Raw genomic sequence first — 65,842 nt, forward strand, 5'->3', positions numbered from 1 at the left:
CTGAGCTCCACAGCTCCCGGCTCCCTCCATGGCAGCCGGCAGCATCATTGTTGCAAAATGTGCAATGTGTCAGTCAGTGTTATCTTAAGTCAGGCTGTTCTTTGATGTAAAACCTTTGGATACTTTCAAGCCTAATCAGCAGGAAAGGAGAGCTAATCGCTGGAAGAGGCAGCAGCCAGCATCCCTCACTCAAGGACATTCCGAACTAACAAGATTTAGGGATTGCTAACTTGGCAAAATACACAGGTCCGTGCTTCTTAGAGATAAACTATCTTCATTGTAACACTGAAAATCACACCTCCACATCAAAAAGAACCTCCGCACATAAAGACCCTTGCCCTGAGCATGAGTAGAAGTCAGCTGGGGTTATGTGAGTTTTATGGAACATACTGGTCAATCCTAACAGAAGGGCTGTCACTAATCCTGAATTTCTGTGCATAAATAACAGCATGGAAAGTCCGGTGGGGTGTGCTGGATTTGTGGAATACCACCGAGCACGCAGGCTGGGGTAGCTCTGAATCAAACAATGTCTCACTCGATGTGTCATTATCGGTTCCTTGCACACCAGGGACCGAACCCGATTTCTGAAGCTACCTCCCTGCGCCGGCAGGGCCAGCACCCCTAAAATGGCGGCGCCCACTGAGGCTACAGCCCGCCCGCGTCACGTGGCCGCCGTGTCCCGCCATTGCATCAGCCGGGGGCGGGGCGCCGCGCGGATGGGTGGGACTCTGCAGAAGAGTGACAGCCGCCGCAACCAGTGGGAGGTGGTGTCCGGCAGGGGGCGGGGCGGAGCGGCGCTGCGGCGCGGCCGGAGGAGCGCAGCGAGGGGCGGCGGTGGGCGCGCAGGTACGGCCCGAGGGGCCCGGGGAGCTCCGGCTGCTGGGTTTGGCTTCCATGGCCCGGCCGGGACCCGCGGGCACAGGGGAGAGGGGCACGGAGAGGGCAGGGCGGGAGGGTGGCGGTGCGCTGGTCGCGCCCCATGCGGGCCCGCGGGGGGATGCCGGGCGGCGCTGCCGGACACCGCGGTGCCCTCACCGCTCCTCGGGCATTGGAGAGCGGCTGTGTCTGGGCAGAGGCTCTGACAGGGCCTGGGGCCGCTGCTGTGCTTGGTTCTCCCCACCTCGGGTCCTTCCCTCCTGCAGCATCGAGGTTGGACTCGATGATCTCAGAGGAGTTTTCCAGCCCAATTGATTGTGTGCTGTGAGTGCTCCCAGGCCTTGCTCCTGTGGCGAGTTCCCGTCTCTCCGCGCCCAGCAGGCTGCTGGGATCTCGCCTCCCTCCCTGGATCCGCATTGCGCTGAGCTGTCAGGGACAGCCCTGCGTGCCCGTAGGACACGGGCGGTGCTGCCCTCCAGGCTGTCACTTGGCTCTGGTGTGCATGTAGGGATGTGGGTCTCTCAAGGAAGGCTGCCGGGCATCCCTGCAGCTGGCTCTGCTTTGAGCAAGGAGGGTGACAAGGCTGTATTCAGAGATCTTTTTCAAACTGGGCTGTTCTGTGATTTAGTCATTGAATCACAGAAGGGTTTGGATTGGAAGGTACCTTAAAGCCCACCTGATTCTAACACCCCTGCCATAGGCAGGGACACCTTTCACTACACAATGCTGCTCCAAGCCCCATCCAACCTGGCCTTGAACACTTCCAAGGATGGGGAAGCCACATCTTCTGTTGGCAGCCTGTGCCAGGTCTTCACCACCCACGCAGGGAATAATTCCTTCCTAATATCTAACCTAAATCTCTCCTTTTTTGGTGTAAAACTGTTCCCCCTTAAAACTGTCATATCATTGCCTGCCCATGTAAAAAGTTGCTGTCCATCATTTTTATAAGCCCCTTTAAATAGTGGAAAGCCGTAATGATGTCTCCTCACTCTGCATTTAATCCCTTTGAATGCTTGGGTGACTTGGCAGTCCCTCTGTCCCTCGTAAGGCAAACACATCCTATTAAATGTAGTATCCATTTGAGTTTGATACTTTATTACAATGTGTTTTCAAACAACCGGCAACTTGAGGTAGAGCCCAGAAATCAGGGAGTTTGGGAGAGAGGAAATTTCAGCTTAGGCCACCACTATTTGGGGCAGATTGATGGTTGGACAGAAGTGTCAGTGCATACTTAACAATATGAGGAGTCCCTTTCTGGAGTTGGAGAGTATGATCTTGATGTTCCCCTTGAGCTGACAGCGCATCAGAGTTTTGTTTGTTTTCATTTGTTCAGACTGCACCGAGGTTTTGCCACTTTCCTGCCACTTGTTTTGGACAGTGGCAACTTCCAGCTTCCAGATGGAGACCCCGCTCACTGCCAGCCAGATCCGGCAACGGTTCATTGACTTCTTCAGGGAAAACCAGCACACCTATGTGCACTCATCTTCCACAATCCCCCTGGATGACCCCACACTGCTCTTTGCCAATGCTGGTATGAATCAGGTAGGATTCCTACCCTGGCATTGTGGTCCTACGAACATATCCTGTTGGAACCTGTGAAGCTGTTTCTAGAGCTGTTGGGAAAATTGTTCTTTATTCCACCTTCCTTCTGGTCACAGAGAGATGGGTGGTGTGTCCTCTGGAGTCCTCTGTGCTCTCACAAAACTGGCAAGAGCACTGGAACAGGTTCCTATGGTGAGAGCTCTGCCAGTCTCGTTTCCTTGACCCTTGGTACCACAGCAGTCCCGGCACAAATGACTAATGGTGTCTCTGAAGAGTGGTTGAGACTGGAATGCTGCAAGGGCTCTGCTGCAGATCAGCACCCAGTTTTTTATTTTTGACAGCTGGGAATGTGACAGCTTTTAGTCCCTTTTGGAAGGCCTGGGGTTTGGTGGGCTCTAGGAACACCTGTGTGTGTGTGAGTGCTGAGTTCTAGGCAGCCTTCTCATGGACAGGAGCAGCAGGTTTGTTTCTGAAAGTGCTTTGGGTATGTTCAGACTAGTGATATCATGACACTGCCTTGCTGTTACTTGCAACATTTGGAAACAGGTTCTGAGTGCTTTCCTCAGTTTCTCAGCTTTTTTAGCAGTTCACTTGTCCTTTTTCTCTCCTTGCAGTTCAAACCCATCTTCCTCAATACCATCGACCCCTCACACCCGCTCGCTAAGCTGAGCAGAGCCACCAACACTCAGAAGTGCATCCGAGCAGGGGGCAAGCACAACGACTTGGATGATGTGGGCAAAGATGTGTACCACCACACCTTCTTTGAGATGCTGGGGTCCTGGTCCTTTGGGGATTATTTCAAGGTAAAACACTCAGGGTGCAGCTCTGAATCTCTTGCGCAGATTTATGCATCTCTATAAGCTCAGCAGAGCAGTTGCCAAGAGGAAAGAGAATGTGTTGGCAAAGAGGTGCTTGTGGCTCCTTCGGAATAAATGAGCTTGGAAGCTGCCCCAACCCTGCAGAATGATTTGGGATTAATTACTTAAGGTTTACAAAGCTGATTAAATTAACTCTGCTAGTTTGGAGTCTTCAGGTGGAGATTTTGGTGGCTGTCCTGGAGATGTGGGGACTAACATGTGCTATGCAGCTATGACTCACCTTCAAACAGGAGTGGTCATACAATAGTGACTTCCTTTCCCAAGCTTCTTGCTAGTGTAGTGTTTAAAGTCAGAATTAAAAGCATTTTTGGAGGCAGTGAACATGCTAGGCCTTAACTTGGCTGCATCAAGACAGTCATGTGAGATATTTCTTGTGCCCTCTTCACTACATATATTAATTTTTCTTTCTTATATCAAAAGTCAGAAAGTTTTCAGCTGCTGATACATACAGTAGTCAGTACTTTGGATGCTGAAGAGAAGTTGTCTTTGCATTCACTTGCTGACCTCATGTTTCCTTCTGCAGGAACTTGCTTGTAAACTGGCACTGGAACTTCTCACCAAGGAATTTGGCATTCCTGCTGAAAGACTCTATGTCACTTACTTTGGTGGAAATGAGGCTGCAGGACTGCAGCCAGACCTGGAGTGCAAGCAGATCTGGTTGGATTTGGGGTAAGGCCTTTCACTGAGGAAGGTGCATGTTTTGATGAGCAATAGTAATTTATTTGGCTTGGATATTAGGAAAAATTTCTTCTTACAGGCTGGCTGAGGGCAGGATTCTGCCTGGCAATATGAAGGATAATTTCTGGGAAATGGGAGACACCGGCCCCTGTGGCCCTTGCAGCGAGATCCACTATGACCGGATTGGGGACAGAGATGCTTCACACTTGGTCAATCAGGATGACCCCAACGTCCTGGAGATCTGGAACCTGGTGTTCATACAGTTCAATAGGTGAGCCAGATCTGCTTCCAGCTTCCAGGTGAGCCAGGTTGCTCCACCTCAGTTTGGGAGGCTGCTTGGGCTGTGTGTTCTTTCAGCTGCCTGTGGCTTACTCGCCGTTCCCCGTTATCCAGCAGCTGAGCACTTTGTCATGCTCTGTCCCCTTACCCACTGGTACAGAAAGGGTTGGTCACACTGCTTTTGGGACAAACTGAGAATATTTTCTCTGTTTATCTGCCAGGTGTTCAGTAGGGAATAAGTTGCCTACTCTGGGTCTAAGTTCTTGCTTAGGGTCTTGTTAATTGTATTTTATCAAAGTTGTCCTTTGTGTGGCTTATGTATGGGCCTGTGTCACAAATCTGATGGAGCTAAATCTTACAGAGATTGAGAGAAATGGGGTTCCCCCTGCAGAGCCTCCATCCATAACATCTCACCTTTCTTTGGCAGGGAAGCTGATGGGACACTGAAACCCCTTCCTAAGAAAAGTATTGATACTGGGATGGGCCTGGAGAGGCTGGTTTCTGTGCTGCAGAACAAGATGTCCAACTATGACACTGACCTTTTCCTTCCTTACTTTGAAGCCATCCAAAAGGTATGAACTGAAGCCTGACCTAGCTGCATCCATTCCCTGAATTCTTTGGAAGATGTATGGGACTGGTTGGACAGGGTGGTCTGTGCTTTCCCAGCTGCTGTGAGCCCACACATTTGCACTTTGCTAAGGGTAGGAACCCAGACTGGTGCAGTAATTGCTGCCTTGGGCCATGTTTCCAGGGGAAAACAGGACAGTGAGCAGTCCAGCTTCCCCAGTTTTGTGAACTGTCCTGATGGACACTCTATGGTCCTCTCCCAGTGGGAGATACTCTGCAGTCCAACATGGCCAAGTGCCATCTTTTTGCCATGTGCTAGAGAGCACGTGGTACTGCTAAGCCAGAATCAATTTGTCCTTCAGCCTCACACCTGCAACATGCTGATCTGTAAAAAATTCCCTTAGCCAGGAGTTCTTTGCCATAAACCACAACAAGTCACTGTAAGAACCTGTGTGCTGTTCCTGCATTGTCCATTGTCCAGCATGGGTAACGTGGCCCCATGCTGGAAGTTCTGTGTACAGGTCCAAGCCTTTTTTTTTCCTCCATGGAGGAGGCAGAGCTTCCTGACTCTGGATCATGCTGGATAAAATGCAGGGAGAAGAGCCTAGGCTCCTGCTACCTCTAAGGAATGAGGTGCCAAGCTCCAGAGCTGGAATTGGAGAGCTGGTTTTTTTTCAGTGTTAAGTCCACTGGCCAGACAACAGCCCCTGTGTCCTTGTCTGCCTTCCTGCCATGTTCAGGGGGCCTGGGTGGAGGGACTGTGCCCATGGCTGGAGGTTTGCACCATGTGCAAACAGTGCATGGTTACAGCAGTATCTTTCCCTGGGGTATGGATAAAAACATCCTAAAAGAGGAAAGCTGGGAGCATCTCCTGTGTGACAGAAATTGAAAGGTTTCTTGGCTGGGCAGGTTATGCCAGATTGGTGTCCTTGAGCCAATGTGCAAAACAAATTATTTCCCTGTACCCTCCCTCTTCCTCTCTCTTTGGCTCTTAATGATGGGATAAATTGCATTTTCTTGCCTCTGGTTTGGAGAGCTTTCTGCCATTGAGATGTGGGCTGTGGCACCATGCAGAGCCCTCTGTGCCTCCTCTAGGTTCACTGTGTTGCCTCTTTCCAAGAGAAATATTCTCCTGTGGCTGTAGGTGGTGGGGTTGGCTTGGCTTGGCTTGGCTTCTGAGGCCCTCCCCTGTAATTCTGCCATGGTGCCACTGTCAGTAATTGTACCCTCTGCCCACTGCCTTCTCCTCTGCACAGGGCACAGGTGCCAGGCCGTACCTGGGGCAGGTTGGGGCCGAGGATGCTGATGGAATAGACATGGCCTACCGTGTGCTGGCTGACCATGCACGCACCATCACCCTGGCCCTCTCGGACGGGGGCAGGCCTGACAACACTGGCAGAGGGTAAGAAGGAGCTGCTGCATTGTCACCACTCCCATTCTGTTCCCCAAGGTTTCTCTCAAGGCTCTGGGATCTCCTGTGGCTCTGGGATCTCTTTGGATTCGTCATTAAAGCAGTGGGTAGCAGAGTGTTTGCTCAGATATTTGATGCTTGAATGGCTGTAGTAAGGTTCACACCCACATGATGCACAAGTCTGAAGGTTCTTGTGAGCACCATTGCTGCTGTGCCAGCCCCAGATAAGATGACTGTGGGCAGAAAGTCACAAAGCCCAGCTTGGTGCACTGTTGCTGTTGAAAAAGCAAGGAATTTTGGGCTGGGAGGCTGTGCTGCAGGTGCCAGTGGACTCCATAGGCTCACAGTGAGTGTGGATCATGGAGCTGGGGCCTAGCACCTCACCTGTGCCTTGCTGCTGCCATGAGGGAAAACAAGAGGAGAAAGCCCTGTGCTCTTGATCCTGGGAGGGGGTGCTGGTAGGTGGATGCTGTTGGAGCCCCTTAGAACTTGCTCAGGTGTGTAACATTTGCATGGGGGGCTCTGCTGTTCCCTAGGTACGTGCTGAGGCGGATTCTCCGACGGGCTGTGCGCTACTCCCATGAGAAGCTCAATGCCCCCAAGGGGTTCTTTGCTACTCTGGTTGATGTGGTGGTGCAGTCACTGGTAAGTTCTCCTATTCCACTCTATCTGCTTAAGACTTCCTCTGCTGAGGTGTGCAGATCTCCATGCTGAAGGGCTCCTTCTCCTGGGTTTGCAGGGAGATGCCTTTCCTGAGCTGAAGAAGGACCCAGATATGGTGAAGGACATTATCAATGAAGAAGAGGATCAGTTCCTGAAAACACTGAGCAGAGGCCGTCGCATCCTGGACAGGAAGATCCAGAGCCTTGGGGACAGTAAAGTCATTCCTGGTAAGGCTGTGAGTTCTGTCTGGATGCAGCAAAAGGCATTTGTTATCTGGGATTACATAATGACTTAGGGAAGTTAGGAGAAGGGAAAGGGTAGGAAAATTAGAGGTGGTGGAAGATGGTAGGGAGACAAAGTTGCCGTCAGAAGACATCTCTTAGAGCTGAGCTACCCACCTCTTCTCTGGCCTGTGCTCACTTGCTGTGGTTTCTAAGCTGCCCAGACACACATCTCTGTGCTGCCAGGGAGGAGCCTTTGGGATGTTCACATTCTGCAGACCTGTTCACTGTCCTGCCATAGCTAGGAGCTGGTGGGGGGACCAAGGAAGGAAGCAGTGTCTCAGGGAACATGAGAGGTGACTGCTTTGCCCTTTTCCTGCAGGTGACACTGCCTGGCTGCTGTATGACACCTACGGTTTCCCTGCCGATCTCACTGGGCTGATTGCAGAGGAGAAGGGCCTTGTTGTAGACATGGAGGGCTTTGAAGAGGAGCGAAAAAATGCTCAGGTGAGTAACAGCTCCAGGGGAAGCTAGTTTATGAGTGGGCAGGTAGAATTCCATTCCTTGCAGTTTGCAGTCATGATCTCACTGAGTCTGCTCACACCCCATACACCTCATAGTTTTTTCTGTGGGAAAATCCAGGACAATTGCAGTTGCTGTGGATCATGTCTATTCTGTACAGCTGGGGTTGGTTTTGCTCACTAGCAAAGCCTGGAGCCTTGAGCTCAGCCTTCAGACAGAGGTAGTGGAGTGCTGGGAGCACTTCTGCTGTCCTGTTCTGGTTAGGGAAGTTATTCCCTGTCTAAGGCTCAGTATCCAGGCAGGCCTGCACCTTGGGTGCATTTCCCAGTATGTTTGCTGCAGCAGCAGGGAGTGGCATTGACCAGCTGGGTACTTGTCTGGTCCTTACTGGGCTCAGGCCCACTTGGTCTGCATGCTGGAACTGGATGCTCTGAAGCTAGAAAAATTGGCACGCTCCAGGTGCTGGCACACAGCTTCCCAGGGCAGAGCTCTAAATCAGGGAGTGCTGAGGGATGTGAGTGAGATGTGCAGCTAGGCTGGCATGCATTAGTGTTTCTTAAACCTTGGTATTTGGCAGGTCATTTCTCAAACCTTGTTCCTTGGCAGCTCAAATCCCAGGGCAAGGGTGCTGGAGGGGAAGATCTCCTCATGCTGGACATCTATGCCATTGAAGAGCTGAGAGCCCGAGGGCTGGAGGTGACAGATGACTCACCAAAATACAACTATGCTTCAGATCCAAGTGGTACCTATGGTATGAAAAACCTTCTCACAGTCATGTTCTGCTCCTGAACCTTCCCTGGCATGTACCTCTGGGCTCCCCTTTCCTGGGACATGGACCTGGAAGTGGGAGGCTGTGCAAGTGAATAGTCTGCTTGTTACTAATTGAGGAGAGAAAGACAGCAGACTGTTCAGGGGCTACTGTACTGCCATTGCCAAATTAAGGGAATTCCTGTTCCTACAGCTTTATGTCTCCACACTCCTATGTTGGTGTTTCTCAGCTGCTCCTTTGCCAGTGCTGCAGGAGACTGCAGTTTCTGCTTGGCCAGTTGGAGGGTCCTTGGCTTGCTCACTCTGGCTCTTCTGCTAGTTTTTATTTGATGGAGATTCAGGAGGCTGCAGGCTCATAGCCATGTGTGCTGCTGACTTTTGCTGCATAGGTGTGGAAGGCAGTGACAGTCCCTGCCTAGGAGGGCACTAAATGAGATTTCCAACTAGCTGCTGCCTTATTCCTCTCTCCTTATCCCCTGCAGATGTGTGGGGATTTGTGCCATGAGCTCCTGCAATAACTGGGAGGTGTTGCTATAACATTCTGCTCCCATGTGGTGTCTACAAGGTTTTCCTGTTTCACTGACACTGCCTGTCCTCCTGGTGGCAGATTTCGGGAGCCTCGTGGCCACAGTGAAGGCCATCCGCAGGGAGAAGACCTTTGTGGAGGAGGTTTCCACGGGCCAGGAGTGCGGGATAGTGCTGGACAGGACCTGCTTCTACGCCGAGCAGGGGGGGCAGATCTACGACCAGGGCTACATGGTCAAGGATGATGACAGCAGGGAGGATGTGAGTGGGCCTGAGAGCCTTTTGCTAGGCTCAGTCTGACTCGGGGCCTGGGCACAGGGGAGAAGGGGCCAAGCAAGCTCCAGCAATTTCCTGTCCATATCTGATGTCATGCAATGCACAGGGTTCCTTTCTAGGGCTGCAGCATGGCATGGATGTGCTGGGGTTTTGTTCCCCTTGCTCCTTGAGGAGCTCAGTTCTGTGCTATTATCATCAGAATGTGGGTGCCTGTGGTGGTGGTGGTGCTGGGATTGCCAAGCCCAAGGGCAATGCTCTGAAGCTGAGGTGGGGAGCTCTTTCTGTGCCCCATAGCTGTGCCCCACCTTCATTCACTTCTCTGCTTTGCTGTGTGCTGTGCCTGGGGACACTGAGCTTTCTCCAGCACACACACCACTCTAGCTCCTCGCTGGGACCTTTACAGTTGCAGCTCAGACTTCTGCCTGGATGTCTCCCCTGCTCACATGGGGCATTTCCCTCTTTGTACAGAAAACAGAATTCACTGTGAAGAACGTTCAGGTCCGGGGAGGCTACGTGCTGCACATAGGAACTCTGTATGGGAGCTTGAAAGTAGGAGATCAGGTCCACCTGACTATTGATGAGGTGAGTTAAAACATGGTGTAACACATGGGCTTGTCTCTTTTCTCTGGATTTTGTTTCTGAATTTTGGAGGGGGGGGGGGCTGATGTTTGGGTCCTGCCCTCCCTGCATCACACAATCAACCAGTGTCTGGCTGACTCCAAGTCTCTCTTGCTTCACACCTGGCTTCCTCCTACCACAAAGCAGATAATGCCCAGCTAGCTCAGAGCCACTCTTGCTGGGTTTGCTGGTCACAGGCAGAAACACATTTTGGATCATGTGTTTTGGGTCATTTGGGTCATTTTGGGACTTGCAGGGAGAACATGTGTGGTGCTCCACCATGTGGGGACAACAGCAGAGAGCCTGGGCTGTCTGTCCCAGTCCAAACATTGCTCCTGTGGGCTCAGCTTGCTGAGGGAGTGCTGGGTTGAGCACAGTCAGCCTGATGAATTTCCCTTCCCTATAGAGGCAGCATCTTTAGAGGAAGAGGGAAGGCTTCCATCTTGAAGTGCTTTTCCCTGCTGAGGAACAGAAATTAGTTATCTGTGTCCTGATCTGTCCTTGGCCTCTTTCCACACAGACCAAACAAGGGAACTGCCAGGAAAAAAGCCACACACAGATTTGGTGGGTAACTCCTGTAGCTGAAGCTCCAAGGCAGCAAGTGTGATCAGTTGTTTCTGGTGTCCTGAGCTAGTTTAGGATTTAGTTGGAGCAGGGCATTACCCTCCCCTTTGGCTGCTGGAGGAGGTTGTGGCTGTGGGCTGTGGGACCCCATCCAACAGTGGCTTCCTCCCTCAGGCCAGGCGGAGGCCGGTCATGAGCAACCACACGGGCACCCACATCCTGAACTTCGCCCTGCGCTCCGTGCTGGGGGAGGCCGACCAGAGGGGCTCCCTGGTGGCTCCCGACCGCCTGCGCTTCGACTTCACGGCCAAGGGAGCCCTGTCCACACAGGAAATCAAGAAGGTTGAGGGGATTGCCAACCAGATGATCGAGGAGTCAAAGGTGGGTATGGGTGACACGTTGTATGCCTTGAGTCCCTGTTTCGGATGATTTGGGATGCTGGGAGTTTGGCATGCACAGGAGGATTCCGAGCTGCTGGTGCAGTACTGTGCACAGATTGCCATCACCTTAGAGGGTTTTGAGTGGGAAAACTCCATATGGATTGTTTGGTTCATTGGTTTCAAGCCCTCTGTAGGGTTGAGGTGTTCCCATGCCTGCAGTAGTGTCACATCAGCTGCAAGAGCTGGGAAGTTGGGCATAGTAGTTTTGCAGGCCTGGGTGCAAATTGACAACCCAGTGATGTGTGCCCAATGGCAGGAGAGTTGCTCTGTCTGGTGCCAAGTATCAGAGCTGACCCTGAAGGACCCTGGAATCTGTGCTTGGAACCATTTGCATGTGCAGTAACACACAGGGAGTCTGAGCAGGTGGTATGGGGAGTTTTGAAGATGAGACGTCTTTTAATAACTTTGTGATTCTTGTAGCCCAACAAGCCCCATCTCAGGTAAGGCACAACATTTCCAGGATCTTTCAGAGGAAGAAATTCCCTGGGAATGTGGGCCCTCAGTCACAGCTGACATGACTGACTCTTACCTGCATCCCTTTGCTGTCCCTGCAGACTGTGTATGCCAGGGACTGCCCTCTTGCAGAAGCCAAAGCTATCCAAGGACTTCGGGCAGTTTTTGACGAGACCTACCCCGATCCTGTGCGTGTGGTTTCCATTGGCATCCCTGTGGAGGAGCTGCTGGCTGACCCCTCTGGCCCTGGGGGCTCCATCACCTCCATTGAGTTCTGTGGAGGGACGTGAGTACCTGGAGAGGCTGGGGGAGGTCCAGGGTGGCTGAGAGGAGTTTCTGTGGAGCTTGAGCTCCTGTCATGAGCATACACTGGGCAGAGCCAGGGCAGGGATGGAGGGGGTGGTGATGATGTGCCTTTGCATTCCCAGTCCTGAGTCAATCAGTGTTTAAAATTACCTTTTGCAGGCAGGAAACTGCCTGTATTGCCCCTGCCCTCACTCAAGGTCTCTGGCAGTGCAGGTCTTACCACCCTTTCCTTACTCATTTGCTTTCAGCACTGGTTGTTTTTTCTGCCTGTCCCCACACTGCTGCAATTCCCTGGCAGGAAGGGTGTCTTATTTCTTTGCTGATTCTTGCTGAGATGAGAAGTGGACTTCTAACTCTTTCTTGTGGGTCTGTCTGGGTTCTTTACAAAGGCACTTGCAGAACTCCAGCCATGCTGGCCCCTTTGTGATTGTTTCAGAAGAAGCAATTGCTAAAGGCATCCGGAGGATAGTTGCAGTCACCGGGGCTGAAGCTCGGAAGGTAAGGGTAGGCAGGAGAGGTCCTCTGTGAAATTCCACCTATTAACCCTGTGCCAAAGTTCATTTTGTTCAAATTTGCACAGTATCCTCTGAGGGACTCATGGAAAAGGGTGCTGCTGTTGCCAAAGACTGTTCTGGAGACCCTGGCTGTACTACAGTCAGAGCAGGGAAGAGAGAGGGAAGTCTCAGCTGCAGGTGTTGTGGCAGACAAACCTGGTGGGTGTGTGGGATGGCTCCAGGGTTAGCTCAGGTTGCTTTTCAGAGTTGCTGCCAATATAGAGCTCTCAGCAGCTGGCAGGGCCAGCAGGAGAGTGGTGAAGTCTGAGAATCCAGTCCTCTGCTGCAGGAGGCAATGACTTTGGATGTGGGCTGGTGCTCCCTAAAGTGGGAGAAAAGGGTTTCATGGAGGAGATGATTTCTCTTTTGGGGGGATCTTGGCAATCCTGGCAAAGGAAAGAGACCTGGAGCCCATGTGCCAGCATCACACCCTGGTTCTGGTCAGGTGCTGCCTGCTTTGGCCCTGTGGCTTTCCAAGAGTTACTAAGTTCCATCCTGGGGCATTCCAGCATTACTCACCTCTTTGCACTCTGGGGTGACCAAAAGCCCAGTCTGCTCAATCTTCCAGCTTGATTTAACTCAGATTGTATCCTCCTAGGCCCTCAGGAAAGTCGACAGCCTCAGGAAACTGCTGTCAGCCCTGGAGGCCAAGGTGAAGGTCCAGACAGCTCCCAACAAAGATGTGCAGAAGGAGATCACAGATCTCAGTGAGGTGAGGATGGTAGCAGTGCTCTGCCTCCCCAAAGTGAAAGGGACCTTGATTGCCAGAAGTGGGTATTAATGAGGCCTGAGTTCACCTTCCTGATCCTGTCCAACAGCCCTGCATCCCATGGGTGCTGCAGCCAGCACCTGTTTCCTCAGGTCATTGGCACTGGGAGAGGAGTGGAGCTTACTGGGCTCTGCCAGCTGAGGCAGAGTTCATGAGGTGCTGCATCTCTTGCCATGATTACTGTGCCTTTAACCTTCTCTTCCTGCTCCTCTTTTGCAGACTCTGGCCACTGCTGTTATCCCACAATGGCAGAAGGATGAACTGAGAGAGGCTGTTAAAGCACTGAAGAAGGTCATGGATGACCTGGACCGAGCAAGCAAAGCTGACATCCAGAAAAGAGTGAGCTGTGGGCTGGAATGAAGGACAGTGTGGGAGGCCTGTGGGATGCTCCTTTGGGAGCTCTGTTAATGTCCAGGATGGAGGAGAATTGATGTGTGGGAGTGCCCCTCATACTGTTCAGCCTTCCAGCTTCTCCTGCTGCCTCCTGAAGCAGAATTACCTCTGTGCTTGTTCCCTGGGTTGCAGCATGGCAGCCTGTTCCTGCCCTAACAGTGCCCCTGGGTGCTGGCTTCCTCCTGGATCCCAGTGGAGTTTTCTGGAGGAGGAATCATGCACAACATGGTGTCTTGCAGGCCACAGACCTCCTGTCAGAGTACATTCCTCCTGGCTTCATAGTGTGAGGCTGCTCCAGGCTGGGCTGTGGGTGTGTTTGGGCAGCTTGGGGACCTCTGTCCCTGCTCTGCCCAGGTGGTTCTTGTGTCCATACACAGTGTGGATGGTTTAGTGGCTGAACACTGTTGTCCTCAGGTACTGGAGAAGACCAAGCAAGTTATTGAGAGTCATCCTAACCAGCCATGGGTCATCATGGAAATGGAAAATGGAGCCTCTGCAAAGGTACGGGAAAGTCTGATCTGTCCTCAGCAACTTTCCTTCTCTCTGAGGAGAAGCTGGATGGTCTTTCATCACTTGGGGAGGTGGTTCAGTGATACAGAGCTGTCTCTCTTGCCACCTGCCATCCCTGAGAAGGGGGAAGGACCACTGGGATATTCTCTTGTGTCCCACCTCCTGACTGGCACATGGGCTTGCAGGGGTAGTGGGGTTTTGACCACTTGCTGAGTTGCCAGCCATGCTGGTATATTTGGAGCCCAGCAGAAATCCCACTGTGTCCCAGGTAAGACTCATTCTGCAGCAGTCACAACACTGAAATGCACTTAAGGGACTGAGAGCAGCAGCTCTGCTGAGCCATGAAAGTCGTGATGCTTGTGGCCCCTGCAGATCAGCTCCAGGAGTGCTGTCCTGGGCTGGGTGTGGACAGGACCAGGCAGAGCTGCCCCCAGCACTGTCTGCTCAGCTGGGTTAAAGATCTTCCCTGGCCAGGGCTGAATCTCCTCCTTCCCTCCTCCACACATGTTTTTTTCCAAGTGATTTCTGTTGGAATGAATGCTCTGTTGTGTGTGTTGTGTCACAGTGCTGAGCCCAGTAAGTGCCAGGCAGTGGGAGCTGGTTGTGCCTGGGCTTAGACCACTCTGTGCTAATGCTCTGTTAAAATTTCCTCTCTGAGAGTCTTGGAGCTGATCCTGTTCACTCTCTGTGGCCACCAGCATCACCATGATACCCACGCTTCTGCTCCCAGTGGGTGCTGTTGCAGCATTTTCCCTGGCAGAAGGGTGCATCCCATGGGATGGCAGTGCTGGCAGCCCAGGGAGCTGTGTGTTCCCAATCCACCCAGAGCAGCACTGCTTTGCTCACCAGAGAACCCACTCCTGGGGCTCTGTGCTGCATCATGCTGTCTGTGTGAGTGAGGGATGATGGTCTCCTTGAGAATAATAGAATGTGTGGCAGTCTCCCTGGTTCTTCCCTGCCTGCTGTGTCTGATAACTCTTGCAGGCTCTTCATGCTGTGTTTGAGTACTCTTGACTCCCTTTGGAACAGCTGTTCCCTTCTGCTGGGAGGAGCTTTTTCCCCTCCAGCCAGTACACTCAGGCAAAGGTTTATTCTGGGGCTGATTTTGCCAATTGCTGTATACCTCAAGGTGGGGAAATAAAAGCATCTTCTCCTTCCTGCGTTGGGGTACACAGGCAGGGTTTATGTCCCCTGCCAAGGCTTTTACACTGCCAGGAATGTGAAGATGGCTGATGTTTGGGAGAAGGAGTGTTGCAGAGTGCTGCTGGCTGGTTTAATGCAATTCCTGATCCCTGAGGTCTCTGTGGGTGCTGTTGGGGCTGGAGCTGGGCTGGGTGCAAGTGCAGGGAGGCAGTCATATAATGATTTTGTTCTCTTGCAGGCCCTGAATGAATCTCTGAAGCTGTTCAAGACTAATTCCCCCCAGACTGCTGCTATGCTCTTTGCTGTGGATACCGAAGCTGGCAGGATCACCTGCCTGTGTCAAGTACCCCAGGTAATGCCAAGACTGTGTGGCTGCCTTTCCCTGAGCGTCCATGGAGGAACTGCAGCCTCCAGGCAGGAACTATCTAACATTACACAGCCAGAACTGATTGGGGTTTGGCAAGAGCCACAGCCTTTATGGTTGGGCTTATTGTCAGGCTGCAGAAGTGAGGGAAGAGGGGTTATGCTCTGCAGATAGGGAAGGGGAAGAGTCAGGACTTCATGGGGTGGTAGGCACGGGGTGGGGCACTTGCTAGCAGTGCTGACCGCTGGGTTTCTCTTCCTGCCCAGGAGACTGCAAATAAGGGCCTGAAGGCCAGCCAGTGGGTGCAGGAAGTGTCTGGCTTGATGGACGGCAAAGGAGGTGGAAAGGACATCTCTGCACAGGCAACAGGCAAGAACGTGGGCTGCCTGCAGGAAGCCCTGAAACTGGCCACGGACTTTGCCAGGCTCCGCCTGGGGGAACTGAAGAACTGACTGAGCGGGGAACCCCGGTCCCTTTGTCTCCCTCTCTGTCCGCTGCGCAGCTTTGCTGTAATAAAGGCTCCCTGCCCCGCGCTGTGCTCCCCGGCTCTGGAGGCGGGACGGGATGGGGTGGGCTGGGCTCCCGCTGCCAGTCACGGCTTGTGCCCGCCTCCCGCTCGGGCCCGCCCCGCCGTCGCCCTCACGGCGTCCCGCCGACCATGCCGCTGGATCACCGCCGCCTGCGCGGCCCGGAGGAGTCGCAGCCGCCGGCGCTGTGGGCAGCGGCCGCGGCCGACGATGAGGAGGACGAGGAGGGCGCGGGGGCGGCGCCGCGGGACCCCTGTGCCCTGCGGCCGCTGTTCGCGCGGGCCGGGCTGCTGAGCCAGGCGCAGGGCTCGGCCTACGTGGAGCTGGGCAGCGGCACCAAGGTGCTGTGCGCCGCCTGGGGCCCGCGGGAGGCGGCCGAGCCCGGCCCGGGCCGGCTGATCTGCGAGTTCCGCCGGGCGCCGTTCGCGGGCCGAGGGGCGCGGGGCCGGCCGGGCGCGGCGGCGGAGCGGGAGGCGGAGCGGGAGGCGGCGGCGGCGCTGCGGGAGGCGCTGGAGCCGGCTGTGCGGCTGGGCCGCTACCCGCGGGCCCGCCTGGCCGTCAGCGCGCTGCTGCTGCAGGACGGGGGCTCGGCGCTGGCCGCCGCCGTCAGCGCCGCCGCCCTGGCGCTGGCGGACGCGGGCGTGGAGATGTACGACCTGGCCGTGGGCTGCGCGCTGTGCCGGCCGCCCGCGCCCGCCGCCTCGTGGATGCTGCAGCCCGCCGAGCCCGAGGAGCGCCGCGCCGCCGCCCGCCTCACGCTGGCCCTGCTGCCCGCCCTCAACCAGGTGTCGGCCGTGCTGGGCGGCGGCCGGGGCGGCCCGCCCGAGGACTGGGCGCAAGCCCTGCGGCTCGGCCTCGATGGCTGCCACCGGCAGTACCCGGTGCTGCGGCAGAGCCTGCTGCGGGCCGCGCAGCGCCGCGATGCCGCCGCCGCTGCCACCGCCGCTGCCGCCGCCGCCACCAGTGCCTGAGTGCCCGTGAGACCTGAGTACCCCAGGCTGGGGATGAGGCATCTCCCAGAGGCCGCCCAAGCTGCTTTCAATACTGTCGGAGACCCCTGGAGCCTGCCTGATCCACACATCACTGTTGGGGATTAAAATAAGTTTATTTTTAGAATCTGAAAAGTTTATTAAGTTTAACTGTTACTGCTGGTGAACCTCCTGATCCATGCCTGAATCCGCTGGAGACTGGATGAGCCAACCTTTGCCCTGCTGGAGACCCAAGAGCTGTGCCCAAGGACACGGGAATCTGCACCCCCACACACTGCCCGAGCACCCCAGAGTGCACCCGAGAAGCTCTCATGTTGCAGGAGACCATTCTCAAGTGGCACCACAGGACCCAAACAGCCTTGCACGCTGCTGAAGGCCCCCAAGAACAACCTCCATACTGCCTCAGCAGCCAGAGCCTGCCCGAGACCTCCCTCCAAGCAATTGCTGGCACTCTAGGACCCCACATCTCCACCCAGGCTGAAACCCTCACTCCAAGCTCCTCACCATATCCATCTGTGCAAGCAGCACAGGCAGGAACCACACCATGGCATGGACTGCACATCCCTTGGACTTCTTGCCCAGACAGTGCTTCAGGATGGCAAGTTGTGTTTTGTTGGTGTTTTCATAATAATAAATAGTATTTTTTCTGGTGAGTCTTCTGCCTGCATGGGCCTCCTGGGGCCTCTGCCAGCCATGGGCAGGGTGGAAGGATGTGCTTCTACAATTGGGGTCACTCCCTCTGCTCCCACTGTCCTTGAGGAGTTCAGGGGGAGCTGGGTGCTTCCTTGGAATCTGATTATTCCTGGGGATGGAGTGGAGCAAGTGGTGTTGTCTGCCAAGCTGCACCATGGTGGGCTTGCACCCAGCACAGGGGGTGCAAGCTGTGACTTGGGACCATCCTGGCGCTGGAAGAAGCAGCTCTTGGCTAACACCATCTCTCCAAGGAAACTCCACATGCTGAAAATGAGTTCAGCCAAGGCTGGCCTTGGCTCCAGCAACCCCAGAACCCACTCCAGAGATGAAACTGGAGGTTCCATCCAGTGCAGGCAGCATGTGGACTGTGGCTAAGGAGAGTCTGGTTGGCTTGGGGGAGGAAAATGAGACAAATTGCTCTTCCCAAAGGAGAGAGGGTCTTTATTAATGACCAGGCAAATGATGAATGACCAGGTGAGGGTGAAAAACCCACCAGGCTGGGGCATTCTCACCCAGGTCAGGACAATGGCTCAGAGCTGAGGCTGGTCCTCCCTGAGCTATGCCAAGGTCTGCACCCCCAAAGAGCCCCCTTGGCCCCTCGTAACACTGAGACCACAGTCCAGACACAGCCCAGCTGCCCCTTTTGGAGTAGGATGCTTTTGTACCTGGCTGTTGCAAGGGATGTCTCCTGCCCAGGGTGTTGCAGAGTGATGGTGGCAGAGGAGGTGAGGGGCAGAAGAAGATGCTGTGTCAGGGATGCTAAGGTACAGCACACCCCTTCCTGCCAGGTCCCAGTGCCATGGGTTCCCTCAGCCCCTCGTTCCCTGCACAGTGAGCTGTGCAGAGATCCTCCTGAGCCACGGTCTGGGCTTTGCACAGCACCAGGCTCCTCCTGAGCCCCAGGATCAGCACAGCAGCCAGCGCTGGCCAGTTCCCAGGGCTGCCAGCTCAGGGGTCCCGCTGCCACAGGGCGATGTGTTCCTGGGCTGCAATGGCAAGTGTACAGTCAGTGCCTCCCACCCCAGGAGAGACACAGAGGTCTGGGCAGGGCTAGCAACAAGGGACAGACACGGCAGAGCAGGGGATTGGCACCTCCAGGGCCCAGCAGGGCTCCCAGCCTCTCACTCACCGAACTGGCAGATGTACCGGTTTCGGGTCTTGCAGCGCTGGTCGTTCCAGTTGAAGGCAGCTGACGCTTGCATCTCCACACAGTTCCCAAACCTGTGTCCCACCAGGATGGTGCTGAAGCCAGCCAGCAGTGACACCATGCAGAGTTTGGTGTCCTCTAGATCCACTTACCCCTGGTTGTCCGGCTGCCCGAAAGCGAAGCTGGTGAACGAGGATGGCTCACCCACATCCCAGCGGAAGGAAGCCTTGGATGTCTTGTAGGTGAGACCTGGGGGAGCAGAAAGTGGGTTAGCATGGCTGCCAGCACCCCAGGCACTCTGCACCCTGCCTACTGCTGTCTCTCACCAATCCAGAAGTTTCCAGTCTCAAAATCAGTGTCTGTCACCCTGTTGCCCATCTCCAAGCGGCTGAGGTAGAAAGCCAGGATGTCCTGAACCTTCTGGTTTCTTATCTGGGCCAGCATCGCTCCTTTCTCCTGTGGGAAAGGGAGTGAGTCTGCCCCATCTGCATGGCCCAGCATTGCTCCAAGCAGAGGTGAGATGTCCAGGGACTCTGCAACCATGGGTGTCACTTTTCAGCTGCCCAGAGATGCTCAGAGCACCCCAGGAGTTCACCTGGCATTTAATTTTGGCTCCATAGTAGGTGTCAGCTTCAGGGGACACCATGAAGCAGTCGCTGTCTATCCGAACGTCACAGGCATGGAAGGGGAAATGGATCTTTGCTGGGGACACAGGCAGGAGCAGGTGGGTCCTTGTGCCAGCAGAGATGGACCCACAGAGGACCCTTTGCCCCACTTCAGGGTGCCCTGCCTGTGGATCACAGCAGTGCAGGGGGCACAGACTCACTGCCACACTCAGCTCCTCCGTATCCCGCGTCGCAGAGGCAGGAGCACTCCTCCTTCCTGAACCTGCCATGCAGGCACTGCCCGCTGCACCTCACTGTGGGCACAGCACTGCGTCAGCTGCCAGGGGGCTCAGCTGGCCGTGCCCCCTGTGCTGCCCACACTGCACCGGCTGTGCCCGTGCATGCCCTGCACCAACCCTGCGCCTGCAGCCACGCACAAGGCTCTGAAGGCTGCATGGTGCCCTCTCACCTTGGCAGTACCTGCCCGTGTAGCCGGGGGGACAGGTGCACTGGCAGCTGCTCATGTCGAGGCGCCCGCTGTTCCTGCAGCTCATGCGACAGGGGTTCCTGGGCACCTCTGGGAACACCAGAGTGACACTGGGGCATCAGGAGGGGTGGAGGCAGCACCACCAGGGTCATGCAGAGGCCATGCTGACCGGGGGGACTCACCACAGAGCCCGCCGCTGTGGTCCCAGGACTTGAAGCAGCCAGAGAGGCCAGCGGTGCAGAGGGAGCACCAGGGTCCCTGCTTGTAGGGCAGGATGGGCATCCCGGCCACCTCCCAGTTGCCCCTGGCCCCACAGACAGATGGAGGAAGATGCCCCACCCACCCGGGCAGGCCGCACCCCTATCTGGGGCAAGCCCGCACCCACCTTGCAAAGCCGCACCCATCCCTAAATCACCGCCCTGCTTTCGTTCCCCAGCCCCATCCACTTCCAGCACTCTGTCCAGTCCACAGCACACAACCCGGCCCAGAACGTCCAAACCCTCCCTCTTCTAAAACACGGTCCTATCTGCATTTTCAAGCCCCACCCACATCACCCAGCCCCACCCACTTCTGTGCACAGCCCCACCCACCACTGGGACAAGCTCCCCATCCCCTGCCGCGCATCCCATAGGTCAGCTCATGCCCCGCCCTGGTTGAGACTCTACCCATACCGCTAAGCTACGCCCCTCTCTACCACACAAACCACGCCCCAGCCCCGCCCTCTCAGCCCCACCCACCACGCCCCGGCCCCACCTATCTCAACCACACCCACCACTCCCCGACCCCACCCATCTCAGCCACACCCACCACGCCCCAGCCCCACCCTCTCAGCCCCACCCACCACGCCCCGGCCCCACCGCAGCCCTTACCCCGGTGAGTAGGCGCACACGAAGGCCTCGCTGGGGCCGTGGGGGCCGGGGCAGCGGTGCCGGCCGCAGCCCAGCTGCCCCGCTGTGGCCCACACCAGCTGTGGGAGAGCGTTTGTCACGGGGGTCCGGTCCCCAGCAGCCCCCCCGTGCCCCTCGTGCCCACCTGGGTGTAGTGGCGGCAGGTGGCGTTGCCGGCGCAGCGCCCCGTCCTGTAGTCATAGCGCTGTCCCTCGGCGAACCAGAGCTCCAGCACGGCCCCGAAGCCGCCCGCGCCCGCCGGCAGCAGCAGCTCGCTCCAGCCCAGCTGCGGGGCTGGCGGCGGAGCGGGGCCCTGCAGGCAGCTGGCTGCCCGAGCCCCCGCCCGCCGCCCCAGCTCCTCGCTCCACTCCTGCGGGATGAGCATGAGGCACCCAGGGAACAGCCCCAGGGGGCGTGGGGACCACCGAGATGGTCAGTCCGGGAGGTGACTGGGGGACATCAGAGGTTCGACAATGGGCAATGCTGCAAGGGACCTGTCCTGCCCCTGGCGTGGGTGGCTGGGGGGTAATGGAGGGACGTTGAGGGCCACCACAGGACATGGGAGACACCCCTAGGGACCAGCCCTGCCTTTGGTGTGTTCAGGTGTGAGGTGGTCGGGGAATAGCAAGGCCCTTCATGGGGGATGGGGGACCCCACAAAGGACTCCAAAGAGCCCTGCTGTGTCCTTGGGTGATTAGGAGGCATCAGAGGGACATGGGGGACACCAAAAGGCACCTCAAGGGATCAGCCCTGCTTTCAGTGTGCCCTGGATGTGGCAGTGACATACTCTTCCCCAGGGGCCCCACACCAGCCAGCTCTTCTGCTTCATTAGCGTGTTAGCAAACTACTGTGCGTCACCCATGGGCTGCCCACCTCCCTGGGCGTGGCCAGGAAGGTGGATGTGACATCGAAGGTGGGGGACACGGGACCCGCAAGGGGGCTCACCAGCTTCTGCATGTTGGCAGCAGGGGGCTGCACTTTGCTCCTCAACTTGTTGTGCAGTGAGAGCACCAGGAAGGTCTCCTTCGTGCTGAGAGCTGGGGGGGACAGCAAGGGATGGGGCAGGGACCGAGGGGGCTGAGAGGTACAAGTGCCCTCCCCGTATCCCTGGCTGAGGCCGGACCCTTCAGGGGGCCGTGGGAATTCCCCCTGAAGAGTCCGACCGCAGCCGGGGATACCGGGAAGGCACCCGGGTCTCCATGGAGACTTGAGGGAAGAGAAGAAAGAGCTTTTGGGCTGGGAGCACAAAAGGGGCAAGGGGACGGGGTGGGGGGGCAGCCCGCTGGGCCCCCGTCTCGCACGGGTGGGCTGAGACTGCCAGGAATGTGCCCCTCTGTCCCCCCGCCTCTGTCCTGCCAGGATCCAGACCCCACTGGGCAAGACCCATCACTAGCCCCCATCACCAGCTGCAGGACCCCCAGCCCCATTCCATAGCTGCCTCCATCCCATTCCCAGCCCCAGAGCCCCCTGGTTCCATTGCAACACCAGCCCCAGAGCCCCCCAACTCCATCCCATCACCAAGTCCATGCCCCTCCTCCCAGTCCCGTTCCATCCCCAGCCCCCATCACCCACCAAGCCCCCCATTGCCATCCCTGGGGGCCCATCACCCACCCAGTCCCCCACACACTGGTCTGTCCCAAGGGGACGGTGCTCAGGGCACACTCATCCCCCAAACCCGCTGCCTCCCAGCCCTGCTGCCGGGAGAGGCAGCCCCTCCACCAGTTACCTCCCGGAGCCAGCGGGGACAACTTTTCTGGAGCATCCGATCTCGTCTCACCCACCCTCCACACCAGGAGGCTGCAAACCAGCAGGACCAGAAGCTTCATGTATGTCCCGGGATGTGGGGAGCGGACCCCAATCTCCGGAGGGAGGGCTGGGGAGAGCCGAGCGGCCCCGCAGCAGCCCCGGCTCTGGGGCGAGCTCGGCCGTGCGCTCCTGAGTGCGTGTGTGTGTGTCTGGTTGCAGGATTTGATCCTATTCAGGACTCCAGACAGGCACCGCTGGGCAGCGGGAACAAAAGCTTGACGGGTGAGTAATGGCTCTGTCAAAACAGTTGCTCGCTGGAGCGAATGTGGCAGACAACTCCCGGGGCCCCGGGCTGCAGCCCCGCCGGGATGTCCCGCAGCGGGGTCAGCCCTCCGTGCTCTGCCCCGGCCCCTCTGCCCAGCCCGGGTCGGGCTGGGGAGGCAGCAGGAGCAGGGGTCGCTACCGGCACCCTCTTTGGGACGCTGGGAGACTGGAAGCCAAGGGGCTGGGGCAGCAAGGGGGCCCCTGCTGCCAGCCTCCCTCCTGCCCCATGAATTAAACATGCCGGGGAGGTAACACACACCGTGCAGGCACGAAGCCAAATACCCGCTCCGGAGAGCTGGGCAGCGTGGTTACAGGGTGGGAGGATGTGAGAGCCGGGGGCCGGCGGTGGGAGAGGTGCTGGGCACAAGGGGGCCGTGTCTCAGTGGGCACCTGGAATCTAGCAGGGGTCCCACAGCCCAGGCTGCTCAGGGGGCTCAACAGCACCACGAGAGCTCTGCACCAGCACAGGGCTGGCAGAACCCATGGCAGGTGCTCCCCTGGCACATGGCAGAGGTGAGGGCTTCAGACATCCTTGCTCAGGATTCTGCAATGCCACAGGCAGGAGGGACTGGGAGCATCCTACGCACCAGCTGTCGGGGCTGAGCTGGGTGTCAGCATAAACCCAGCTGTAAATGCTTCAGTTCCCTCAGCCTGAGTCTAAACCTGACCCACACCTGAACCCTGACACTAACGCCAACCCCAACTCTCATACAAACCCTCTTGCTAATATGGGTCTGAATTCTTGGCACTGATCCTAACACTAACATTAACCCTAACAAAAAACCCTAACTTTAGCCCTAACAATTACTTTAATGCTAATCAAAACATTGAATTTAATGCTAACTCCAAACCTAACACTAATCCTAACCCCAACTCTAATCCTAACCCTAATCCTAATCTCATCCCTAGCCCTAATGCTGACTCTAACCTTAACCCTGACCCTTATGGGTTAATGTGGACCATAACATCAACTGCACCCCAGCTCCAGGCTGCAGCAGCACCCTGGGGTTCCCCTCTGAACTGCAGTCAGGGATGAGCTCCCCCCAGCAAAGCTGTGAGTCTGCAACATTCCCGGGCTCCCCTTCCCAGTAGCGCCAGCCCCACCAGTGAGCAGAACCCCCGCACAGATCCTAAAGTCATCTTTTCTCCCAGGAGACTTTCCCAGGCTTAGCTGGTGCACGGGATTAGCCTCATCCTGCATCTCTGCGTGCCGGGGAGCCCCAGAGGCAGGACTGGCCGTGTGGTGAGCCCGGCACCGCCGGTACCACCGTGAGTGCCGTGACAGCCACCGCCTGGCCCCGATATCTGCTGGCCTGGGACATGAAAGGCCCCAAAGCCTCTGATGTGCAGAGAGGGAAAGGAACGGAAGGGAGAGGCTAGAGCCAGTGCCAAGGGGAAACTTTCCTACAGCTCGGCCTCAGGCAGGGGAAAAACCAACAAACACATGGGCACAGGCTGCAGATAAGTCCTTGCGAGTGCAGGAGTGCAGCTGCGAGCAGAGACGGACCGCCAGCGTCTTGCCCCTCTAGTCAGCCCCAGCGTGATGCTTCTCATCCCTCTGCCAGCCTGGCTGGCCCTGGGCATCCTGCAGCTGCCCCTCAGTGGCTCCCAGGTAAGGATCTGCATTCCCTCCCCTCCAGCCCCCCAGAAGACCTCCCTCTCTGGGCTGCTCAGCACCCACCTCTCACACCCCAGCACTGTGAAGGCAGGGTACAGCACAGCCACAGCACCTGTGGAGCTGCCAGGGCCTAGCGGGTGGTCATGGGGCTTTTCCCCTGCAGCACTGAAATGATGTTAAATGCACTCAGGGCATGCAGCTTCTCTACAGCATCCACGTGCCAGAGCAGGACCGGGAGGTGGGGGCTGAGGCTGGAGCAGACACAGAGCCAGGGTCAGACCCCAGCCAGGATGGGAAGGGGCTCTGTTTGGGGAAGGACATCCAAACCAGCCCCAAAGATGCTGCCTGCTTGGAAGAGTCCTCCCAGGCTGTGGCAGATTGAAGTGTGTGTCCATGATCCCCCAGGAGTGCCTGAACAGGCAGCAGGCGCTCAGTGTGGTGCGGCAGATGCAGAAGCTGCTGGTGGCACAGGAGGCTGCCCACCTGCAGGGCACCCGTGGGCTCCGGCACCAGCTCTCCATCCTCCAGAGCCACCTCCAGAGAGTGGCCACCAAACACAACGGTAATCCTGGCTGGTCACCCCCATGAGTGACACCCCCTCGGGGCCAGCTCTGATCCTTGGCCCCACACAAACAGCCTGGGCAAGGGACCCCCAGCTCCCTCAGGCTGGGGTTGGCTCCAGGCTGGCAGTGCCCATCCCCACCCATGTCTGTCTGTCCACAGAGATCTGCCCACAGCTGGCAGTGCCCCTGAATGGACGGATGCTGGGCCGGAGCCTGCGCGTGGGCCACGAGGTTCACTTCATCTGCGACGCCGGATTCCGGCTGGTGGGCTCGGAGACGCGCACCTGCCGGCACAACCGCACGTGGAGCGGCACCCAGCCCTTCTGCAGAAGTGAAGTGGAGTGGGACTGGGGTGCCATGGGCTCTGCCCTTCCCACAGGCTCCTCTGTCACCCTGAGCTGTGGGGTTCCACTGCTCTGCTCAGAGGCTGCGGCAATGGGCACCGGGGTTGGGCAAGGGTGCACCTCTCCAGCTGATGCTCACGAGCTCCTTCCCCCCAGGTATTGATGACTGCTCCAGCAACCCCTGTGCCAACAGTGGGACCTGCGTGGATGGCAACCAGAGCTACACGTGCCTCTGCCCCCCAGGCTGGTCAGGCCCCAGCTGCCAGAGCCCCATCTACTCCTGTAGGTGCCTGGGTTTGGGTTGCAGAGGATGGGGATTCTCATGGGGACAGTATCTGGCCATGCTGTGCCTGTCTCCCCGTTCCCTGGCAGCCCCCCGGTACCTTGGCCCCACCATCTCCCCATGCCCCAGCATGACACCCACTGTCCCCTGCAGACTGGGTGACCCTGAGCAACACCTCCTTCAGCCGCCAGCCCCGCTGTGCCGAGGGCCGCTCGGGCTCCCGGCGCTGCAGCTGTGACACCGGCTTCCAGCTGCAGCCTGGTGGCGTGTGCCAAGGTAAAAGGGAGGTGATGATGATGAGATAATAGAGGGTGGGGAACCAAGGCTTGGTGGCAATGGGACCTCTGGGCATTCCCCACTTTGTGCACCCTAGATGTGGATGAATGCCAGCTCTACCAGTCCAGCCCCCAGACGCAGATTTGCCTCCATGACTGCCTCAACCTCCCTGGCTCCTACCGCTGCCTCTGCCCCCCTGGGTATCTGCTCCACGCTGACCGCAATGCCTGTGAGGGTAAGAACCCAGGGTGCAGGGCAGGGAGCCTCCCACGGGAAGAGAGATGCAGTGGGGACAGCCCCACTCACCCCGTGTCACCACCACAGACGTGAATGAGTGCACTGGGAAGCAGCACAACTGCAGCCAGGGCGACCTCTGCATCAACACCTTCGGGGGCCACCGCTGTGTGCGCCCCAAGTGCCCCCCGCCGCGCCACAACACCAGCTATGTCAAGACCTCTGCCTTGTGAGTACCTTGCTGTGCGTGTCTCGGGCTGTGTCGTGCCCTGTCCCGGGGTGATGGGTCCTGTTGTGGGCTGGGGGCTGTATTGTGTCACCCAGGGGCAGCAGGGAGAGTAGCAGCCAGCACTGGTGGCACATTGCCACATGGGGTGCTCAGGTGTGCTTGGCATATTCCTCTATGATCTTGGAATGCTAGGGGTACAGATGGGAGCACCCCAATACTTCATCCAGGACCCCTCTCAGAGTCCCAGCCTGGGGGGAATGATGCTGATTTTCCTCTGCTGCACATCCATGTGGTGCCATCAGCTGCCTTTCAGCATTCCCAGACATCCTACTCTTCAGCTTAAATTGCTTTGTGCCACCAAATAGAGGAGCATCCCTGATCCTGACAGATTCCTCTTCAGGAGGCACATCTGGCTCCATCCTTGGCCTTCAGCTGGGACTGTGATACCCCCCCAGTTTCTCAGAGTGTCACCCAGAGCTGTGTCCCTGCAAGCCACAGCATTTGCCTGGCAGAAACAGGGATGAGGCAGAGATCTGATGATGGGCACACCTGGATGTGGCTGTCTTGGGTTGCTCTGCCACAGGACCAACATCAGGGCTGGAAGTGCTGCCTGTGGCATGGACTGGGCTTGTGTGCAAGGATGAGGGCAGCACCCTGAGTATAGTGGATATTTTTTCCCCTGACGAGGGGAGAGAATGATGCATCTGACTCCATCTTATCAGAAAGCTAATTAATTACTTTATTATACTATATTATTCTATATTATATTACATTACTTTACATCTAAACTCAATCTGCTAAACACTCCACTGCACTGAATCTCGTGGCTGTCAGAAAACAGTCCCGACACACACATACTTGGCCCTGATAGGCCAAGGAAACAAAACACCGTCACTTTGGGTAAACAGTCTCCATACTGCATTCTACTTTTGCACAAACACAGGCACACCAAATGAGATAAGAATTGTTTTGATCATTCTCTGAGGTTCAGAGAATGTGAATCCCAGAATTTTCTTGGGAAGATTGCCTTGCTTTTCTCTGTGAGGAGAAATGTGGCTATGCCGAGAGCCAAACCACGGCACTGAGCGGTGGCACCCTTCTCTCCTGGCAGCCAGTGCGAGCGGAACCCCTGCCCCATGGACAGCCGAGCCTGCCAGCTGGCTGCCAGCTCCATCTCCTTCCACTACCTGCCGCTGCAGGCCAACCGCACGGTGCCCCGTGTCCTGTTCAGGATGTCCACCGCGCGCTCGCTGGGGGACAGCCTGCGCTTCACCATCGCGGGCGGCCACGGCCGCGGCGTGTTCGCCGTGCGGCGCTTGGACCGGCACACGGGAGAGCTGCTGCTCACCAGCCCCGTGGCGGGGCCGGCCACACTGGAGGTGGAGGTGGAGATGAGCGAGTTCTCCCACAAGGTCCTCCTGGGCAAGCACATCTTCAAGGTCACGGCCTTTGTGTCCCCATATGTGTTTTGATTGCCTTTGGAGGCAGGTGTGGGCCTCTCCTGAGGAGGAATAGAGCAGGTTCAGCTCAGTGGTTCCAGTTTTTGTCCCATTGGAGATATCCCTCTGCCGTAATGCTTTCTCATAGCCATCACAGCAAAAACTGTGTCCCTATAGGAAAAACCCAACTGCCAATGGAAGGACTGGCCTGGGGGCACCTGCCTCTGCCAGCCCCCCTTCCTCTCTGCCCACATGGCACACAGGGGAAAGACAGAGTGAGCCAACAGCACTTGGCACACAGATTCAGCTTCTTATATCTTGTAATCTCTAATAAAAGAAATGTGGCTGTAGGAAGGGTGTGCTCCTTGCTCTATGTTTTGTCCTCCTGATGCAAGGCTCCTGGGGACAGCTGGTGGCTGTGTAATGGCAGGGTCACCTCACAGAGCTTGGGGTGAGCTACCAGTAGAGCTACCAAGCCCATACAGGGTCCATGCCCCTCCCAGCACTGCTGTTCCTGGGGCCACGCTGAAAGGTCCCTCAGCATAAAAATGGCAGATGGGCTGAGCAGAGAATCACAGAATGCTTTGGTTTGGAAGGGATCATCTTGGCCAACTCCACTGCCATGGGCAGGCACAACTTCCAACACGCTGCCCTGAACATCCTGCACAGCCAAGACTGTTCTCAGCCGCCTTGGCAGTGCCTGGAAAGCACAGCAGGGCTCCCTGGCCCTGGTGAGCAGGGGATAGCGACAGGAGCTGCACTTCCTTGTGTGCAGGAGGATTCCCTCTGCAGCAGCTCTGACGCAGGCTGGTCAAACCTGCAGCTCCCCAAGCACTGGAGCTGTCCCCCTGCACCCATCTGGAGGAGGGTGGGCTGTGACAACAAGTGGGGTGCACACCCCACACCCCTTGGGCACCCCTGTCACCGCCAGCATAGCCAGACCCTGCACAAGGAGAGCATCCAGGGGTTCAAAAGGTGACGAGGGCCTTTGGGGACAGCGAGCTGAGGACACGCCACCCCCGGCCGCACACAGAACCCTTCTGAGCCGGGGTACGGCCGGAGCCCTCACACAAAGCACCCGCTGTGCACGGACACGAGCGGCCATAAAGGGCTCCTTGTGCCTGCCGCCGGCACCGCCACCGGGGCAGGGCTGTGATCCACCAGGGCCGGGCAGAAAAACCTTCCCAGGGCCAGCAGAGGAGCGGGCTGGGCCGGGTTGGGTTGGGCCAGGCCGGGCCAGGCCGGGTTGGGCTGGGCCGGGCTGGGTTGGGCCGGGGCAGGGTGAAAAGCCTCTCCAGGGCCAGCAGACAAGAAGGCTGTGCCGTGCCATCCCATGCCATGCCATGCCATGCCATGCCATGCCATGCCATGCCAGGCCAGGAGCTCTGCGTCACCCTAACCCTCAGCTGGCCCGTGCCCACTGCGGCAGCGGGCTGGGATGAAAAGAAGGGAATTACGGGGTAAATATTTATCCCTGCACATGAGGTGTCCCAGCCAAAATGGGCAAAACAACCTGGGTTTTTTGCGCAGGTTTTCTTCTACCCTTGAAACCTTCAGGTACAGTTGGACTAGGCACTAACAGCCACATCACTGACTGCTAATGATAATAAAAGTTTGCAAAGGTCACTACAAGAAGGACATGGAGGTGTTGTGGCGAGCCCAGAGAAAGGCAGTGGAGATGGGGAAACACAAGTCTGGTGAGGAGCTAATGAGGGAGTTGGGAGGGCTCAGCCTGGGGAAAAGGAGGCTCAGAGGGGACCTTATCACTCAACAACTTCCTCACAGGAGGGTGAGCCAGGGGGGATCGGGTTCTTCTCCCAGGTAACAAATGACAGGACAAGAGGAAGGGGCCTCAGGTTGTGCCAGTAGGGGTTTAACTTGGATATTAGGGAAAATTTCTTCATAGAAAAGGTGGCCAGGCGCTGAGGCAGGCTGCCCAGGCAGTGGTGAAATCATCTTCCCTGGAAGTGCTCATAGGAGGTGTGGATGTGGTACCTGGGGACAAGGGTTAATGGTGAACATGGCAGTGCTGGGTTAGTGGGTGGACTCAATGATCTTTAGAGTTCTTTTCCAGCCTTACTGCTCCTCTGATTCTGTTTTCCCAGTGTTCTTGCTGCTTGTCTGGGGATGCACTGAAATGAAATGTTTGCAGCACCAAACCTGCCAGACTTCAGGAAGCATTTGGACAATGCTCTCAGACACATGGTGTGATTTTTGGGGTAGCCTGTGCAGGGTAAGGAGTTGGACTTGATGTTCCTTGTGAATCCCTTCTAACTCAGGATAATCCATGATTCCACGATCCAGGAATCCCTGGAATCCATCTTGCTGGAATTGCTGATGACAGACGATGCTAGGAGGGTTTCAAATCCATCAAATGCTATGTTATCCTGGTTGTCCAGGGGTATCCTTTATGGTATCCTTTATCCTTCACTGATAAAGCAATCCTTAATTCCATATCCTTTACTTTCTTTTACTTAAGCACAAACCACTGCAAGGCCTCCAGTAAAATTCCAAACTCCCCAGTAGAATTCTGCAACCTCATTATGTCACAGTGTAAATCTGATTTTATATATATATCAATAAAAATACTACATTTTCATGCCATAAAGACTAGTTGATATGACAGGGAATGGAATTTTCCAGGAGTGGGACGGCTTTAGCTCCCAACCAGCCTCCACCTCTGGCTCACTGGGCATCTCCAGCCCCATCTGTATGGAATGTCGCCGCTTGGAAGGCTGGGGAGTGTCGCAGACAGAGATTCCCCGGGTGTGACACGACCTCATCCCGAGGCTGATGCAGGACGAAATCTCGCGTAGGAACGATCGCGCCCGGCGCGCTTTGTCCCCTGCGCACCGCCGTAGCCGTTGCCATGGCGACGGGCGCAGCGGCCCGAGGCCCACGGAGGCGCCGGGAGCTGCCGTGGAGGCCTCGGCCGGGGGCCCCGCGCCCTGCCCGGGCATGAGGCGGGGCCGGGGCCGCTCTCCACCGCTTCTGCGGGAAGAAGGTGAGGGGTGGGAGGTGGTGGGGTGCGGGGGGGGGTCTACACGGCTCTCACCAAAGCGGCTGCCCGGGAAAACGCTGACCCAGCCCTGGCTCCCTTGCGTCCCGGTGCTTCTCTCTCTGACTATCCTGATAGTGATTCCATGCTGGTTTTTATATTCAGTGTTTTCTGGAGCTGGGTATAAGGGCACGCCAGGCATACCCACTGTGGGTTTTGTAACAGGTAGCTCAAAGTGATGCACGAGCAAGTTTTCAGCAGCCTAATGAGAAAAGGATGACATGATTGGTAATGATTTAGATTACCAATCAGAGATGAGCCAGTTGCAAGGTAGCAACTTCAGTGGTGAAGGCAGGCAGATATTACTAATTACTTCAAAGGTTGAAGTTTGGAAATTTTTATTCCAGCCTACGTGTTGATAAGATTGTGCTGGTGACCGTAAATTACATTCTCTGCTATTCTTACCCACTCCTCTACCAGGTGACCCCAAAAGACATTTCCAGCCCTTCACCAGGGACTGAAGGGCTGTTGGCATACCAAAGTTGGAATTCCCCTGCTCATTCTTTCAGCAGTTGCTGTGCTTGCTCTCTTCCAGCCCCGTGGAATTGTTCTGGCACTGGAGCCATTATCAAAAATACCACAAGTGAGCCAGAGACCTCCTCCTTTTCTTTCATCTCTCTCCTGTGCACGTTAATCAGACTAATTGAAGTTGTTTGTCGTGTTAGATGTTAATTTCAATCCTCTTTAGTTACTAAGGAAGGGTGGGAGTGGTGCAGAGGTACCTTGAGTCAGCTCAGGTCCAGCAGAGCTCCTTTGTGCTTGCTGGCTTTGTGATGCTGCCCTTGATCTGCTGCCTGGTTTGCTCTCCCTGCTAGCTCAAGTTTTCTGTGAAGCAGAGCAGCCCAACCCTCTGTTGTTAGAAACTCTCCTGGCCCTATGGCAAGTGAAAAGCAGCATCTAATAGTCCACCATAAAAAAGGAGAAATTGCTTCTGAGCTCAGAGCTGTTTCTCTTCACGTGTGCCATCATTTTGTCTGCCTTGGAGCATCTCTCCAGCACCAGGGCTCAGTCACAGCACTTTTATTTCACATCCTTTTGTTTTCCATTTTTGATTTCTGTAGATGAATATCTGCAATAAACCCCACAATAAGATAGCTCCAGAGGATTTGGGCGAAGCTGTCCCTGAGGTGAAGATCCAACGCGCTCGAAGAAATGGCTGGAGCTGGCCCCTGCACCTGTTCCAGGTCCTTGCCTGGCTGCTGTTCCTGTTCTTTGCTCTGGTTGGCTTTGGGATCCTGGTTCCCCTCCTGCCCCGCCACTGGCTGCCCGCGGGTTACATCGTATCCTTGGATGGAGAGGGGAGCAGGGCTGGTACAAACTGTCCCTGAGGGTTTGGTAGCGCACAGCCCTTGTTGGGTAGCACAGACAGCATAGGAGAGAAGCACCTGAGCCAGAATGTTTCTCTGAACTGTCACCATCATCTTGGATATCTCCTGATTATAAAAAAACAGTTGCTTTGAGATCCTCACTTTAGGTCACTGATGTTCTGCTTCATCACTCTCCATTAAGGTTACTGCCTTTGCCTCCAATGCTCTTCTGCTGCCTGCTTGCTTCTGCCTGTGTATTTCCTTTGCTTTATATTATTCTTCTTCAACTATGCTGCAGGGTTTGAGGGTAGTCATACAAAAAAGCCCCTCCTGAAACGTCCTTGTTGTAAATGGCAGCCCCACCTCTCAGTGCTGGCTGGGTGAGTCATGCAAGGCAGCTTGGCATGCTCATGGTTGGATCAGGGGTTGCTTGTGGTGGCTCACAGTGGATCTCCTCCCTGGGCACTCTCCTGTGTTCAGGAGGAAATCTGGGAGTGGCACACAAGGTGGTGTGGTGTGAACCTCAGGGGAGAGGTCTCTTATGGGACAGTCTGGAGCAGCAGTTTAGTACACAGCTAACAAAGACAGTGGAAGGAGAAGCAGCTGAGGACCCTTGGCTTGTTCAGCCTGCAGCAGCTGGGGAGTGATCCCAGTGCTCCCAGTACTCCCAGTGCCACTGTGCTATCACCTGTGCCCAGGGAAGGAAATTCCTCAAGACCAGACCTTGTTCTAAAGGGATGGGGTGTGCACTTACACCATTTGTACATCTGACACAGATGCCTCTAAGTCTTGGATATGTTTGGGATGATTTTGCTTATTATTGTTATAGTTTTCACACCTGCAAGATTTAGACATTAATATAATTAACATCTACTTAGCTTGCTCAAGTCCTTGATATTATCACAGTTCAAACCTTGTGAATTTGTCTACCAAATATCTTAATGCAATCTAAAGTTACTCTTAATTCAACAGATTAATATTTCCACAAGTTTTACTTCCAGTTAATAAAGCACTAATGTCTCTTTTGTGTCAAAGGCAAATCCCTTTCCAATCTGCTTCATCAGCCATCAGAGCTCCAGTGAGCTGGACCTCTCAGAGGCCTCCTTTTTTAACTTACTAAACTGATCTATTTTCTGTAGGTCTTAGTATGATCAATGATGTGCACATCTGGGTGTATAGAAACAATGAACAAACCCTGGATCCTTTGTAGGAGCCTGCTTTAAAGGTGTGCTCCTCTTCCCTGGGATTCTAAGGAAAAGGAAAGCAAGGTAATCAATACTACTTCCTTGATGTGACCTTTTTTTCTTGAAAGTCTGGTGCAGTGAAAGGGCATGTGCACTCCTTTCCAAGAAGGTTGTATGGACTGAGAAACTTGGACCTGTGTCAGCAGCCTGTACTTGGGCTCAGATTCTGGTGAGTACAGGTAACTTTGGAAGATATTCTGTGCTAGGAAAGGCACTTCTGCAAGGCAGAGTAGTATATAATGAGGAGGGATGTTCCTGTAGATTTAGTTGTCTTTTTCCAGGGATATTTACTACAAGGCAAACATCTCTATTGATAAAGCTCAGATTAATGTGCTGCAATCAGTTATATAGCAATTTCTAATTCTATGCTGCAAATTTTTCATCTGTGTGGGGTTTGTGTATTAAGGATTAAAAGACATGTTAAATCCTTAACTGTGTACTTCAGTGTCCAGGAGTGTGTTTTATCTACCATTTAGTTGTTCATCTTACTGCAGTTTCCATTGATCCTGCGGATGCAAACGTGCGAGAAAAAAACTATCTGGGGCCTCTGGCCACCTTCAACCGTAACCAACACGCCCATGTCATTGAGAACCATCACTGCCATGTCTGTGATGTGGATGTGTAAGTAGCTCTTCTTTCTCCTGCCCTGTCTTCTTCACCATTGCACTTCACCATTAGTCCTTAATGTCAGACTATAAGATTTGAAATTGAGCCCCTGAGCTGCTACAGTGCAAGTTAAGCTTCATGCTGTGGCAGGGTTCAGGTAGTTGGGTAGGGGCCTTCTGTCAAATGTGCACACAGGGTTCTGTGTTTTATTTCATTGCTCATGTTGTGTGGAGAAGGCTGTAGTGTGCCATGTTCCCTGGGTGTTGGTGTTACACCTATCAGTGTGTAAGTAGTGTATGTGTGTGTGCGTGTGCTTGTCTCTGGCTGGATGCTGGCCAGTTGCAGGAAATGCTTGGAGGGCAGGCATTAACACCAAGCTCTGTAGAATTGCTGAAGGGATTCAAATAAGAATTCAACAGTCTCCAAATTAAAAATAATGCAGTGCCTTGAAAGGCGAATTTTGGGATTGTGGTGCAGCAGTGACAGATAAGTTAGGGAGATGAAGTACTCCTGATGCAGAAGGTTTACTCACTGTTATCAGGATCTCTGCTGCTGTATCCCCCTGGGTTTCAGTCACTGAAAAGTCACAGTAATGAGCTGGTGCTGCCATGCTAATGCCACCCTTTCCTTGGCAGGAGTGCCAAGTCAAAGCACTGTGGAACTTGCAACAAGTGTGTGTGTGGCTTTGATCATCACTGCAAATGGCTCAACAACTGTGTGGGAGAGAGGAATTACTGGTAAGAGCTTGGCACTGTGGCAGAAGCACAACTCTGCATCAATAATGTGGTTTCTTCTCTTTCCAGGGTTCTCCTGTATCTCAGTCCAGTCTGTACTTAGACTTGCAGAACCACTTTTCTTTTATCCCCTGGCTGAAGAATCAGTCATGAGAAAACTAGATGGAAAATACAAGCATAATCATTCAAATAACCAGGGATAAAATTCCTAAACTTAGAATGTTGTAACTGAACATCTCTAAGTAAAAACAGAGAACGTAGAATTGTTATTTGGTATTGGGAAGAGCTTACAGGATGTTAATTGAGTGTCCTTAGTGCTTCTGAAAGCTGAAGTAGGAATGGAACCATGATGGTGCTGTTCCAATTTGAAACAACCTGCATCCAGATCATGTGCTTTCCCTACAAGACTTGCCAGTTGGCAGGAGTCACAGCAGCATATAGGGACCTCTAATCCATGCCAGGTCTGAGATAAGAATAAGGAGACTGTCACTGATGCTTCTTAATTTACTTTCCTGCACTTAAACCCCACGGAAAGCAAAGTGGTGTTGTTCCTGGGTGCTGTGTTACACTGATGGCTGGTGAAGCAGATTGGGAAGGGATTTGCCTTTGACACACACTACACTTCAGATTTTGTGCAAGGGAGCTCTTTGTCTGTCCTAGATATACTTGACTGTTTTTTTGTAACCATGGTTGCACTAAAGGGTCACAGTTTAGTCCCTCAGAGTAACAATTAATAAGTAAAGCTGTTCACCAGTATCTATCAGAAGTGTAAGAAAGCCTGACAGTAATTTGAGATAGCTGTCTCTATCTTTGTTTATTAGAGGCTGGGATATTGATTTGTGTGTGTGATGTTATTGAAGGCACTGAGAGCTCTCCCTTTCCTGGCAGGCTCTTTTTGAACAGTGTGCTCTCTGCCATTCTGGGCCTGGGGCTTCTGCTGCTCGTCGCTTTCTACGTCTTTGTGGAGTTCTTCGTGGACCCCATGGTGCTTCGCTCTGACCAGCACTTCGATGGTACTGCAGTGCTCCACATCAGCATCCTGGGGATCTGCCAGCATGTCTTGATGAGGGTTTGGATTCTGTCAGCTCTTCCACTGAGGAGGAGCTCCATTCCTTACTGCTTCCATGTTATATTTCTGTTGGAGTATCTCTGCTCAGCTGGATGGAATGTCTTTCCTTACAGAGCTAATTGCTCTTCCTAAAAGCCCTGCAGACACTGGATTTCTTAGACCTCCAGTGCACAATGGGTCTGCAGCTACTTTTGAGTTAACAGAATTTCCAGCTGTAAAGTTTATTTAGAGATAATTCATACCTGGGCAATCTACTTATCCCCAACTCTGTTTTACAGCTTTGAGGAACCACTTGGACCGCTGGTTTGTGTTTCTTCCTGCATCTCCTGTTGAGACTCGGGCACCTGCCATTTTGGTGACAGCTGGGATTTTCATTCTTCTGAGCCTAGTGACCATGATCTTGCTGGGCCACCTCTTGACCTTTCACATCTATCTCTGTAGGTGTTTTGTTCCTGTCATCTATATCCCCATTTCATTTTTGCTCATCTTCTGCTCATCCTGCATTCACTGGGTGTTCCTCCTTGTCACTAATATGCACCCATTGTGTAAAATTTGGATTTAACATTGTATTTCTGAATTCCCCCCTGTAGCAGGTAGGCTTATCAGTGCTTGTGTAATGTGGGGCTTCTGTTGGGCCTCTGCAGCCATGTTTAAGCTATGTTATCCTGAAACTGAAAGCACATGGTAGGGTACTGGAGAGGCCAAGTGGGATGAACTGGTCAATCCCAGCTTGGTGCCAGCGATGGCAGCTTCAGCTTAACCCCCCATATGGCCTTTGTGAGTCTCCTCACAGTGCTCCCCAGTACTTCTGTTGTGTGAAAGAGCCTGTATTTTTCCCTTACCCCAGAGAAATGTGGATGCACGGAGCTGAATTTCTGATTGGAGCACTGCCATCCAGGTTAAGGAAATTTTTGGAATTTATGGAAAATGTACCGTATTGATACAAGAAGATTTGTGGAATTCAGAGAAAGAGGCTTTCAGAAAGGCTTCTCTTTAGATCTGCTTGTTGCTCTGGCAAGAAAGGATATTTGTGTTTGTTTATGTAGAAATGAGCATCAAAAACTTTTTTAAGCCATCATCTACAATTAAGCCAATGCTTTTTGGCTGCTAATGAAAGTCATGATAGGGAAAGATCTTACATTTGCAGTGGTTGGTGGTGCCAGAAGTAGGAAAGAAGGGATGTGGTTGAAGAGAAGTGAGGACAGAGGTTACAGAGGATCCTTGGATGGATTTTCAGGTTCTCAGTTAACAGACCTGCAGCTGCCAACACAAACTAGGTCAGCACAAACCAGCACAGCTCCAGAAGCAAAATAGTTACACTGCTGAAGTGTAGTGTTTGATAGGGGAGTGTTCCCAGCTGGCATGGACAGTGCACCCAGTGAGGACACTGACCATCATTTTCTTCTACAGCCTCTTTGAGCTTGTCTGAAGTTTGGGCATGCTGCAATTTCACTTCCTTGGCAGAATTGACAATTGGCTTTTCTGGGTTAATGGCACTGCCTGGAGGTTTGAAAGGTTGTTCTAGCACTTTTTAAAGACTAAAAGCATAACAAAGGTCCAGGGAGGTTTCTCCTGAATGAAAAAGGATTATTCTGTTTAATCCTAGTAGTTATCCTGTCCTTGTGTGCAGCTTCCACAAGAGGGTGCTCCCTACCCGAGATAATGACCTGCATTATCTGACTGACAGAAATCTCTGTGTGTGCCACTAGTTGTGCTCTGGGCTTGGGGGAGATTTTGCTGCTCTTGTCTAAGGGTGATTCCTTTTCCTCATTCAGAATAAATTTTGATCCAAATTAACTTCTACTTTTGGCCCAATTTTAAATCTTTATCTTCCATCTTACGTGAAAACAGAATTGTTGCTAATTACAATTAGCAACATTATTACATTATAATAAAAATACATTAGAATAAAAGTAGAATAAGAATAATAAAAATAATAAAAAGAAAAAAGAGTAGGGAATATAGGAAAGCATATAGGGTTACTCACAGACTGATTATATTTTGCATATTATGTGCTACAGTGTTTTCTGGGAAAAAAAAGCAGTATTTCAACTAAATAGCTCTATTAAAATATTTTAAAAGTTGCACTGTAAGTATTCAGAAACCAACAAGATCCAAATTAAAAATGGTTAATAGGCCTTTGCTTATGAAGCAACATTCTGTTTTTCAAAGAAAGCCAAGGGTGCCATTCTAGGAGCACTTGCCAGCACCCTGCACTGTCCCTGTTTAGCAATCACTTGGCTGCAGACTCACATTCATCTCTGTGTTCTCTCTTGGCTGAATGGTTCCTGATTTTTTATTTGTTCATAAGGTGATTGTGATTCCTTCATAAGGAGGTGATTTTTATTTATTCATAAGGTGATTCTCCTCCACTTTTCTGTGAAGTAGTCCTGTGTTCAGGGCATGGTATTGAGAGGTAAGATATCAGTGATGTAAATGTCTTCAGGCAGAGGGAGGATTTTAGTTCAGCTGATCTTAGGCATCTGCTTTAACTGCTGTGCTTCCGTAAAGAGGAGGAATAACCATCAGGCTGTGCACTAAAACCCTTCAGCATTCCTTTCTGGGTTTATTCTCTAAAAATACTTAAGGTCATTACAGGAAGAACGTCTGCTTTTTGGACTCCTTTGGGTCTCATGCAGAAACCAAGTTGCTCAGAAGTGTCACATGCTTTTGGTCATTCCTGGAAGCAGATGTGTTTGCATGGGCACCTGTAGAGCTCATAAAGTCAGGGACATGGGAACTCTGGGCACATCTGTTTGGCACGAGGCAAGCTGTGCATTTGATGCTCACTGGTTTGCACATTAAGTGTCTCAATCACTGCAGGACACTCTAACCTGCTCCATTTCTTCTCTCCATTTAGCACCACCTTCTGCAATACCTTCTGATTGCTCACTGAGCTGTTTGTACAGTGCAGATCTTAAACCTCTTAGACAAGAATAATGGATTTGCCCTGAAATGAACTGAACAAATGACTACAGTAAAGAAGGCTGTACCATTCTAGGACACTTTAGAGTAGCAGGACTATAAGAAAGCATTGTGATGGTGACAATAAAGGATATAGTAGGATGTACAGTGCACAGCTAATTTGGCTTGGATTATCAGTTTCTTCATGTTTATAGTTACTAATTGATGGTATAGTTATCCAGCCTGTTTGTGTAAGTGCAGTCAGGGAGGGGCCTTTCCTGTGCTGACAGGTCTCTTTCTTCCCTTTCAGTGTGGCACAAGCTGACTACGTATGAGTACATCCTGCAGCAGCGTCCCCAGCAGCAGCCAGACAAGGTGGACAAGAAACAGGAGTCCTGTTCCTCCCAAGTGAGACCCAGTCAGGTACTCATCCTACTTTTCAGCCCATTTCCCAAAACCAGCCTTGTTTGTTTGCTGTGTAAACTTTGCTTCACTTTCTTGTGCTCCATATTTTAAAGGCAGCTGCCAGAGATAAGACTTGGTACTTTGATGGAGTTGAGTAGGATGTGAAAGAGTGCAAGGCCTGTAATTCCATGAACACTTTAGGTATAAGCAAGCAGTGCTTTCAAAGGAATCAATCCCACCCACTCTCTTCCTCCACCACTTGTTTTGGGCCCTGCACTATCTCCTCTCTTCTGCCAGCACAGCTGTTCATTAGGACAGGGTGGGGGAACTCATCTGAGTAACAATAAACTTTATTAAAAAAACAGTTGAGCTGGCCTAGCTCCCTCCCATTTGGTTCACCAAGCAGTCACATAAATGCCTGGCTCAGCACAAAGGAAAGTGACTGAAGAGAGGGAAGAATCCTTTCCCTGAAAAGGACAGGACCATCTGTTTGGGTGGCACTGCACATCTTGGGGCCTGGTGTCATGGCTTCGAATGAGACAGGCTCTAGGGCTGGGGAAACTGGGGCTAATCACTGAGCAGCAGTAATTTAACCATCTTAAAAATGAAAAGGACACCAGTTTTTCAGAAATTACCCATATATCTGCTTTTCTTTGAAATGAGTCTGTATAATGATAAGGGTCCTTGTTATTAGCATGATGTTGATCTATATCTCTGTAAAAAGAGTTCTACAAGCTCTTAAATGCTGTTAAGGCTCTGCTGAGGCAAGTGTATCAGGCTCTGAATTGAGAGGTTCAGTGTAATTTATTTTGATAAATTATTGGATTAACTCAAATTTTGACTGAACATATTCTTTACTGACTTCAGCAGGGGCTTAAACAGAAATTTCCAAAAATTCTTCCTAATCTAAATTATTCTGTGATTCTTAGTCATGTATAATTTGTCATTTTATGCAAGTAAGTTAGCTACTATACAAACAGTTTTATATGAAATAAGAAATTAATTAAATACAAGCTTCATCCAAGTATTCTCTGTAGAGATACTGGGATGTCTCTGGATTCATCCATAGTTCTTCCCTATCAAAGCAAAGGGGAAAGTGAGCTCATTCACTTTTCTATAATATGAAGTCCCTAGCTTTTCATATATATTTTTTACTGTTTTGGAAAAGTTGAACTTTCAGTTTAAACAGAGGTTTCCATACCAACAAAAATATTTGGCACTTTGTTTCACAGAGCTTTGCTTACTATGAAGATTAAAACAATAATAAAGCATTAGCTCTAATAATGTAGTTATTCAATTTTAGTTGATACTGAAAATGTATTTAAACAGGGGTGGACTTTATGTGTGTGTGCCCTTTTGGGATGTTGGCATTCTCCTGTCCTGTGTTGTTCTCCTGTCTGCACTGGTTGTTATCTAGATATGTGTGAATATGGTTAATTTGAAGCAGCAAGCATGGAAAGAGCAGGGTGAAAAGGAGTTTGATGTTTCAGGACTGCAGTTAGGACCTTGGGGAACAAGAAAGACTGGATGATGCCCAGTAACATTGTTAAGAAAAATGTTAACCCACTAGATTTTCCTTGTTTCTTACATAGCAACCAGAGATAAACACAAACAAACAGATTGGAGTAGGAGGACACCAAGTGACTTGCCTTTTGTAAGCTGTGTTGAATACAGCCTTCTTTAGCTTGAACACTGCAACCCTTTGTAATTGATCCAACATGTTGTAAGCATAAAATGGAAATCATCCTCTTCCCACTTTTGTCTGAACTGCTCATTCATTTTAGGGACTAAGAAGAAACATGCATTTCCCCTTTAATGCTTGTTTTTGAGCCTTATTCAGGCTTGGGTGTTGGTTTTGGCTTCAGTTCTCCATGTTGGTCTGTGGTTAAGTCTTCAGCTATGTTCAAGTTAAAGGATTCTTGTTCAGGGTAAAGGATTCTTATGTACTTGTAGGATCTACAAAATAAGAGCCCTAATTTTGCACATTTAAGTGGTTCAGATGTCACAAAAAATGCAGAACAGTTGGACACGTTGAGCCTTTGCTTCTATTACCATACCTAAAGCAGGATGTGCAAGTAACCATTTTTTCTGTAGTCATTTGCAGTCTAAAGAAATATAAACTAAACCAAACCCTGTGCTTTAATGCATAATTGCCTTCATGCCAGGGAGCTGGCTTTCATATGAGGCCAGCTGGGATGTAATTCTTCTCATATTCCTAAAGCTTTGAACTTGCTTTGGAAACTGATTCAGGTTGGTGGGGTTTGATTTTAAATACTAAACACAGATTTTAAACTCAGCTTCCCTTACACTTTCAGAATTGTTGCTTTCTTCCAATGTTGATCTAAGATAAACTTAGTCTTCACTCTCAGCCTCAACACTTGCAACAGACTCAACTTCCTTGGGACAAGAACTCTTTTTTCCTGTTCAGTTCTGCTTCCCTCCAGGCAGACAGCACTTCAGGGCACTCCTGACCCTGAAGTGGTTGATAAGGGCAGCTGCAGTGGGAGCTGAATCCATCCTGGGATTGTAAACCATGGACCTTGGGGTGGTCACAGGTGGCAGTGGGTGAGCGTGGCCAGGATTTGCACAGGGGCAGAACTTGGGCAGTGTGTCAGCCCAGCAGTCTGCTTCCAGCAGGAGCAGCAGCTGAATCCTGACAGCCCAGCTGCAAAGGCTGCCTTGTCTTGATGCTGCAGAGGAAGGATTCTGATTCTCCTGCTAGATGCCTGGGAGCAGAGGGAGGCTTGGGATCTGTGCTGTGGCTGTGTCACACTCTGAGGGAACATTGTATTTTCTACTGATTGAGTCTCATTTGTTTTCATAGTCAACTCTAATGCTTTACTTTCATTTATGTGACTGGTTTGGGTCTACATTATTTATAGAAGGCTGAAATGAACAAAATGGATTTAAAAAGGCTCTTTCATTCCCTGCTTGGAAAGAAATTGTCCATGTTATTCTCAAGATGAATCATTTATTAAGCTCCCTTGAAATGCCAGTCCTGCAGTCCTGTTTATGTGCTGTGGACATTGAGTCCTGATTGTTTTCAGTTGTTCTGTGCAGGGGGATGTCTCCTGCTGCAGCTTATTTCAGCCATGAGCTGCTTCCCTCTGAAAAGACCTGCATGTCCTGCCTCTACACTCACAGTGACACAAGACTGTGTCTGGTCTCCTTCCCTTGTGACTCAGGTGCATGAGGCCTGAATGTAAATCTGATTGTAAATGTCCCAAGGAGCTTGAGGAGACATTGTGCACACTTTGTTGGTGATGAGTGATGATGTGACTTGAGTTACAAGTTCCAATTGAAATACATGTAGTAAATTTCTGCAGATTATTAATCTTGCATTTGGATAAATTTTTAAATCAGAAAGGCATAGTTTTGATTTCTAAACCAATTCCCTTTAGATTTTATGTTACCACCTACAAAATAGCTGATTTTTTTTTTCTCTTTTTATTTGCCTTTTTATTCCTAACATCTGAAATGATTTTTTGGCTGTCACTGAATGTGCAGCTCCATGGGTTCTTTTCCAGTTCAGAAACTGTTGCTTTGTATTTAAAGTTTAAACTGCTTTTCCCACATGCTTCACTGTCCATCTTTACCTCTAGCAATATTGATTTTTTGTGCCATTTTAGCACCCTGTAATTCAATATTGCAAAGATCTTCCGCAGCTCTTTGCGGCTGGCTTTCATTTTTAATGCCTGACATCAGGGAGTGTCATCACCAGGCTTCTCACTGCTCTGCTCTTTTGTTGATTGTTTATGAATTTGTTCAAGTGCAGAGGCCCTGGATCTCTCAGGAGCTCATTTGTGCCGTGTCCAACTTTGACTTCATTTTCTCAAATTTGCTGATGAGGCTCTTCAGAAAAAAAGATCTTCATGAGCTTCTTTTAGCTATTTTTGAAGCTAATGCCTATCACAGTTTAAATCCTTCTATCTTAACCTAAAAGTTACTTTAAAATATCTTTATAGTCACTGCACAGTGAAACACTTATGAAGAAGTTATCTTAATGATTATTTAAGTTTAAAAGCAGCTGATTCGTGGTGACCAGGTCCTTCTGAGCATGGTTTATCTTTTTTTTGATAACAGGGCTTCATACTCTTCATCCCTTGGTACTCTGACCATCCTAACTGGGTGCTTTTGAGGGAGAACTGGGGTCCTTTCCTGTAATGCAGCACTTGGATTTAGGAGACTTATTCTTTTAATGTTTCTGAAAATATGCAGTTTTCAAGTTCAACTGTCATTAGTCTGAGCTCATCCATACCTGAGGCAAATAAACAATACATCACACTCATTTTTAAAAATCAGCAGGTCTTAACCACGCAGGGTCACACAAGAAATAGAAAACACTTTATGTTTTTCCTGTATATTTAATGCTTCCATTCTCCTCACCTCCATTTTGCATTTAAAGGACATTTTTTGCATTCACTGCAGAGCTCCTCAGATTGGACTGTGTAACTAATGGAAGCTTTAAGTGGTATTTTGAATGTGCTCCCAAGAAATGACTAAGCTGATCTCTGTAAGTGTGATTTGGTTTTGAGTCATATGAAATACTGACTGGACTAAACAAATTAATCAAAGACTTCTAATTGTGCCAATCTTAGGTTTTCAATCTTCTTAAGCTGCAGTTTCCTGCTGTGCTACCAATAAGGACAAAAGATATCTGGCATAAGGAGAAAGAGTACATCTATAATAAAAATCCCTCTTCTCCCCTCTGTGTCTGTATTATTCTGAAGATGTTGTTTGTTTTGTTTTTTCCAGGAAGCAGAGTTATTGTCAGGTAATCCTGGCTATACAGACCCTGGAATTCGAGTAGAAGAATTCTCAACAGCAACTGCAGGAAAAAGGTGAGAAAAGACAAGGAAAAGATTCTCCATGTGTGGTGAATGGGAAATTGCTGTCAAGGTCACTGATGGGCCCTGAGACAAAAGTACTTAGAAAGATAGGGAGCACCAGTGTTTTGAGCAAGGCATGGTGAAATCTTTGAGTTTCAGGAGGGTAGATACCTTCAGGAATACTTTCCTTCCCTCTCCTGGGAAAATATCTGTCCTAGAATATTCTATTTAGGCTGTTTCATATTAAATATTTTATAGCAAACTGCTTTCTATTAGTTGTTTTATATTAAAATTACTTTAAGGCTGGCTGATTTCTCCTGTAACTCCTCTATTGAGCTCATTATAATTACATGACTTCAGGTTGTGAAGAAATGCATCACAACAGTTACAAATTTATAACACAGGCAAGCACTCATGGGAAAACAGAATCCTTGACTCTTAATTAGTCTTTTCCTGTTAACTTGTGTCCCTGGGGATTTCCTTCTTATTTTGCACAATTATGCAGAAGTTCCCCTGCAGTTTTGCTGGGAATGCTGTGTAAGGCAGGGGAGGCTGTGATCAGCCTGATCTGTGTGTGCAGGCAAAGAGGGCATCAGACTTAAGTCCTGCCTTAGGGAATCACCTTGTGTGTCTGCTGTGTTTTTAGCTTTCCAAAGCTCTATGTCCATAACCAAGAAGGTGACCCCAAGCAGAGCTCATCCCCTGAGTCCCCATCTCTTCACTCTGTGGCCCCTTCTCAGGTAAGGAGGATTTGGCACACACCAAACCTGCTGCTCACAACCCACCCAGGTGCTCAGGCATGCTCACTCTAGAGCAGGTTGTGCTTGCCCTGCTCACACAGGCTCTGCCTTCCCTCAGTGAGTGTGGCTGTGCCCTGCAGTCACCAAATCCAGGTGATCTTCTCCTGTCCCTGCTCACAGGCATGATCAGAGCTGTCCTCCAGTCCCCTCATAAGCTCACAGCTGTAACACAGCTGTAATCCAGTGCCTTGCTGCCCCAGTGCAGCTCAGTGACTCTGACTGTGCTGCTTTGTTGATGTAAGAAGCTCTGTGTGTTTCTGTGGAGCAAAATCCAACAGTTTAAATGTTCAAATAAAGCAGTTTCCCAGGGGAAGATGGTGTGTGTGGATGTGGAGCTGGAGTGTATGGAACAGCTCTCCAAAGTCTCAGACTGGGCTCCTGATATTCAGGTATCTGCATCCAGATGCTCTCTCCTCTTGCTTAGATGGCAAGTGGTGCTGCTTTTCCTCTTTCCTCCAAGCTTATTAATCAGTCTTGCCATCTAGATGGTAAGAAAAATTCATTTTCATCTATACTGTATTTGGGACAAGGACTGTCCCTTTCTTGGGACATCCTGTGCCCTGTGAGTTTTGGTTCCCTCTTCTAGTTTGGCTTTACAAATGCAAGTGGCCAGTGTCTCATACAACCCCCAGCTGTATGAGACAACAGCTTCAAGGTACCTACACAGAGAGAGTCACTGTATGCAGATAATGTGGGAGTGTGTTATTAAATCCCTGTTCTCTGTTACTGCTTTGTTGTATCTCAGTCTTTATTGGTAAAATATTCTTGGACTTTGGTTATGCCTAGTGCTTGTTATTCAAAGTAGGAAGAATTAAAAAGAGGTAACAAAAAATACATCTCATTACTTTGGGCTGGTGAGTGACTTCCCTTCTCTTGGGCTACTTGCTTTCACAGCAGCAGAAGAAAAGAAGAAAGAAAGTGCAGAAAGTTTCTTCCTCTGCAATGGACAGTGGATCTAAAGCACATGCTACACCTCAGCTCTCCTTCCCAGATCCCCCATCAGGTGAGAGTGCACCAGTCAGCTCCTCTGCTGAATCTTGCATAAATACATGTATGATTTGCTTTAACACTAGTGCATCAGCCAGAGCAGAGTTCCTGGGCTTGTTGATGTCTTTGTGGGGCTGAGGGATCTCTCTCTCCTTAAGGTTTCTTCTCCCTTTATTTCCATCTGCAGAGCTCCCAGCCATGGCTGCTGCCACCTCACCTTCCCACAGGCTTCAGCTCTTAGTGCCAGCTTTTCCTCTGAGAGCTGCTGTGTCCCCCAGCAGCATGGGCCTCATCCAGGCAGCAGCACCCCCAGCTCACTATCACTCACAGTCTGCTGAGTCCATGGATGAGATTCCTGTGGCTCAGATTTGCCTTGGGAGCCCAGTCCTTCAAGGGCCTCCTAAGAATAACTCAGGCAACTCTCAACATTCTCCCTTGTCCACAGACAATCCCAGAGGAGTCAGGAAGAAGAATCTGTATTCTGAGCACAAGGTCAAAAGGAGAAGCTGCCAGCAGGACAGACACGTGGAACGAGACCTGGAGCTTTTTTCTAAGATTCCTGCAGTGTTTGTAAGTAAGAGCAGTGGAGAACCTCTTGTCTCTCAGCCCCAGCCCAGTGAGAGCACGTCAGAGCCTGACCACAGAAAATGCACCAGCAAGCAGCATGTGGGCACACAGGATCCGTGCTCAAAGGACATAAGGACAAGCACCACGGCGGCCTAGGGACCATCCTTCCAAAGCCATGGCCTTTGGGAGCAGCATTAGTGCTGGGTGGAGCCCTGCAGGACTCACCCTCACTGTGCACGTGCTGTCAGGCTGCAGTGGGACATTTCTCATGCTCAGCCAAAGGCAGGAGGCAGCAAGGTGGCAAACCTGAGGTAGATTTGTTGCTCATGAGAGCTCAACTTTGCCTGGGAAGGGCCAACCCCTCTTGGCCCTCTGCATACTGGTACTGCAGTAAGTTCCCAGCAGAGTGTAAGGGGAAGAACAAGGCTGCACCTCTGCATTCCCTGCTCCCTGAAAGCTGTATTTCCATCTGCCTACTCCCTGTCATTGGATCATGCTCAGGGGCTTCAGCAGGTGGCCAGGGAGTAACCTCAGGATTGCCCCATCCCTTATACCGCTTTCCACTGTGCACCCTCAAGCCAAACCCACCACCAGCATCTTCTCTGGAAGGCAGCATAGCTTCACCTGCTCCCCCTTCCCAGCAGTCTGGGGGGCCCCACGCTGCAGTGTTCTCATCAGAAGTTTTGGGATACAGAAGGCCCTGAAACCTTTGCAATTCCTGGGCTGCCAGATCTGTATTAGCCCACAGCCAAGCCTGGTGTGTGTGTGATGCAAAAAGGTCCCACAGCAGACAGTGGGGCACATGGCCAGTGCCTGGAGCCACAGCAGCCTGTGCTGGGGGTGAGCTGCAGAGAGCTGTCTGGGCTGCCATCCTACAGCACCTCTGCTCTCCTTGCCCTCGTGGCTTCCCCAGGCAGCATGCCCTGTTCCACGTTCCTGGCTGAGTGCTGAGGCTGGGCCTTCAGCAAGTCCAGTCTGCCTAGCAGCCAGCTGATCTCAGCAGTCATGTCTGACAGGATTTGGCACAGCCCTGAGCAGCAGCACTGGCATGGCTGGATGCACATTTCCAGGCACATCCCAGCACAGCACACTGCTGGTGCTGTGAGCAGACAGGTGCACCAGCAAAGAAAAGGAAGCCAGGGGAGTCTTCATCACCCCTCAAAATGTTTTGATGCATGGAAGGCACAACTGACCTTTCTGCAGCCTATGATGGGTGCAGGTTAAGGAAGGACAGGACAAAGCATGGTGCTGTGAGAGCCAAGGTAAGCTGTTCTCCCTCAGTCTGCAAGCATTCCTTGGAATTGAGCAGGACAGGGATCTGGGGCCAAAGGCTCTTTGGGCACAGTCAACACGGGACAGGCAGGCTGGACTCACAGCCTTGATGGGAGAGTCTAGCCTGAGAGAAAGACCTGGGAGTGTTTTAAAGGGCTGCCTTACCACTCTTCTCTTGTGTGATTTTTGTCTCCTGGAAGAAGTGGGATGAGGAGCTTTGACTCTTCATCAATTTACCCCATCTGTTCATCAGAAAAAGTCAAGTCTCATGTAGTTGTTGAAGTCATTTTGTCTCAGTTTGCAGGAGGGGCTGGCCTGTGGTCACACTCCTTGCAGCTTCCCTGCCTGCTGTGGCCAGTGGTGCCCTCTGGCAGTGTGACCCCTGGGAAAGCAGGTGAGTGTGGACCAGCAGACATGGCACTGGGTGAGAGAGACCAGGGCATTGCTCACCTACGGCTCCACTTAGACAAAGCCCTTCCTGTTGTTTCTCCTCATGTCTGCTGTCATCCAAGGAAACTGTGTCCTGCAGCAATGCTGGGCTCATGGTTTTCCAAGGCCAGCTGCCCCTCCACCAGAAAGCATTGGTAATTCCTCTTCAGCAGGTGCCTCTGAGCAGACCTGGTGTGTTTTCTTACTCTGCCCATGCAGAATCTGTCCCAAAATCATGTATGGAGCTCTTTGGTAGCTCTGGCCACAATAAAATTTTCTATATTCTTTGCTAAATAGTTTCCTCCTTTCTTTTGCAGCAGTTGCTGGCTCTGCCCTGTTTATGATCCCCAGGCTGTTTGGGTTCACTTCTCCCTGAGCCTCTGCAGTCCCAAAAGGGCTCAGCACTGTAATTGATGTGGGGGTGACAGCAGTCCCTTCTCCACAGGGCCTTTTGGGTGTTAGATGGGAGTCTTCCCTGAGGGGTAGGGACCAGACCATTTTCTCCCTGAGCTGTGTACCCCAGCCTGGTCTTTGTGCTGGAGCACCAGAGAAAGGGAGCCCAGCCAGCTCTGCCTTGTGCTGCAGAAAGGCTGCTGTGCTCTTTGGGCTGAGGGGAGCTGGGTTTCCTGGGCTATCAGATGTGCAGGCACATCCTTCTGTTGCCTTCAGCTGGAGCATTTGCTCCACTCTGCTGAATAACTCAAGACTGCCAAACATGCAAGGCTGTGCCTTGGAGCAGCTGGGTCCTGAGCCAAGAGCCAGGCTCCAGCAGGATGGGCTCCCAGCACTGCCAGGGTTGGACTCTGATCTCCCAAACCTCAAGGGCAGCAGGAGGATTATGTGTGCCAAGTGGTGATTGAAACTGCCTGGGGTTTATGTTTTTGCCACAGCCATATCCAAAGAGTGCTGTTGAAGATGCACAGTGAGCACCCAAGAGTGAAAATGGTGAGGCTGAGACAGTTCTGGCTCCTGGACTCTCCTTCCCAACCTTGCTTTTGTCCTCTTGGGCCTTTAATGTTGATACCCTGCAGGTTCAAGTGCCAATGGCATTTCTGCTGCTCTGCATGAGGAATGTCCATAGCAGACCTGTGGCAGCAAGCAGAAGGAACAGGTCACATTGGGGTTCTGCTGCAGAGTCCAGCATGGGCAGAGCAGTCCTGGGCTCAGCACCAGAGGGTTGCAATGACCACAGGCTGCAGCCCAAGGCCATAAGAAAGCTGGGTTAAGGTCCTGACAGCAGAAGTCCTGATGCTTCAGCTCCCCATCACTGCAGACAAATTGAGGTGTGACATCCTCAAGCACTTTCTCCAGCATAAATAAATAAAAGGTTTTTGCCAGGGTGTGAACTCTCCCGCCAGCTGGAGGCAGTGCCCTGGACCAGCTGTTTCCACTACAAGACACTGTGGCTTTCTATTAGGAAGAAGCAATGATTTGCAGGATGACAGCATTCCATAATCCTCTGAAATCATGTCATGGTCCCTGGCTGCTGTCTGGCAGCTGTGCCAGGCCCCGCAGTGCCTGCGCCAAGCCTCCACCTTGGCACGGGATGCACGTCGTGGTTCCTTTAATCTTTGAGCCGGGCTCAAGTTGCTTTGTTTCCTCTTTGAAGTCAAGGGGCCCTTCCTTTGGGAAATGATTTTGTAGGACTCTGTTCCTGCACTGCTTTCTACACGTCCTGAGAGCATCTCAATGAGCTGCCTTGAGCTGCAGGGTGGGCAAAAGGAAATTCCTGCCGGGGGATGGAGCTTTGCCCCCTCTCCCGTGCCCAGAGCCGTGCATGGCACGCCCGCAGCTGGTGCTCGGTGGCACACCCGGCACGGCACGGCCCGGCCCGGTCCCCCCCGCGCTCAGCAGCCGCAGCTAAGCCCCGCTAATGCCTTGTGGACACGCTGTTGCTGGGGTGACCGTGTACATATTGCACAACCTCCGAAACACTTCCCTCTGTTTTGTAGCAACTCGCGCTGGAGAAGCGGCGCTCCCGCATAACCTCATCCCACCCCAGACACGGCCGAGCCAGAGCTCATTCCTGGAACGGGATGAGTCCCGGGGGGCTGCGGTGCCCAGCCTGGGGGAAGCGAGGGGCAGAGGATGGGGGTGAGCTCGGAGGTTGTGCTTGTGCCCTCGAGCAAGCTCTGGGCTGCCCCCGGAGCAGTCACAGCACCCCGAGCTCTGTGTGAGGTGGGGACAGGGACGCAGGCTCAGCAGGAAGCGGCCGAGCCCGCACCTCGGGGCTGCAGCTGTGTGTGAGCCCCGCTGTGTCCGGGGTGAGCGCTGCAGAATTCGGCTCCTTGTGTCCCTGGGGCAGGACACAGCCTGGGAACGTCCTGACCTTGGGTAGAAGGGAAAGGCCCCGGCGAGCTGAGCCCTGAGCCGTGTGCCTGCTCCTCCATCACATCACAGGAGCTGTGCACCTCCGTGCACAGCTCCTGTGATGTGCCGCGGGCTGCGGACCAAGTCACGGCCTCCTCCCGGGCTTCCTTTTCCGGGCTGCGTGAGGAACAGTGAGAGCCGGCCAAGGACCACGCTCCATCCCAACAGGGCTGTCATGGTGACAGCAAACGCACAACAAACCCCAGCCCTCAGGAACCGAAATCCGACCTGCTCAACCCGAGCCCGTGGGCAGCTCAGCAGCCGCGGCTCAGCGCCCCCTTCCTTAGCCGGCTCTCCCCTTCCTGTGTGCCATTGCTCGGCTCCTTGGCTCTGCAGCCCCAGCAGCAGCTGAAGCTCCTACACAGGAGCTGCCCACATGTCCTGCTCCTTTTCCACCTGCTGCTGGCTCGGAACATCCAGGCTCCCACGCTGCCCACAGCTGCCAAGCCTTGCTGGGTGCTCCACCTGATGTTACCTGGAGCTGTCAGCTGGAAGCAGAGCCAGACACCTGCTTTGGTGGGGAGCTGCAGGGCAAGCTAAGAATGAGGCTGTACCTTCATCAGGACCTAACCACCCTCCTCTGTGTGGCAGCAGTTATTCCCTTGCCCTTAAAACAGAGAGTACAGCTCCTCCCCACCTCCGGCAGGTGGGATCACACCCCTGGGTCCTTGCTGGCCTGCAGAAAGGCTGGTTAAAATTCCCACTTCACAGCCAGGCACTGTCAGCTCTGACCTCTGCACTTTGGAACCTGCTTTCACATTGTATGAGGAGCAGGAAGAATGTGTGACCAGGAGAGTCCTCCTGGTGCCGCCTGCTCCATGCAGCCCCCAGGCTCTCTGGCCATGTCTGAGCTCTACCAGGACAATCCAGAGAGAGGAAAAACACTTGGAGGGATCTGCCTGGCTCTGGCATCAGGTGAGCCTCCACACTTGCCCTTCCCTCTCTGGACTGTCCCCTCCAGGATGTCCTTGCCACTCTGGCTGGGCTGGGAAAGAGCAGCTCTTGAGGGGTCACAGGGTTGGTTGAGGGAATAATAAAGTGGGGTCCTTTGTGTGTGTGACCAGCTGGGCCCACCCAAAGGGGCCAGGGGCTGTGACACACCTGGGGCCTCTGGCACCAGCCCTGGCACTCACCCCTGAAGTGAGAGGTAAAGTTGGTGATCCCAGACTCCCAGAGCTGGCTGCTGGTTACCTCTGGAGGTCTCCAGACCCCAATCCAAGAGAGAATCAGTGTGAGTGGGCTGCTCATGGCTTTGTCCAATCAAGAACAGGCAGCAGTGTCCCAGGAGAGAACAGGTACCCCTCAGCCAAGCGGGGGAGGTTGTCACTGGGGCTGTGCCCCACAGCAAAATGCTCTGGGTGCACAAGCAGAACTGATGCCCTGGGGCAGCTCAGCCATGGGGGTACCTTAACCTGCAGCTTCTCTGCACAGGGAGCGGGGCAGACAGAGCACAGGGTGCCAAAGACTGTTTGAGGCACTTCCCAGTCCCCAAAGCTGCTGATTTGTCCTCAGGACCCCCAAGGCAGCAGCAAATCTCACACTGTGTGTCCTGGCTTGCACAGCTCCTGCTGGTGCTGCAGCTGATCACCCACAATGTCCTGCACCCCTGAGCGATGCCAGGAGGGCACGGGGATCAAAGCAGGCTCTGGGCAAACAGCTGAGGTGGGGCAGTGAGTAAGAGATGTGGCTTGTGCTGGGGCTCCATGGCAACCACAATATTTGGGTACTGCCTCAGCTCTCAGCACCCACTGGGAGCCCTGCTGCGGTCTGCTCCAGGCTGCCAGGGTGGGCAGTGCTGGCATGGGGCTGCCCCAGGGGTGTCCCACCGGGTCACAGGTGCTCACCACGGTCACACCAGAGGGGCTGGCATTGTCTGCTCAGCCCGGGCAGCGTTCCTCTACGGGGGACATGGTGATTGTGTGGGGCAGGGGAAAGGGCTGCAGGGTAAAGCACAGCCGGGGTGCCAGGGGGAGCCTGTGCTGAGGGGATGGGGGACAGACCTCGTGGGTTTATGGTGGGGCCCCGGGGGGTGCTAAAGGACCTTGTGGGACAACGCTGGAGCTTTGTAGGGTGATGGAGAGACCTTGTGGGGTGCAGGAAAGCCGGGTCAGGTGCCGGTCGGGTCTCAGGGGGAAGCAGAGAGGCTTCATGGGCTCGTGGAGGGTCCAGAGCTGGTCCGGGTGCGCGGCCCGGGCTCCTGTCCCCGCCCCGAGGGCGCTCCCGCCGTGCCCGGCCCCTCCCGTCCCCATGGCGGCGCCTTAAACAGGCGGCGGGGCCGCCCCCGCCCGCCTCAGAGCGCGGCGCCGGGAGGGGAGCGGTGACCGGGAGGTGAGACCGAGCGACCGGGACCCCGGGACCCCCGCACCCCTGCGGTGCCCGGCCCGGGGCCGCTGCACGGGGAGGGAGGGAGCGGGGAAACCCGGGGGGAGGGCGGGCGGGGGTCGCCGCTGCCCCGGCACCCGCAGGGACCTCCCAGGCGGGCAGGAGAGCCCCGGGTGCCGCTGCGGGGCCGTGCGGGGCCGGGGCTGCGGAGCCCGCGGGGGGACCAGGCCGGGAGGGGACCGGCGGCATCCCCGCCCCGCCGCGCCTCCTTAGCGACGGTCGCCAGGCAACGCCCATCCTCCCTAGCGACGGTCTCAGGGACCACTCCCCGGTCCTCGCCGAGGATCTGGAGCCCCACGCCAGCCTCTCTTGCCCAGGCACCCACCGGGCGAGGCACCCGCTCTGCCCCTCGGGGTGTCGGAGAACCCCCTGCGTGCTGGAGCTCCCCAGATATGGCCGTGCCCAGTCCCGGCCGAGATGCTGTGGGTGAGGGATGCTGAGCCGCCGGGGCGAGGCTGGCGAGGCGATGGCGAGCGGGGATGGGACAGCAGCAGCAACAGTGCCACCACGGGAACAGAGACTTGTTGGCTGCTTGTCTCCCTGCAGGGCATCACGCTTGGCCCAGCCCCGGGGCAGTCACGGCCGGGGTGCTGCAGCTCCGCACAGGGGATGGAGGCAGGGGAGAGGTGGGGCTGGAGGCAGCGGCGGGGCCGCTTCTCCCGATGTGCGAGCGAGCGGGAGGAAGGCGGACGCATTGCGTCATTCCCGGAGAGGGCTCCCGAGGGACAGGCTGATGCTCTCACTCCGGAGCTGAGGCTGATGCTCTCACTGCCCGCCAGCCCCGGAGCCGGCAGCCTCGCTGCTGACTGCTCTCCACCAGCAGCCTCCATTCCCCAAGGCGCGTTCTTGGCTTTCGGCCTCGGGGCTCATCCGAGCCTGCTGCCAGCCCTCACCCCACGCCCGCAGGTGCTGCCAACACCCGGATCCTGCTGAGGAGCCTCCACGCTCGCCAGCCTTCATCCTCCTCCTCCTCGAGGGCCTCGAGCAGCCAGCCGAGCTCTGCCGTGCCGCCCGCAGGAGCCTGGGTGTGCCGGGCCCGTTGTGCAGCCCCATGGCCGGGAACGCTGAGGTGGCGTCCCTGGAGGAGAGCTTCCGCAAATTCGCCATCTACGGCGACACCAAGGCCACGGGGCAGGAGATGAACGGCAAGAACTGGGCCAAGCTGTGCAAGGACTGCAAAGTCACCGACGGCAAAAGCGTCACCAGCACCGACGTGGACATTGTCTTCTCCAAGGTGAAGTAAGTGACTTGGATGCCTCTGCAGCACGGGCAGGGTGTGGGTGTCTGGGCGTGGGGTCCCCACAGAGCTCTGCTCCCCCTGCTGTGTGCCCAGGCTGTCCATTCCACTTGTCACAGAGCTGTGGGAGCTGTCCTGCAGTGTCCCACCTCCAGGGGGGAGGTGTGGCTGCCTCTGCAAGACCTAATGATGAATCAACCCACATTTGGGGGTGGGAGGCTCAGATTTGGTGCAGAGATTGTGCCCCTGCTCCCACTCCAAGAACTGGGGTGGGCCTGGTTGGCTCTGCCGGGTTCCCATCTCTCAGGAGGTGCCACAGAGAGTAGAGGAAGGTGCTCAGGGTTGTCCCATGTGATGTGGCCCTTCCTCAGCCTGGCCAGCCAACGCCCAAGCTTGGGGAGGATCCTGGTCCATGGCAGTCACAGGGGCAGCTTGAAGGGCTGAAAGGCTCCTGGAACTGCTTTTAGGGTCCCTGGAGACACAATGATGCTTCATGCTCCACACTAGGGTGTGGAAACAGGTGGAGAACCTGCTTCCTCCTTGTGCTCTCTCCAGGAATTCCCATATTCCTGGGTTGGGAAACATGGAGCTGAGCACTGGGAGGTTTTTGGGGTGCAGGAGAGCAGGTTGCTGTGCTGGCCCAGAGATGAGGACCAGAAGCTCAGGGGAGAGATGCTCTGTGCATGTCCTTCCAAATTTGACTGGAGGATTGATCCCTGCCAGGGGAGAGAGTGGGGTGGGCAACCCAGGCAGGCTGGGAGCAATGTGGATGGATGCACTTTTCTCCTGACACCAGCACCTAGTCCTAGAACACTTCCATGCACCCTGGTTTTTGGTAACAGGGATTCCAGCAGCATGTGGCTGGAAAGCTCCTGGAGCTCAGCACCAGCTGTGCCCAGCCCAGCCCATTCAGCTGTAGCTGAATTTCAGAAGTGGGTGAGGGTAGGACAAAGTCAGGGTCCCTCTGATGCAGCTCATCCCATTTGGAGGCATAACCCAAAGACGTGCTGGTGGCAGCCTGAGTTTTGCACCTGCAGAGGGAAGACAGCCCGTGTCATCAACTACGAGGAGTTCAAGAAGGCGCTGGAGGAGCTGGCCCCCAAGAGGTTTAAGGACAAGAGCAAAGAGGAGGCCTATGAAGCCATCTGCCAGCTGGTGGCAGGGAAGGAGCCCATCAATGTGGGCGTCACGGTGAGTGAGGAGCCCCTGGGCTGTGGAGCAGGAGTGGTCAGCAGGAGGGGAGGATGGAGCTCTGCCCACTGAGCAGATGCTTTCCAGGAGACCCCATGGCCCTGGGTGAGGGGGGACCTGAGGGTCTCATAGGGCACAGCAGGGTCTTTGGTGGGGGTCAGGACCTTGTGTGGGGCAAGGGATGGGACTTGTGTAGGAAGGGGATGGAGCATCTTCTTGTCTCCCATGTCCCACTGCAGAAAGCCAAGACAGTGGGAGCCGTGGAGAGGCTGACGGACACCTCCAAGTACACGGGCTCCCACAAGGAGCGCTTCGACGAGAGCGGCAAGGGCAAGGGCAAGAGCGGCCGGGAGAACATCGTGGACACCAGCGGCTACGTCAGTGCCTACAAGAACGCGGGCACCTACGACGCCAAAGTCAAAAAGTAGGGACGGGTGCCCGTGGTGCCCCCGGCCCGGGGGCTCGGTCACAGCCCCGGGACGTGCCCGTGAGTGGGCCCGGGAGGCTGCGCTGGGGCTGGGGCCGGCCCGGGCTGGCGGGATCGGCCCCCGGCGCTGGGGGGATCGGGGAAATCGCCGGGCCCAGAGCTCTGCCCCAGCGCTGCGTCCGCCCCCCCCGTGCTGTGATCCCCTCCGTGTCCCCCGTGCTGTCACCGCAGCCCACACCGCACTAACAGCGCCGCTCCTCAGGGCTCCCCTGCCCGCCGGCACCCACACCTGCCCTACCTCAGCCCCGGCCGTCGGGGCGCCCTCCGTGTCCCACCGGGCACCGCCGCTGTGCTCCCTCCGGGACCTGCCTTAACCCGCAGCAGCTCCAGCGCAGCCGCCTCCTGCCCTCCCCTGGGGCTGCCCGGCCCGGCCCTGCCGCCCCCCGGCGCCTGCCGTGCCGTTTGTGCCCAGCCCGGGATGCACCCGCGACATTTGGTGTCGCCGGGCCACCGGCAAAGGTCTCCGACCCGAACCCCGTTGGCTCCCGCTCCCTTCCTGAAGCCCAAACCAAAGGATGCTGCAGGCCCGCGCTGTAACCCGGCTCTGCAATAAACCCCGTCCGCACTGAGCTCCGCTCTGGTTTGTTCACGGCCCGGTCGGACAGAGGGGGCTCGGCTGTGCCGGGGCTGGCCCGGCCACCGAGGGTTTGGCAGCTCCTGGCTGGCCCCGAGTTGCCTGAGCAACCGCAGGCACACAAACACTGTGAGCGCCTGGCTCCCGCTGCTGCTCTGTTTGCAACCAAACACACGCGGAGCTCCTGGTAACGATCCCTGGGAACAGGCCGGGCTCCAGGGCGGCACGGCGGCTCCGGGATGGGCTGGGATGGGACGGGATGGTCACTCAGAGAGTGCAGGGAACCGCGTGTGGGGCTGTGAGCCCGGCCCCGGGCACGGCTGAGCCCGCTGCAGCGCTGCTGGGGGGACACGCCAGGATCTGCAGCTGCACATCCACCCCCAGGGTCATCCACGCACTGCCAGGCTCCCTAAATAACCCACAGGGTTATCCCGGGTGCCTCAGTGTGGCGCTGGCGCTGCCCAGGCCGTGAGGGAGGTGTCAGGGGCACACATGAGGCTGGCACAGGCTCACTCACTGCCAAGGCACAGCACTGCCCCCCTGCATCCCAGACACTGCTTTGCAAACACAGGGGAAGGAAGAGCTGCTCGGGTTGTCTTCTTCCAGGCTGGATTCAGCCCATCCTCAGTGAGGGCTGGGGGATGTTCCCTCTCCTCTCTCCTCCCTCGCCCAGCTGCACAAATGAGCTGCAGAATTCCCAGGGCCAGGCTGCCCTGCGTGCCCTGAGGTCTGGGGAGGTGTCTCAGCCCTGTCCTTGGAGGCCTGGCAAAGGAAGATTATTTTGGGAAGAGGTGAGCAGCTCAGGGCCCACAGGACTCATCCCTGGTCAGGACCTGGCTGTGGAGCACAGGAGCTCCCATGTGAGGACAACTCTGCAGGGGACTTGCAGGTGTTGGTGTGGTTTTGATACAGGGAAATCAAGAATCCCGGGAATCACAGAATCCTGGAATTATTTGGGTTGGAAGGCGCCTTAAAGCCCATCTCATTCCAGCCCTTGCACCATGAGCAGGGATTCCATGTTGTTCCCAGCCCTGTCCAACCTGGCTGTGAGTGTTTCCAAGGGATGGGGCACCCACCCTTCTCTGGCCAGCCTGTGCCAGGGCCTCCCCACCTGCTGCTCAGGCAATGGCTCATCCAAGGCAGGGCTGCAGGATCCCCCAGGACAGCCAGCCTCTCCACCAGCCTCTCCCTGCTCAATCCTGAGCAGAAGCAGCTTCCTCACAGCCTGTGGAGCCCCTGCAGAGCTCAGGTAAGAGCTCACAGCTCTCACAGCTCCCACCTGCTGCCACCCCCTGCTAAAGATGCTCCTCACCCACTCCAGCACCTCTTCAAGGCCTTCACTGCTTTCTCCACAGTTTACACAGAATTTCTCCCCTCCAGCCCTCTTGGTCCTGGAGGAGGCAGCTCCAGTGCCCCCTGTTCCCAGCATGGAAAAGGCATCTCAGCCATGCCAAAGCAGCCCCAGGAGAATTTGTGCCAGTAAATTCTGGCTGGGTCTGTTGGCTGCAAAGTGCCCCAGATCAGTCTGAAAATAATCATGTCCTCTGAGGTGATAGGACCAGCTTTCTGGGAAGAGAAAAATACTGATCTGGGTCTTCACCAAAAAGGGGAATCTGACTAAATACCAGTGTAATGATCTCCTGAGAGCTGCTGGCTCTGTGTGTGCATGCCCAAGGCCCCCAGTTCATCCTTGCAGGAGGGTCTGAATGCCCTTCATAAACAGCACCTGCAGTTCTGTGGCTGTGACCTGATTACAGACACATCCACAGCCTCTCAAAGTGGTCAAATCCAGATGGAGACACAGGTAAGTGCAAGGAATGTGGCCTGTAAACAGCAGCTTTCCTGGGCAGTGTGGGCAGGAGAACAGAAAGGTTCCTGGAAGGGTTGGCAGTGCAGCACAGGACTGACAGGAGAGGCTGAGCTGGATTGCTCAGCACCTGAGAGGAGCAAAACCTGAAGGAACTTCCACAGGACCAGCAGCTCCAGCTCTTTGTCCACTGAGGCTCGAAGTGGTGCCACAGCTGCTGAGCCCTTGGGGCACTCATTAGAGATCTTCTCTGTGTGATGAAAAGTGACACTGCCCAAGCCCAGGGCCTGCAGCCATCTCCTCATGCTAATGGCCTTCCTCTGGCCAAGCATCTGCTCTGGCCTTGGCTCCTCACCCGCCCCAGACAGACTCTGTGCAGCAGCTGCAGCTCCCTGGCCGCAGAGGAGCCAGCAGGGAGGGGTCTCAGCCAGTTTGTGTTGTGTGCATTGGTCCAGGCTCCAGACATGAAGATATGTTCCCCTTCCCACTTGTCTCTTCCCCTTGGCCACCCTCTGGCCACGCTCCCACAGGGGAGAGACTCACCAGACCTTGTCCCCTGTGGTGTCCTGACACCAGAAACTGCCACCTCTGGGTTTTAGACAAATCCTGACTCTCTTACAAGGTGACGTCTCACCTTGCCACTGGGACGTGCAGTCCAGAAGGATCAGGTGGGTGGTTGCAATTAATTTTGCTGTAAAAATAATGTAAAATGTGTTTTCTGCCCCAAGTCCCTTCCCTAGAGAGCTTCTAAAGTCAACTGGGCTCAAGGCTAATGTGCTTCATGCTCTGACAGCAAGTGTGTGCTGGGGATGAGGGAAACTGGCTCCTCTGAGAGGTCATTTTTCTCTAGGATGAGCAATTTGACCAGAAGGACTGATGAGGATGGATCACTCTGGCCCTCAAGGACACATTTGTTCCTAGAGGAGGGAGACAGTGGGTACCAATATGGCCAGGGAGGTTTTACCCTTTGAGTCCCTGTGCAGGATCCCCAAGAAGAGCCCATGTGCCTTCCAAAGCTCTGTTCCCCAGGGAGCATCCCTGCTCAGAGGGGCTGGTGCTGGCAGCTCCTGGCAAACACTGCCCTGTGCAGCTCTACCTGCCCTGTGCAGCTCTACCTGCCCTGCTCCCCCAGTACTTTTCCCTTTCACTGCCAGCCTGATGGACAATGCTTTCCCAAAAACCCAGACCAGGCTGTAAATCGTGTTCAGACAGGATTCAGAGTGCAGCTTCTGTCACCTAAACCAACACTTGAACTGAGGCTCCTCCTGTCATGCCCTGGGATTGGTGTGGCCACGTGTGCTCAGGCAATGCTTCACTGCCAGCCACGTGCTGGAATATTGATTCAGTTCCCTTTTAGATGGAATTCAATTAACTAAATTACCATCTTCCCAGCATGGCATGGCTCCAGATGAAATGTTATTATCCAGGACTCATCCCTGCATTTTGTTAATGTAATAACTGCAGCAGAGTCGTGAGAGCACAGAGGGAGATGGAAGCAGGGAGATGCAGAGAAAGAAAACAAAAGGCAAGGGTTGGATTCACCAGACTGAAATACAACAGGAGCTACCACGCAAGGTGAAACTGAGCATGGTCCATATTTCATGTCTGTTTTGTTCCCTGTGCAGAGCACAATTGTATAATTGCTCTGAACTCCAGAGCTGCCAGAGCTGTGCACAGCTTCCCAGCTGTGTGATGCACATCTTCCCAGTGGGGATGAGGCTGCATTCCTCATGACTGGTGCATTTCTCGTGACTGGTGCATTTCTCAGCTGGAAGAGGGGTTTGGGAACAGTGTGGCTGCTCTCTTCAGTCAGTGCTGCAGCAGGATGGTTTGTGGATAGGAAAGACCCAGGCAAGATTGTTGCATAAAAAAGATTAAATGATAAGCAGGCATTTGGGAGAGGGCACCTTCTGCAAGGATATTTTTCCAAAACCGATGGCCTGGTTTCATCATGTACCTATAGAATATTTGGGACTAGAAAGGATCCTAAAGATCCTTTAGTTCTAATCACCTGCCATGGCAGGGACACCTTCCACTGTCCCAGGTTGCTCCAAGCCCTGTCCAACCTGGCCTTGGACACTTCCAGGGATCCAGGGGCAGCCACAGCTGCTCTGGGCACCTGTGCCAGGGCCTGCCCACCCCCACGGAAAAATTTCTTCCCAATATCCCTTCTAACCCTGCCCTCTGTCAGTGTGAAGCCATTGCCCCTTGTCCTGACACTCCCTGCCTTTGTCCAAAGTCTCCCTCCAGCTCTCCTGGAGCCCCTGTAGGGACTGGAAGGTGCTCTAAGGTCTCCTCCTCTCTTCTCCAGGCTGATTTCCATTTATTCAAAATCACATTTTAAAACATTTGTACTTGGAGCTCTAAGCCTGTAGCCCAGAGCTCTGTGTTTGACAGCCTGCACCTACAGCCAAGATTCATTTTAAGATTTCATGCAGAGATTGCTGACAGTCCCTAATAACTGATAGAAGCTGTTCCAGGAGATCAATAGCATGTGCTAAGATAGCTGGAAGCACATCAGTGGAGCAATCACATCTGTCATTGCAAAGGCAATCAGGGCTCCTCTCTCTCGTTTTGACCTAAGATATTTTTCTAAAAAAATAAAAAAGGTTTAATCAGACACAGACTATTCCTGATGTGCTGCTCACTGAACTGGCATTTTCATGACTTGGCTTAGAAGCCTGTGACCAGCTCCAGCCTCATTAAGGGTACAATGTCAATGGTCCCCAGAATAGCTCTCTGTTGTGTCCAGATCCATCCATGTGCCAGCAGTGAGGGCACTACAGGAAGCAGACAGGACTGCAGGAATCCTGCTGGGACACAGGCACCAGGTGCTGCTGTGACAGGTGAGCTGTCCCCTGCCTGTGACCTCTGCCTGCCCTGCAGGACAGCCCTGGGCTCCTGTGTTCAGTCAATTGTTTCACTTCCAGGCTTGGAAATAGCACCTGGCAACTCAGACTTTTCCAAAACAGCTCATCAGGAGGGAGCACAGGGAGAAGGGTGGGTGAGCTCCAGGTGCTGCTTTCTGAGCATCTTTCTGTCAGGCTGGGCTGCTCTGAGGGTCAAAGGGGATCCAGCAGCAGGGGTTGCACACAGCAGAACATCTCCAGAGCTGCCTGTGAGAGGCTGCACATTCTGTCTGTAGAAAAGCTGGTTTTGGTCCTTCAGCAGCCCAGATATCCATCCTGTGATGCTCTGGCTTCCTCAGAGTAACTCCACTCCTGCTGTACCATGACTCCAAGCTCCTGGAAAATGCCAGTGGGGCACATCTGGCCCTGGCAGCACATGTGTGTGGTTGCTCTGTATCTGTTCTCATGAGCCTTATAAACCACATCAGCCCCCATTTACTCAATTCCCAGCAGGCTCTGAAGGATCCTTCCATTTTTCTTTGCTCTGTGGGTGTTTGATCCTGGAGATGCAGCAGCCTGATCCATCTCTTGTAGGGTGGAAGCTGCCACAAGGCTCCCCTAAAGCCTTTCATCCAGCTAAAAATCAGATAATCCCTTTGGGATGAGACAAGACATAAGAAAGCAAACCCCAAATCCCCAGAATCACAAAGGGTCATAAATGCTACAAGAAATGAATCACTTTTGTACAGTTTTCCCCATGTCTGGTAAGTCCCTGGGAGCCCTTCCAGTGGTGCTGCTGAGCCTCAGAAGCAATGAATGTCCATGAATGTAACGTGGTGTGAGTTTAAGCAAACCCTTCTGTCACTGCTTTGAAGTATTTGTCTCAAACACACTTCTAAAGAAAAAAAACCCAACTTTTTCCAAGCATTCCTGCATAGGTGTGTGAAAAAAACAACTTAAACAAGCAGTAAAAATCTGGAACACAGCAAGATAATCTGGAGTTTTGGCAGGAAGCTCAGGTGATGTCAGGAAACAATTCTAAACAGAAAAGTTTCTATGGATTTTTTAAATTTTTTTTTTTTTGAGACCTAATTGGAAACAGATTTTTGCTTTGGATTTAAACACTTCCCTGCAGCATCTGCAGTTTTATCCCTGCCTCAGGCATGCCAGGAACGGGAGGGTACGGAGCAGAGGAGGGAACAGCTCAGCACCCTCCTGTTCATGTTATTGCTGCAGGTTTAAGTTGTCTTTGGACAGCCATGAAACATCATTTTCTTGGGATTATTACCCATTAGATTTCAAGGTAAATTACAAAACCCAGCGAGGCTCCTGTCCGTGGAGGTCCATCCTTCCCCCCTCATAAATCCAGGAAGGGATTTTGGAGCTTTGAGAAGAGTGAGGAGCTCGGGCAGAGTGCTCTTCTATATTAATGGTTTTGCAGTAAAGTCAACCAGCAGAGAATGTCAGAGACACCAGCGACTCCAAACCATAAACCTGACACAAAATCAGCCTGCAAACCAGTCTGAAAAGCTTATTAATCAAATAAATTAAATAAATTATGTCAGCTGAGACTTCCAGCAGTAGCACACAGAGATGATAATGGGTAAGCCCAGGAGAACATTCAAGACATGTAAACCCATCCCTGAGGTGTGACACTGCCCCAGAATTGCAGCTGTTATTGTACAGATTTATTGAGATTATAATATTTAAACTATAAATTATTAACAAATATAAAATATAGATATTAAGATAGGGAGTTTGCCAGTATTCATACTGATGCTCTTTTTTTAATGCTGACCTTATCTCCAGAGGAAGTTTAAAAATATTATTCTGAAAAATTGTTTAAAAATTTAAATAATAAAATATTAATGTATATTAAGTAAATATTAATGAAGTATTGATGAGCACTCCTATATCTTTGTCTAAAGCACTCTTTAGGTTTTTTTAACTAAAGTCCCACATGATCAAATTGATTAGTTGATTTATTAGCTGCCATATTCCAGGTTTTCTTGGTTTGGTTTTTTTTTTTTTTTTTGAGTCTTGCTTCTCACCTGTTCCCTATTCTAAGAAATGACACAAAGACCATCTAATTAAAGAGATCTGTCATGTTAGCATGGTGTTAATTGGCTTTTAAATAAATTGCAGCCCTGCTCCTTCCTCCAGGCCTGATGGGATGGGATGGGATGGGATGGGATGGGATGGGATGGGATGAAGAGGCACAAGGCAGGGCTGAGCCCCCTTTGTGCAGGGGGAGCTGCTGGCTGGGCACTGCTGCCCATCAAGGAGCAGCCTGGGCTGCCTGAATTCCCTCAGGGGTGTCTGGGAGTCCTTTCCTTGGAGCAAGGGTGCCATGAGGGTGTTTTGGTGGTGCTTTCTTCCACTGTCCCCTAAAATTGGATTGAGCCTCAGAAATACCAATATTTTACTATACAGTTGTTTTTCTTGAAGTTTTTCATCTTTCTTGCTTCAACAGTATCAGCAATAAGAAGTTGATGTGATTATCTATGAAAAAGTCGTGTTCCCCACATAATCATTGATTATCAGCGCAGTCTGTAGCTACGAGCTGTCCCTGTCGGGTACTGACTTTAATTCTTGCATCCATTTAGAGAGGGTTTCCCTCCCCTCCCCATCCATTTCCAGACATGCTTTTGAGTCCCTTTTCTGTGGCCATTTATATGAGAAATAGGCTAAAAACCTTCCAGACATCAGGTTGTTCTAGAATTTACAGGTTTGTTCTTGCCACTCTGTGTGGATGAACCAGAGAGCATCGTGGGATCTGCAGAAGAAGAGTTAATTCATTTTAATGTCAGTGAACTGGTATTTCTCAATTCCCAAAAGTAAAGTCTCTCTGTCTCCTGAATCTCTGTTGTGGAAAGCAGCTCCTGCACAGGCTAAGTCTGACAATCATAAATTATTCACTGACCAACAGACCTCAAAGTTACCTTTTTTCAGCTCTGCTGAATTTATCCTATGAGCATTAATTCTGCAGCTGAAGCCTTTCTTGCAGGCAAAGTGGGATTTTCTACGTTGTTTTTCTATTTTTTTTTTAATTCTTAGATAATATTGTGTGCAGATGGATGTTACAGAGTTTGTGTTAAAGTTTATCAAGGCTCCTGATAAGTATCCAAATAAAAATCACATTTAACTCTTTGCTCTGGCTGGTGAAACAAGATTTCATGCTTGACCTTTCCATAAGAGCTCATTTAATGGTTTGGATTTTAATTAACTGCAGTTAAAGAAAGCAGCTGCTGTGTTTGAGGACAGTTTTACACTGCCCCATCTTATTAAATACAAAAGTTTGACTCTGGAAAAGGTGGTGTTGCCCTTTCTAGTGCTCCATGAGTACAGCTGGCCTGAAAATAAATTAATTCTAATGAATTTATTGTGGTAAATTCACCACTGAATTTACTGTCCCGTGCAACAGGGAAGTGACAGTTCTTCCTCTCCTCCTGCACTCTGTACCTGCATAAATGATAATGCTAAATGGGTATCTCTAAGAAAGATTTAATTTACTATAAAGCTACAAGTATTTTTTATTTTAATTAAAGTGTAATCTTGTCTTGTGCCAGAGAAGGGTGAATATGTACATCCTGGCTGGATGAAAAGTCTATTTTCAAACATTAATATCAGCATTTCTTCCAAGCTTTTATCTAAACTCCAAGTTTCTTCTGATTTCCAATTTCATTTTTTTAAAATTAAATTGTCTCAAAATGTTGTGCTGCTTGATATTTCTAACATCAATTATTATCATTTTGCATTTAACATCATCCTTTTTTTTTTCTTCCTTTTTATGCAGTGTTTAAAGTTGCTCCATCTCTAATTGCTGGGAGAGGAAGAGCAGCAAAGCTCAGTAGTCTATTACTGCATTAACAAACAGTGCACAATGACATTTACAGTGGCACTGTTGAGGTATGGCCAGGACCACATCCCACTGAACCAGAATTCCTGCATTCCCCATCCCTGGAAGTGTTCAAGGCCGGGCTGGACAAGGCTTGGAGCACCTGACCTACTCTAAGGTGTCTCTGTCCACGGCAGGGGGCTGGAACAAGGTGATTTTTAAAGCCCTTTCCAACCCAAACCAGTCTGTGATCACAGACTTGTGCAATGTCTGCACATCTTTAACAAAAAGGAAAAGTGCACCTCTCTTCAGATTTTTGTGGGTTTTTTTTTTAGGGCAGATCAGCAAAGTCAGATTAGCCCAGCTGAAAATACTCCATCTGCCCCCTCTGCTGGTGTCCCTGCCCTAAGGCTGAAAAATGCTCTCCAGAACTGCAGTGGCCAGGAGAACTCAGGGATGTTACAGGAGAGGGCACCCTCCCTCCACAGGCACAGCAATCTATTTATGTCTATAAAATTTATCAATACCAGAAATTGGGATGGCTTAAAACACCAGTGTCCTGTGAATATTCCACATTCCATTAAATGAGAATTCTTGCATTCCCCATTCCTGCAAGTGCCCAAGGCCAGGCTGGACAGGGCTTGGAGTGACCTGGTCTAGTGGAAGGCGGCACTGCCCATGGCAGATTCCAGGATTTTACAACTCTAACACCTGAATAGCCATGCCTGGGAATTGTTGGGAGTACAAACTGGGTAGGGCCAGGCACAATGGCCATTACTGGCAGAGATAAGGGTGGATTATGGGAAGGGTGGATTCCCAAACAGCCCTACTGAACCCATCTACCCTCTTCAGGGGATTCCCTAAGTGTGGAAAATGCCACGATGAATTTTCCATGTGAGGCGTGTCATGAGTGTCACAGAGCAGAGTGGGACTCCTGCTTTTCAATCAGACTTTCTTTATCCCTGGTTAGTTAAAGGGGGAGAAAAAAAGAAGAGACAGAGAATGTCACTTATCTTGTAGAAAGGCTGGAAAAAGTATTGAAAATTCCAGTTCTGACAAAGATTTCAGGGAAACACCTCTGGTTTAGGAGCCCATTTACTTTGGTTGCATCCTCTCAAAAATGCATTGTCTAATCTGGGATTCCTGACATGCAGCCCACTCTAAGGAAGTCAAGGTTGCCAATGG

At 52.9% G+C, this 65,842-nt stretch overlaps 6 protein-coding genes across 8 annotated transcripts; 5 read left to right on the forward strand and 1 right to left on the reverse strand.

Annotated features, from left to right (window-relative positions):
* The first annotated feature begins 783 nt into the window (after positions 1-783).
* On the forward strand, positions 784-15,847 carry AARS1 (alanyl-tRNA synthetase 1). Its single transcript, XM_054269605.1, has 21 exons — positions 784-846; positions 2,210-2,418; positions 3,033-3,221; positions 3,820-3,965; positions 4,054-4,245; positions 4,681-4,825; positions 6,077-6,222; positions 6,768-6,876; positions 6,971-7,121; positions 7,498-7,622; positions 8,244-8,388; positions 9,013-9,191; positions 9,675-9,788; positions 10,563-10,769; positions 11,383-11,567; positions 11,977-12,085; positions 12,740-12,853; positions 13,130-13,249; positions 13,718-13,804; positions 15,195-15,308; positions 15,587-15,847. Exons 2-21 carry the CDS (start codon positions 2,275-2,277, stop codon positions 15,770-15,772), a joined length of 2,907 nt encoding a protein of 968 aa, XP_054125580.1. The 5' UTR covers positions 784-846; positions 2,210-2,274; the 3' UTR covers positions 15,773-15,847.
* Positions 15,848-15,963: 116 nt separating this feature from the next.
* On the forward strand, positions 15,964-17,489 carry EXOSC6 (exosome component 6). The gene has a single exon (XM_054269612.1). The coding sequence runs from the start codon at positions 15,979-15,981 to the stop codon at positions 16,816-16,818; it is 840 nt and encodes a 279-aa protein (XP_054125587.1). The 5' UTR covers positions 15,964-15,978; the 3' UTR covers positions 16,819-17,489.
* Positions 17,490-17,974: 485 nt separating this feature from the next.
* LOC128932870 (C-type lectin domain family 18 member A-like) lies at positions 17,975-22,788 on the reverse strand. The gene is made up of 12 exons (XM_054269611.1): positions 22,382-22,788; positions 21,601-21,692; positions 20,801-21,025; positions 20,638-20,735; positions 19,951-20,072; positions 19,751-19,858; positions 19,503-19,595; positions 19,272-19,378; positions 19,003-19,132; positions 18,829-18,925; positions 18,659-18,750; positions 17,975-18,515 (listed from the first exon to the last, which is right to left on the reverse strand). The coding sequence occupies exons 1-12, from the start codon at positions 22,479-22,481 to the stop codon at positions 18,478-18,480; spliced, it is 1,302 nt and encodes a 433-aa protein (XP_054125586.1). The 5' UTR covers positions 22,482-22,788; the 3' UTR covers positions 17,975-18,477.
* A 1,423-nt stretch (positions 22,789-24,211) lies between these two features.
* On the forward strand, positions 24,212-27,931 carry LOC128932806 (fibulin-7-like). The gene is made up of 8 exons (XM_054269528.1): positions 24,212-24,337; positions 24,749-24,905; positions 25,067-25,237; positions 25,407-25,532; positions 25,687-25,809; positions 25,907-26,044; positions 26,134-26,272; positions 27,384-27,931. Exons 1-8 carry the CDS (start codon positions 24,269-24,271, stop codon positions 27,742-27,744), a joined length of 1,284 nt encoding a protein of 427 aa, XP_054125503.1. The 5' UTR covers positions 24,212-24,268; the 3' UTR covers positions 27,745-27,931.
* Positions 27,932-30,616: 2,685 nt separating this feature from the next.
* Positions 30,617-47,089, forward strand: ZDHHC1 (zinc finger DHHC-type containing 1). Of its 3 annotated transcripts, none has more exons than XM_054269360.1 (11): positions 30,617-30,715; positions 31,831-32,049; positions 33,766-33,941; positions 34,562-34,663; positions 35,549-35,673; positions 36,008-36,166; positions 38,944-39,056; positions 43,794-43,879; positions 44,514-44,607; positions 45,562-45,670; positions 46,100-47,089. In XM_054269360.1, exons 2-11 carry the CDS (start codon positions 31,831-31,833, stop codon positions 46,375-46,377), a joined length of 1,461 nt encoding a protein of 486 aa, XP_054125335.1. In that variant the 5' UTR covers positions 30,617-30,715; the 3' UTR covers positions 46,378-47,089. The 3 variants fall into 3 exon arrangements, with proteins under 3 accessions (XP_054125335.1, XP_054125336.1, XP_054125337.1); XM_054269361.1 differs by having other exon boundaries at positions 45,565-45,670; XM_054269362.1 differs by having other exon boundaries at positions 38,944-39,041.
* Positions 47,090-52,598: 5,509 nt separating this feature from the next.
* Positions 52,599-55,973, forward strand: TPPP3 (tubulin polymerization promoting protein family member 3). The gene is made up of 4 exons (XM_054269363.1): positions 52,599-52,620; positions 53,581-53,913; positions 54,949-55,102; positions 55,342-55,973. Exons 2-4 carry the CDS (start codon positions 53,726-53,728, stop codon positions 55,528-55,530), a joined length of 531 nt encoding a protein of 176 aa, XP_054125338.1. The 5' UTR covers positions 52,599-52,620; positions 53,581-53,725; the 3' UTR covers positions 55,531-55,973.
* The last annotated feature ends 9,869 nt before the right edge of the window (positions 55,974-65,842 follow it).

Source organism: Melozone crissalis, unplaced genomic scaffold (genome assembly GCF_028551555.1).
Source record: "Melozone crissalis strain CALT ecotype California unplaced genomic scaffold, PUWL_Pcris_2 ptg000007l_1, whole genome shotgun sequence".
Taxonomy (NCBI): Eukaryota; Metazoa; Chordata; class Aves; order Passeriformes; family Passerellidae; genus Melozone; species Melozone crissalis.

Excerpts from the sequence above, each read along its gene's own strand:
- AARS1 (XM_054269605.1), top strand. The coding sequence starts at position 2,275 with ATGGAGACCCCGCTCACTGCCAGCCAGATCCGGCAACGGTTCATTGAC. Across the intron at positions 6,223-6,767 it reads CCTGACAACACTGGCAGAGG|GTACGTGCTGAGGCGGATTC; the intron begins GTAAGAAGGAGC and ends GCTGTTCCCTAG. Across the intron at positions 12,086-12,739 it reads CCGGGGCTGAAGCTCGGAAG|GCCCTCAGGAAAGTCGACAG; the intron begins GTAAGGGTAGGC and ends GTATCCTCCTAG.
- EXOSC6 (XM_054269612.1), top strand. The coding sequence starts at position 15,979 with ATGCCGCTGGATCACCGCCGCCTGCGCGGCCCGGAGGAGTCGCAGCCG.
- LOC128932870 (XM_054269611.1), bottom strand. The coding sequence starts at position 22,481 with ATGAAGCTTCTGGTCCTGCTGGTTTGCAGCCTCCTGGTGTGGAGGGTG. Across the intron at positions 20,073-20,637 it reads GTGTGCGCCTACTCACCGGG|GGGCAACTGGGAGGTGGCCG; the intron begins GTAAGGGCTGCG and ends CTGTGGGGCCAG. Across the intron at positions 19,859-19,950 it reads CCACAGCGGCGGGCTCTGTG|AGGTGCCCAGGAACCCCTGT; the intron begins GTGAGTCCCCCC and ends TGGTGTTCCCAG.
- LOC128932806 (XM_054269528.1), top strand. The coding sequence starts at position 24,269 with ATGCTTCTCATCCCTCTGCCAGCCTGGCTGGCCCTGGGCATCCTGCAG. Across the intron at positions 24,338-24,748 it reads TGCCCCTCAGTGGCTCCCAG|GAGTGCCTGAACAGGCAGCA; the intron begins GTAAGGATCTGC and ends ATGATCCCCCAG. Across the intron at positions 26,273-27,383 it reads TATGTCAAGACCTCTGCCTT|CCAGTGCGAGCGGAACCCCT; the intron begins GTGAGTACCTTG and ends CTCTCCTGGCAG.
- ZDHHC1 (XM_054269360.1), top strand. The coding sequence starts at position 31,831 with ATGAATATCTGCAATAAACCCCACAATAAGATAGCTCCAGAGGATTTG. Across the intron at positions 33,942-34,561 it reads CATGTCTGTGATGTGGATGT|GAGTGCCAAGTCAAAGCACT; the intron begins GTAAGTAGCTCT and ends TTTCCTTGGCAG. Across the intron at positions 44,608-45,561 it reads ACTCTGTGGCCCCTTCTCAG|CAGCAGAAGAAAAGAAGAAA; the intron begins GTAAGGAGGATT and ends TTGCTTTCACAG.
- TPPP3 (XM_054269363.1), top strand. The coding sequence starts at position 53,726 with ATGGCCGGGAACGCTGAGGTGGCGTCCCTGGAGGAGAGCTTCCGCAAA. Across the intron at positions 53,914-54,948 it reads ATTGTCTTCTCCAAGGTGAA|AGGGAAGACAGCCCGTGTCA; the intron begins GTAAGTGACTTG and ends TTGCACCTGCAG. Across the intron at positions 55,103-55,341 it reads CCATCAATGTGGGCGTCACG|AAAGCCAAGACAGTGGGAGC; the intron begins GTGAGTGAGGAG and ends GTCCCACTGCAG.